At 37.8% G+C, this 72,089-nt stretch overlaps 1 pseudogene; it reads right to left on the reverse strand.

Moving 5' to 3' along the window:
* Positions 1-23,775: 23,775 nt before the first annotated feature.
* LOC116874931 lies at positions 23,776-49,433 on the reverse strand (annotated as a pseudogene).
* Between the last annotated feature and the right edge of the window lie 22,656 nt (positions 49,434-72,089).

Consider the following 72,089-nt stretch of genomic DNA (forward strand, 5'->3'; position numbering starts at 1 on the left):
AGTCCTAGAAGGAATGTGTATGTGTGTAATTTGATTAAATGACTGAATAAGTAGCTGGTATTCAGTCAACACTGGATAACTGAAAAACACAAAGCAAGCCCCAGGAGGTCAATGGAGAAATGACAGAAGCTTGGGAGGATTTTGACCTACACATAAAACAATCATGTTTGATGTGAGACTCACCAGATCTATTCCACAGGCTCATCCAACACAAGGGGTTCAGTCTTCCATGTGCCAGACAGAAGGAGAGAAATGGTCACCAGTGAAAAGTCCCAGTGACGACTACCAAAAAAAAAAAAAAAAAAAAGATGAGTATTCTTCACAACACAATTCATTTCTGAAATTATATTGATTGACCAAGGGTAGGAATTATATTTACATGTACTTTTTATCAGTGGTTATCAACCTATAGTCTATATAACTTTGAAAATTTGTATATTTGTTTAAAAGATAATCTAAAATAGGGGCACCTGGGTGGCTCAGATGGTTAAGTGTCTGCCTTCAGCTCAGGTCATGATCTCCAGGTCCTGGGATTAAGCCCCATGTCAGGCTCCCTGCTCTATAGGAAGCCTGCTTCTCCCTCTCCTTCTGCCTTCTGCGCCGCCCCCACCCCGCTTGTGCTCTCTCTGTCTCTCTCTCTCTCAAATGAATAAATAAAATCTTTAAAAAAAAAAGATAATCTAAAATAAGTTACTTTAACTGTAGTTTCAGGTTATCCAGAGGATCACTGTGATGGGCTGAATGGTTGTGTCCCCCAGAATTTATACTTAAATCCTTAATCCCCTAATTCCTAGTATTTGGAAATGAGGTTTTGGGGAAGTCTTTAGGTCATGAGGATGGTACCTTCATGATGGAATCCGTACCCTTCTAAGAAGAAATTCGGGAATGCTTGCTTTCTTTCTCTCTCTCTCCACCGTGTGAAGAAACCAGGATGAGGGCACTTACTAGAGCCTGACTCTGCTGACTCCCTGATTTCAGACTTCCCAACTCCAGAACTGTGAGATGCAAATGTCTGTTGTTTAAGCCATCCAGTCTACGGCATTTGTTATGTAGCCCAAACTGACTAAAACACCCAATATGACCAGGTACTGTCACATGATTCCAACCACAGGCTTAGTTTGCATTTGACAGCTTCATGGGGTCAAGGGATCCAGTACAGTGAGTACATTTACATTGTAAAATACTGGGTGGTACATTAGTTACTGGTAAGTTATCACACTGCACTGTCAAAATGATAACAGTGTGGCATATTTATAAACAATATTCTAAGGGATGAAGTAGTTTAGGACAGTGTTAAGTGACCTGAATTAAATAAAATTAATTAGATTAAAAGGCTTTACCATTTGGAGCTTTCATTCCTAGATGTCACAGACCTGACAGGACAACTGCAGTGTCTAAGGGTGAAAATCTCAGATTTGTAAAGGAATAGAGTAAGACTGACCCTGGTGTAGATTTGCCTCCTCTCTTTTTGACTCCTTGCTTTGTCTTGTTTTCCTGAACGGTGTAAACCCAAAGTACGTTGGAAAAATGGCTCTCTTTAGATTTCAGTAAGTGTCTCTGATGGTATCTTTGTGTCCCACTAAGCTTATTGTAATGGAAGTCTACCTGTACGACACATGCTTCTGCTGAGGCTTGAGACAATCTTTCCTCAGATCCAAAAATCTTAACATTCAGCACCTAGAAACTGAGAAAGCACATCAGATAAGTTACAGGTTTAAACATAAACACACAGGTACACACGAGAGTTCAGCAGAAATCATGATCCCCACACCTACACGGTACATGGATTTAACCTAATCTCAAATGCCCTATCCCCTGCAGTGTCTGCTTTGTGACAAGTGAAATCTTAGGCCCCGTAAAGTTAAACAATATGATCAAAAATGCCTAGTTTGCTTGTGGCAGAATTAAGATTAGAATTTAAATCTCTTGGCTATCTGGGCAACCTGGATGGCTCAGTTGGTTGAGCACCTGGTTCTTGATTTCAGCTCAGGTCATGATCTCAGGGTCTTGGGACCTAGCTTCATGAGGGGGTCTGCACTAAGAGCAGAGTCTCTTTGTCCCTTTCCCTCGGCGATGCCCCCTCAGCCCCTCTGTCTGCTTGCAGGAGTGCTCACTGTCTCTCAAATAAAAAAATGAAATCTTTAACAAAATTTAAAAAATAAATTAATTAAATTGTGTTAAACAATAAATCTCTTGGCTATCAACCTGAAGATGTTAAAAACAAAGATGTTACATTATGAACAGTGTCATGTTTAAGAGTAATGATGACATATTTTCCTATATTGACTGACTGGGTAGTAACAGTACTTAACTGACATGATTGCTGGAGGGTTGCAGCCTGGTGAAGAGCTTGGTACTTAGTGTTAACAACAACAACAACAACAATACCATTTAAACCACACTAGCACAGAAGGTCACCTAATGCAGGAGCTTTGACTTAATGTCCATTATTACATACTCAGCTGGTTGGACAGCCTGTATGAGGTAAGCACTTAATAAACAGTAAATGTTTATTGAATGAATGATGTACCCCATATATAAATACATCTATATTTTTCTATCTAGCCATCCATATATATATATATATATGTGTGTGTGTGTGTGTGTGTATATATGTATATATATATATATATATACATATATATATGTATGTGCATATATATACATATATATATATATATATCTCTACTTCGGTATTTATAGTCTTATCCAAAATCGGAATCAGAACCATGAAATTATATAGACTCCGAAACCTATATTCTCAAAAGTAATATAGGAAAAGGGCTCTACATAAACAATATACTCTGAAAGGCAATCTTAAAAACATAAAACAAGATGTAGCTAGGACAGAACATATTTCACAGAAAACAAGGGAAGTCTCTGTATGGACTGAATGGTGACCCCCTCCTCCCAAAGAAAAGATATGTCCACATGCTAACTCTTAAAAGCTGAGTATGTGACCATATTTAGAAAAAGGGTCATTGCAGATATAATGAAGTTAGGGGGGATCTTGAGATGAGATTATTCTGAATTACCCAGGAGGACCTTAAATCCAATTATAAGTGTCATTAGAAGAAACAGAAGGAAGTCATAGAGGAAGAGAAAGGCACATGAAGATAGAGGCAAATGCTAGATAGATGCAGTCACAAAGAATGAAGACAGTCACCAGAAAGTAGAAGAGACACAAAGGAATTTTGTCTGAGAGTCTTCTGAGATTGCAACCCTGCTGACACAATGATTTTGAACTTCCATGAGAGATTGAATTTCCACTGTGTTAAGTTGTTCAGTTTGTGGTAATTCATGATGACAGCTATGGGAAACTAATACAGTTCCCAAGACCAAAAAACAAACCCAACTGAAAATAGGGGACTATAATCAGTAAGTAAAAGAGTACTAGAATCACGAGCACTCAGTGAAAAAGGGAACCACAAGCACCAAAGCTGATGTTGGACTGATGAGATTAAATGTGCAACCCACTACAGATTTGCAGAAATGGATTTGAAATTTCCAAGTTAAGATGTGACTTTTGGAAGAAACCAGGCAAGCAGAATTTCTGCAGAAAAATAATCGACCAATAAAAAAATTACTAACATACAATGAAAGAAATAACAAATAATTTGGACTCTGAAGACATGATCTTAAAGTATACCAGTTACAGCTACAAAATAAAAATAAAGACACTATATAAAGAAATAAAAAAGGGGAACTAAAAATAATGAGTAGGAAGCATGGGACTCTGAAAAGTGACCATTAACAGAGGAAAAGAAACAAATTAATATCATATATTAAAAACTGCTGTTTTAAATTTAAAACTGGATGAATAAATTAAATGACAAATTAATGTCATATATTAAAAAGTGCTATTTTTTAATTTAAAACTGGATGAATAAATTAATTGACAAATTAAATACAGCCCAATGGAAATAGTGAATTCAATGGTGGATCCAGAAATTAGCATGAAGAGAAATGAAGAGAAAAACCATGAAAATAAATAAGAGATAAGGACGATAAAATGAGGATTACTGTATGGCTAAGTAAGGTCTGAAAGAAATTCTAGGGTAAATGAATAATAAATTTACTATTTAAAATGCTAAAAAACCGAACGTTTTTCACAAGATATGAACCCAAAGACAGAGGAAACAAAAAGGACCTATCAGGGAAAATAAAAGCAAATTCACTTGCAGACATATTATGACATATTTTTAGACTATCAAAGACAATAGAGGAAAATAGGGATCACAGAAACAGACCCATAATCAATGAAAACATAAAAGTCATAACATAGCACATTAGTGGCAAAATAATCGCTTACTTAACAATCATCCTGGAAAAACTGGTTATCATCATGGAAAAAAAAATATTGGATTCTTTTATTAGACCATAATTTAAAATGGATGTAGGTATAGTAAAACTTAAACATAGAAAGCAAAACTTTTAAAGTTTTAAAAGAAAATATATAGAAATATTTTTTATGCACTTAGGGGAATGAAAAATATATTACATATCACTTCATCATCACCATACTCTAACTACATTAAAACTCAGATGTCCATTTATTTAGCTCTGTGGCTTTGGACAAGTAAGTCCTCTCATTTTGGTGTCTTCCTCCACAAAGCAGAGATATTAATAGTATATATATGGCAGAGTTATATTAATGATTAGAGAATCAAAATATATAATGTTTAGGACAGTACTTCATACACAGACACACATAGATTGTGTAGGTTTTTTTTTTTAAGATTTTATTTATTTATTTGACAGAGATCACAAGTAGGCAGAGAGGCAGGCAGAGAGAGAGCAGGAAGCAGGCTCCCCATGGAGAAGGAGCCTGATGTGGGGCTCGAACCCAGCACCCTGGGATCACGACCCGGGCCGAAGGCAGAGGCTTTAACCCACTGAGCCACCCAAGCGCCCTAATTGTTTAGTTTTTATTATTGATGCTTTCATAGATTTTATCATGATTTTAAGCACAACTCCGTATTTTAGAAATTCTTCCTCCAAATGTAATCATGGACTATCAGGCCACCTAATTCACATAGTTTATTAAATTACCAATACATCATGACTGCCTTGACCTTGATTCCTTCACCTTGAAATCCTTCTTTATAAGCAGGAAAACTTAATTGGGTACGGCAGGGGTAGGGTAAAGATGTTCCATTAGAAGACTGCTTGGAATGGTGGATGTGAGTTCTGATGAATTCACAAAAACAATCCAGGATTTTCGGAGTTAAAGAAAGTTCTGAAATGGACAGGCTTGCATTTTTTTTTTCATTAAATTTTGATAAGGTGACCTCTGACTATTTGAATGATATTCTCTGCTGACCCGGTACTCTACTGACAGCCAAGAATAAAAGACCTTTTGCTTCTCCTCTCTAATCTCTGTAGTGCATTCCTTTGAAATCCTGTGGAGAGTTTCAGAATTCTAAAACAGACTCTAAAATTGAATTCTGACCATTTGCATAGCCCTTTGTTTAGAAAATGTAATTGTTCATATAATCAAACCATATTAATTATTTTCTTTGTGACACAGAAATTTTTAGGGGGAAATCATGAGATTAAATGATTTAGTAGGTTTTATCATAGTAATGGAAAGATTTCTTATTCAAATCTAAGGCATGTGTATGTATTATAGAGGTTAGTGTTCACCCAGATAGTCTTATCCTACCTCATCACATTAGTTCATAAGCTAATGGAGGAAAGCGTGATTTTTGTATCTCCCATATTGCTTAGCAGTGTCCTTCTTTAAGTAGGTGGATGATAAATTCTTATCTGGTAAGTGAAACCGACCATGGTCAAAATGATTTTTGAATGACACTGTGATTCTGAATAAATAATTCTGAATAAGTGTTTCTAAATAACGCCCTTTTAAAAAAAAATGAAACCACAAGCATTTTCCTTCTGTAAAAAATATTATGAAATGAACTAATTTAAAATTAAATATGTTAATTTAAAATATTAATTTAAATTTAGGACATCTTTATCTTACCAATGTTCTGATTATTTTCCCCCAAATTCTAATAATGTACAATACTTGGAGGTTGTAGCTTTATATTTACTGCATATAATCAGAACATTAAAAAATGTTTATTGAAACCATTCTCTCTATGGAAAATACTAAACTCTGTTCTGAAAGCTGGTGATATAGTTTGTCATGAACTTTAATGATGAACTCTAATTATGTATATAGTATGCATGGGTATATATATATAAATTACTGGTTATGGTAAAATAGATTGAATTCCAAAATAAGTGACCAAGACCATGTCAGTGAAAATTAAAAGATATTAGTTAACCCTATGGCCTATGGCAGTAGGGATATTCTTCATATGTTCATATGAAAAAATTAAATTGAACAAAACCTTGATGGGTGGATGTTATTTATGAAAGTTAAGTAGCACAATAAATATTTTGCAAGCAGATGAACAATGTGGATGTAGGAGCCAAGGTCAGGGTGTCCCAAAATGTCCCAGTAGGGCATAATGATTATTTTAAGTTAATGTTACTTAAGAAACAGCCAATGCACATAGAGAACTCAGACCCCACTTTGTCTCCAGAAAGCAATAAATAAACCACCCTGTATAAGGAGGAAAAGAGACATTCTTATCAACAAAGATAGGGAATTCAGAGCTGAAAAGGGCTACAAGAACAAATCTGTTACCTTTACTAATTTACTACCCTACCCAAAGTTCAGGTTAGAATTCCTTACTAATTGAAGCTCCGAAACATATGTTTTCTTTGTCCCATCAATTCCTCATAGATCTATTACTTCTTTGACTAAAAAGTATAAAAGCTACCTGCCTTCATTATTTCCTTGGGTCTTATTTTATCATTGGGTCTCTGTCAGCACACAATTTTTTTCACCTCCTGTTAATCTGGCTCATACCAATTTAATTTTTAGAATCACTAAAAGAACCTTAAAGGGCTGAATAAAAATTTTTTCCCAACATGAGCAAAGGAAATGAGTAAGACTCATGATGCTTTGTGATAAAAACCACTCATGTGAGTTCCATATGTGTATAAGTCCTTGCATCTCTTATAATATAGGATAGTTCTTTTATTTTCAACTAAGTACTATTTAAACAAATCATATTAGTATGAATGACAATACCTAAATCAGTACTAGCTTTTATTAAATTAAATGCTTTTATTAAATTAAATAATTTAAATTAAATATTAAAATAAATAAATTTTATTAAATTAAATAGAGGTCATCCAGTGAAATTCCAGAAAATAAACAAAAAAGGAGGCAAAAGTATTTAATACAAAGTTATTAATATGGGGTTACTGGCCATACATTTACCAGTTGTGGCAGTCTTATTAAATAAGTTTAAAGATAATACTGTAATTGCTCAAAATGTGGACATGTCAACTAAATCCCCATGCAGTGATTATAAAATTATATATAAGATATACTACAACAGTTTACTTCCCTGAAGATGGATACCTGTGCATTAGAATAAAATTTTCTAGATATCACTGTTTTAAAGATAAGTAGATATAGTATAGAATGCTTTCATAAAACATGAACCTGTATACAGGAAATCTTTAGAATTCATTATTTCTCACCAGTCCTGTGTAACAACCCCTTCTTTACTTTCCTATAAAATATTTTCCTACGTTCTTCAAATGTGAGTATGTTGCCACCTTTGCCATATCGGGTCAAGGGCACATAACACCACCATGACATCACCTTTGATGTCATACTTGATCACCTGACTAAAGAGGTATAAGTCATATTTCTTTACTGTAAAGTTACTCTGTTTTCCCCCACTGTCTACACTGTCCCCATTGGAAGTAAATTACTATAAGCATCTAAAACTAATGGAATGAGAGATTATGCTCCACCCCTGGAGAGCAGAATATATACCTTATTTATTGGAAATTCATCTTCATGTGAGAACTACCCCTTTTCCTGAATTGACTTATTTATTCAATCCTTAGTTTATAAGAGTTCAGACTCATTGATACTTATTTTATACTTGAAATTTTATCCAATATTACAATTATTATTATGCTCAAATTATTCTCATGTGTAGCCTTTTCAAATACTGCTTCTCCCACTTAGCAATATGCATTTAAGGATCCACAATGTCTTCTTATGGCCAGAGAGCTCATTTCTTTTCATCACTGGATAATTTTCCATCGTAAGGATATACTACAGTTTATTCAATCATTATCTCATTGAAGGGCAACTTCTATTTTTGATGCTATTCTAAATCATGTTTTATTAGTTTCAAATTCCAATTGTTTACTGATGATATTTAAGAAAGTAATTGACTTTTGTATATTAACCTTGTATCCTGTGATCTTGTTATATTCATTTACTAGTTCCAGAATTTTTTTTGCGATTTCTTTTTATACTTTGGGATTTTCTACAGAGAGAGTTATGTCGTCTGCAAACAAGGATAGTTTTATTTATTCCTTCTCAACCTAAATATGTTTTATTTCCTTTTCTTGTCTCATTGTACTGCCTATAATTTCTAAGATCATCTTGAATCCAGCAGTAAGACATAAGATTCTTGACATTTCTCTGATCTTAGGAAAAGTGTCCAATTTCTCAGTATAAAGTATATTAGCTACAGGTATTTTGTAGATGTTAATTATATCAAGTTGAGGAAGCTCCTCTCTTTTCCTGAGAATTCTTACCATGAAAAGGTGTTGGATTTTGTCAAATGCTTCTCTGCGTCTATTGATATGATCATAGGACTCTTCTACTTTAGTCTGTTGACATGATGGAATTCATTGATTTTCAAATGGTTTATCTAGACTCACATATATGAAACAAACGTCCAGTGGTCATGCATTATATATAATTCTTTTATGTATTGTTGGACTTAATTTTTTAATATTTTGTTGAGGATTTTTACGTACATATTCATGGTCTGTGCTTCTTTGGTACAATTTCTTTTTCTGGTTTGTTATGAGAGTAATGCTTGCCTTATAGACTAGGTAATAATGTATTCCCTTTGCATCTATTTTCAGAAAGAGAAATGGAAAATTTATATTTAAAAAAAAAGAAAATTAATATAAATCCTTTCTAAATGTGGTGAATTGGCCAGTGAAACCATCTGGGCCTGGTGCTTTATTTTTTTCCAAAAGCTAATAATTATTGATTCCTTTTATTAAATAGATATAAGACTATTCAAATGATCTATTTCTCTTGGTGGGAGTTTGGGAAGTTTGTCTCTTTCAGTAAACTGGTCCGTTTCATCTAACTTAGCAAATTTACATACATAGAATTAATAACAGTATTATTATTTTATTATAATTTACTACCCATGGGATAAGTGGCAAATGAGTCCTCCTTCATTTCAGATTTGATAGCTCCTGTTTTCTCTCTTGTATTCTTGGTTAGGCTGGCTGAAAGTTCCCCAATTTTACTGATCTTAAAAAAAAAAAAAAGACCTTGGTTTTGATGATTTTATTGTTTTCCTATTTTTAAATTTCATTGATTTCTCCTATAATTATTATTAATTATTATTTATATCCTTTCTTTTCTTTGGGCTTAATTTGCTTTTATTTCTCTAGTTCAACAACGTGGAACATTAGGTTATTGCTTACAGATATTTCTTCTTTATGAATATGTGCTTTTAGTACTATAATTTCTTGTCTTTTTCATAAAACACATTCTAACGTGTTAGGTGAAATCTCATTCTGGTTTTGATTTTCATTTTCCTAAATTAATGATGTTGATCATGTACTTGTTGGCCACGTGTACGTTCTCTTTGGAAAAATGTCTTTTCTGGTCCTCTGCCCATTTTTCAATCATACTGTTATCATTATTTATTTTGTTATTGGGTTGTATGAATTCCTTACATATTTGGATATTAATTTCATCAGAGAGTTGGTCTGCAGACATTTTTTTCCCAATTCTGTAGGCTGCCTTTTCTCATTATTGATGTTTTCTTTTGCTGTGCAGAAAATTTTAAGCTTCAGGTAATCTCACTTGCTGATTTTTGCTTCCGTTGCTTGTACTTTTGGTTCCATATCCCAAAACTCTTTGCCAAGATCAACATCAAGGAGATTTTTCCTTTGTTTTATTTTCCCTAGGAGTTTCATGATTTCAGGCCTTACATTTAATCTTTAAATCCAATTTGAGTTAGTATTTGTGAATAACGTTGAGGATCAATTTTGTATTTTATTTATTTATATTTAATTTTTAATTCTTGTGACTACCAAATTTTCCTAACACAATTATTGAGGAGACTATTCTTCCCTCTTTGAGTAACCTTAGCTCTTCTGTCAAATATTATTTAGCTTTATATATTTAGCTTTATATTCTGTCAAATATTATTTAGCTTTGAGTAACCTTAGCTCTTCTGTCAAATATTATTTAGCTTTATATATATATATTTAGCTTTATATACTTAGCTCTCAATATTATTCTTAGCACTGTCCTATTTTTTTATTTATTTATTTATTTATTATTTTTTTTTGTCAATAGCAAACTTCTTTAAATACTACAGTTTGTAGTGTGGTTTGAAATCAGGAAATATGATGTCTCCAACTTGTTCTTTTTTCTAAATATTGCAGTGGCTCTTCCCGGTCTTTTCTGATTCTATAGAAATTATAGGATTGCTTTTTCTATTTCCATAAAAATTATTATTGGAATTTTGATAGGGATTGCATTGAATCTACAGACCGCTTTGAGTAGAATGCACTTTTTAACTATAGTAATTCTTCCAGCCCTTGAACATGAAATATATTTCCATTTATTTTTGTCTATTTCCAGTTATTTCACCAAAGTATTATAGTTTTCAAAGTACAGATCTCCTTATCTTTAGTTAAATTCATTCCTAATTAAAAACAATTTTGATATTATTGTAAAGGAGATTATTTATATATTTTTCTTTAATACATTGTCAGTGTCTAGAAACATAACTAATTTCTGTATGTTAATTTTGCATCTTGCATTTTCCTGAATTCATTTTTCAGTTCTAACAGTTTTTGATGAAAGTTTAGCACTTACTATATCTAAGATTATATCATTTGTAATGGATAATAATTTTACTACTTCAGTTCTATTTTGGGTGGCTTTTATTTCTTTTTCTTGCCTAATTGTTCTGGGCAGCACTTCTAGTATTATGTTGATTAGGAGGGGTGAGAGTGAGCACTCCTGTCTTTTTCCTGACTTTAAGGAAAGTTTTCAAACTTGTATCATTGACTATGATGAAAGCTGTGGACTTGTCATATATGGCTTTATTGTGTTAAGATGTATTCTCTCTATACTAAAATTTGTTGAGTGTTTTTGCCATCAAAGGATGTTGTATTTTGCCAAATAGTTTTTCTTCATCTATTGGGATAACCAAATTATTCTTATCTCCCATTTTATAAATGTGTTTATCACATTCACTGCTTTACATATGTTGAAACATCCTTAGATACCAGGGATATATTCCACTTGATCATGGTGTGGACTCTTTCAATATGCTGCTGAATTTGGTTTCTAGTTTTGTTTTTTTGTTTGTTTTGAGAATTTTTGCATCTATAGTCATCAAAGATACTGGCCCAGAGTTTTCTTGCACTGTCCATATCTGGCTTTGGTATCAGAGTAATACTGACCTCAAAAATGAGTTTGAGAGTGTTCTCTGATATTCTTTTTTTCAAGATTGAGAAGTACTGGTATTAATTCTTCTTTAAACATCTGGTACAATTCACTAATAAATTCATCTGCTCCTGATCTTTTTGTTGCTCCTTTGGGAGTATGTGTGTGTGTGTGTGTGTGTGTGTGTGTGTGTGTGTGTGTATTTTACTCACCATATATTATATCATGAGTTTTTGATGTAGTGTTCCATGAGTCATTGTTTGTGTATACACCCAGTGCTCCATGTAGTATGTGCCCTCCTTAATACCCACCACCATGCTAAGCCATCCCCCCATCCCCTCCCCTCTAAAACTCCATTTGTTTCTCAGAGTCCATAGTCTCTCATGGTTTGTCTTATGAAATAAGTCAAACAGAGAAAGTCAGTTATCATATGGTTTCACTTACTTGTAGAACACAAGGAATAGCATAGAGAACATCAGGAGAAGGAAGGAGAAAATGAAGGAGGGGGATTGGAGTGGGAATTTTTTTATTACTGATTCGGTTTCTTATTTTTGTGCTGTTCAGATTTTATATTTATTCATGAGTAAGTGTTGGTAGGTTGTATATTTCTACGAATTTATCCATTATTTGTAGGTTGCTCTGTTTGTTGGCATAAAATTGTTTATCTGTATTTTCATTTTTATTTCTGTGGTATCAGTTATAATGCTTCTCCTTCATTCTGATTTTATATATTTGAGTCCTCTCTCTTTTTTTTTCTTATTAAGTCTTGCTAACAGTTTCTCAGCTTCGTTTATATTTTCAAAACAAAAACAGCTATTGGTTTTAATTTCTCCTACTGTTTACTGGTCCCAATTTCATTTATTTCTACTCTGATCTTTGTTATTTTCTTTCCTCTGTAAAGTAGGATTTAGTTTCTTATTTTTACTCTTCCTTAATATGCAATGTTCAGTTGCTTATTTGAGATTTTTCTTTTTTCTTAATGTAGGTGTTCATCACTATACACTTCCTCCTTGGACCTGCTTTTGCTAAATCCTATAAGCTTTGATGTGCTGTTTTCATTTTCATTTTTCTCATATGACATACCTAGGAGTATATTCCTTTTATTTTTCCTGCTTTGTGTTTCCTGAGCTTTCTGACTCTGTTTTTTGTGTCTGTCATTAATTTGTAAAGTTTCCAGTCATGATTACTTCATATATTTTTCTCTGCTTCATTATCTCCTACTATCCCTTTTGGGTATTCCAATTTTGTGTATGTTCTCTTATATACCCTTAACATGTTAATCAGGGGTATTTTAAATACCAGTCTGACAATTCCAATATCTGTGTCATATCTAAGTCTGCTTTTTTTTTTTTAAGATTTTATTTATTTATTTGAGAGAGAGAGAGAGAAGGAGAGAAAAGAAAAAGATAAGGGTAGAGTGAGAGGGAGACGCGGACTCCCTGCTGAGCAGAGAGCCAACATGGGGCTGGATCCCATGATCCCGAGATCATGACCTGAGCTAAAAGCAAATGTTTAAACACCTGAGCCACTCAGGTGCCACCTCCAAGTCTGCTTCTGATGTTGTTTTGTCTCTTCAAATTGTCTTTCATTTCAGTATGTCCTATAATTTATTGTTTAAAGCGGAACATGATTCATCAGGTGATAGGAACTGAGGTAAACAAGCCTATATCATGAAGTTTTGTACATTCTGGCTAGGACCTGGGATTTGTTTACTATTTGCTGTAGTGCTAGGTACCAGTGATATCAAATTCCTCAAGTGTTTTTGTTTCTATCCACGCTGTCGACTTTGGGGTCCCCTAAGTACTTTTTCTCAGAGAGAATCCGTGTTGTGCAGCTCTTTCCACTGTAATCTGCTGTCATTACACTGCATCCCTCTTGGACAGTTTTTAAGATGGAGGGAAGGGAGAGTTCTATAATCCTAGGATCAGATCTAAGTCTTAATTTTTTTGAAGATTTTATTTTTCAGGGCACCTGGGTGGCTCAGTGGGTTGAGCCCCTGCCTTCAGCTCTGGTCATGGTCTCGGTCCTGGCATCGAGTCCTGCATCGGGTTCTTTGCTCAGCGGAGAGCCTGCTTTCCCCTCTCTCTCTGCCTACTTGTGATTTCTCTCTGTATGCCAAATAAATAAATAAAAATCTTCAAAATAAAAGATTTTATTCTTCATTTACTAGAGAGAGAGTATGGGGGAGTGTGGGGGGAGCGGCTGGCAGTGGGAGAGGGAGAAGCAGACTCCCTGCTGATCTGGGAGCTTTAAGAGCGGCTCATGATCTGAGCTGAAGGCAGAAGCTTAACTAACCGCCTGAGCCACCCAGGCACCCCAGATGTAAGTCTTATAATGTGCCTCTGGGCTGTGACCTTCACTAGTGTTTCTCTTTCTCCTCAGCCCTCTTTGTTGAAGGAGGAAGTTTAGGTGGGGGCTGGAGCAGAAGCACTGTCTCTTCTCTGCAGCTGGGATAAGCCTCCCTTAAATGTTTTTCCCTAAAGACTGAGTCTTTGTTATGGAGAACACGTGGTGTGTTTCAGTTTTTACCCTCCCCCTCCTCCTTGCAGAGCCAGTTAGCGACTTCTCTTGTCTCTTCTCTGCAGAAACCTAGCAGGGTCCCTCGAGATAAAACCTACAGAAGTGTGGGCCAGCTCCCAAGACCCCAACCCCAGGAGCTTCTGAGACAATCCGTCTCCAACAAGTCATCAAATTTACCATTTATGCATTGTTCCATGGCTCCAACAGCTTCTGGTTTTGGTGACTGGATCTCAGCTCTAACTTCCTGGATTGCCCTGTGCCTCCAAAGTAATGCTTTACCTTGCAATCTCAGTTCTCTTATGTGTCCGGGAATGGTCATCGATTTTCAGTTTGCTTGGTGTTTTCTTGCCTTGAAGATGTGAGTGGCAGCTTCCAAGTATTTTATATTTCAGAGCTGAATCAGACAAAGAAATCCTGAGCACGGCACATATGTGAAAAGACACACAGAAAACAAGTATTGCAATTCAGCAGTGGCCTCTGATACTGGATTAGAGAAATATTTCTAGCCAAATTTCACTGCCTGATTAGCATTAATTTACTCACAATTTGAAGAAACAGCCATTAGTTTAGGAGTATCAGACTTTAGTAGCGGTAGGCCAAGTAGCAGTCCTTGCCAGCTTCTTCTAGTGCCAAGATTTAGAATGCCTGCCTGGATACAGAAGCACACGATTGTTGGACACTGTTTTGGGCATCGCCATCTGTCTTGCTTCCCATATAAATTCTCACCCCTGCTGACTGATATATATGGCATTCTGTAGAAGGCTCGTGCACAAATTTCTAAAAGGGGATCTCAGGCAAGAGCTTTTCTTGTCATTTATGTCTGCCAGGTTTCTGCCATGACTTGCTTGTGTACTCATTTGTAAGGCAACATTCAGGGGAGTGCCCGTGTGCAACATTTGGGGTATTGGCTTATTTACTGCTTCCTGCTGCAGCCAAGGCTCACCCACTCCATGATTCTACACAGTGTGATTCAAAAATGGGTTTAACATAGCATGCACGGTATTTTGGTATCACTGCCCATATAAAAGTATGGGAAAACCCCAAGATATATATCACATTCACTAGCACAATACCTTGATTGTGTTCGTCAGTGCATGTTTGTCTGATCTCCCTTCCTTTTTGGAAATTTTCCAATGGCTACAACTGCAAAAATAGAGATATGTACGTATTAGCCTGTGGTAAAATGAGGTTTCCTGGGGATGGGGGAGAATGGGTGTTCATGGTGATTGACCATTATTGCCAAAATTTTGTTGGAAATAAGCCCAGAACTTTCTATGTTATTTATATTCTATTCAACACTTTGTGCTGTACCAAAGTTAAATGAATAAAAAATCTGTTACTAACTTTACCCAGGATCCATTTATCTTTTAAAGAACTGAAAACTCACTCTCCGGGTGTCCAAAGAAGGGGCAATATGTTAATCCAGTGCTACCTTTAATCCATGTACTGAGGTAACAAAATATCTTTGAGAAATGTGTGTCCCAGTGACACTTTAACTCTCCTTCTGTTTCCAACAAAAAGTTCAGTAAAACTCACACTCTTATAAATTAAATGCATGGGGAATATCTAACTGAATTTCTATATGAATGTCTTTAGCTCTCAATCATCCTTCTCTTCACAATTAATTTCAATTCTTGGACTATAGAAATGGAAGAGGAGAGGGAGAGAGACAGAAAGAGAGAAAGAGCATGTGTTTGTTTAGTCTTAACAAGGGTGTGTGCTATGGTGATTGCTGTGAATTGTGTAAGACTGATAATTCACAGACCTGTCCCCCTGAAGCAAATAATACATTATGTGTTAATAAAAAATGTTTTAGCAGTAGTTTATCACATTAAAAAATTAAGTATTACATACACTATAGCTTTTTCTTCTACTCCTCCCTCAGAATACTTTTCCTTATAGTACTTTCTCCTTTAATGAGAAAACTTAAAAAAATATGGAAACATTTTCTAGACAACTACATGCTAAATCTAACCTCAAACTAAACAGTAATATCAGATAAATTTTAAAAATGACTTAAAAAAACACAGAAATCCACATAGACTGTATTAAAAAGCTAAGTCAACCTTGAACATCATAGTGATGATGACAAAACACTTGACCACACAGGTAGCAGGGTAAAGGGGGTCATGAAATTAAAATAGCACTGTCACTCGCTGTATTTCTTAACAAATTTCCTCTAAAATATCAGTGGATTTAGAATATGCACCTAAATCATCTAGGATACTTTGTCAACAGTATGAGAAAAATCTTAAAACAGTAGTTATTCAGGAGGGAAGTAGGAGGTGATATATAAAATGGAAAACATCATGAATTTGGAGTCTGACATCTTGCCTGAACATTTAGTCCCTCTCTCTGCTTATTTGAGACCAGAGATAAATTGAAGCTCAGTTCCTTCATCTGCAAAATGGGGACAAAAATGGTATATTCTTCTTACAGTCATTGTCCAGACTTAACCCACAGTGTCTATGAGCACACCTGGTAGTAACAGACATGGAAAAAGTATTTGTAAACAGGAATAGAGACACATCCCCAGAGAGGGACACGCTTTGAATGAGGTATCCCTTAAAAACTACTTCTTTTGTAGTTTCTCCCTGAGAAGATTGGTGAATTCTCAAAAATTTTTGAGAGAATAACTATCTTGCATGAAAACTGCAGAAGAGAGTAAAGACAGGGAATATTTTCAAACACACTTTATAAGACCAGGAAAGTGTTATACCAAAACCTTTGAAGGACATTCCAATTAAAGGAAATTAGCAATCAGTATTTCCCATGCACATAGATACAAGAATTCTAAGCAGAATGTCAACAAATGGAATACATTTACATGCGTTAATAATAGGGAAATAGCTTTAAGTAATGGGAGTCACTCCAAATGTATAGAGATTATTTAATAATTTAATTAAATAATTAAAAATATTTAATATTTGAAAATAAATGAATGTAATTTATTATATTATCAGAATGAAGGTAAAATGGTCATTTCAATAAATACAAAAAACAATTTCATAAAATTTACCAAAATATATTTCTTGGGGTACCTGGGTGGCTCAGTGTCTAATAAGTGTCTAATTTTTCATTTTTCACTCAGGTCATGATTTCAGTGTTCTGGGATTGAGCCTGGTGTCGGGCTCCTTGGTCAGTGGGAAGTCTGCTTGTCTCACTGTCCCTCTGCCCCTTTCTCCTCTAGAATAAATAAATCTTTTTAAAAATTAAAAAAAAAATTATTTCTTGATTAAATTCTCAGCAAATGAGGAATAAAAGGGAATATTCTCAATCTCACATAGAACTTGTTAACACCATGTCTAATAATGACGTTTTTGCAAGCTTTTCCTTCACGTTTCAGTATAAAACAAATAAATCTTTAAAAAATTTTTTTTTAAATTATATCTTGATTAAATTCTCAGCAAATGAGGAATAAAAGGGAATATTCTCAATCTCACATAGAACTTGTTAACACCATATCTAACAATGACGTTTTTGCAAGCTTTTCCCTCACGGTTCAGTATAAAACATGGATGAGCACTACCACCATCTCAACCCAACATTGTACCGAAGCCCCCAGCTGAAATCATAATGAAAGTGATTTTATCTTAAAGTTCTCCCTGGAAACAAAGTCAGTACAAAAATTATCAATTATATTTTTATATACTAGCAAGACAGGGAATGCAATACAGAAGACAGTTTATGAAATAAATCAAATAAAGCATGTGCAAGACTAACACACTATAAACTGTAAGATATTATTTTTTTAGAGAGAGAGAGAGAGCATGAGCAGGTGGAGGAGGGGGAGGGGCAGAGGGTGAGGCAGAACCAGGCACCCCACTGAGCAAGGAGCCCCAAGGGTCTTGATCCGAGGACCCTGAGATCATGACCTGAGCCAAAGGAAGATGCTTAACCTACTGAGCTACCCAGGTGCCCCTAAATTGTAAGATATTCTTCAAAGGGATTAAAGAACACCTAAATAGTGAGAGCTAAGTAGTACCCGTAGATCACAAAACTTGATATATGCAAATTCTTCCAAATTTATCTATGAATTTGATGCAATGGGCATTGAAATTACAACAAGGGTTCTGAGAAATTTAAATGTACATAGAAGTGGGGTGCCTGGGGGGCTCATTCAGTTAAGCGGCCAACTCTTGATTTCATGATCTCAGACTCCGAGGGTGAAGTCCTGAGTCAGGTTCCATACTCAGTGGGGAGTCTGCTTGTCCAGCTCCATCTGCTCCTTCCCCAGCTCATGCTCGCGCTCTCTCTCTCTCAAATAAATAAATAAAATCTTTAAAAACTAAAATCAAATCTACATGGAAGTACAAAGATCTGACAATAGCTATGAATATCCTTAAGGTGAAACCTACAGAACTTATTAAGATAATAAGTCTTTCTGTAAAGATCCAGAATTTAAGAGTAATGGCTATCAACAAACAGGCCAGAAGATAGACTAAGAGGGTCCAGAAAGAGATCTTCTCACATCAGTTAACATGATTTTATAAATTCAGTTTATGCCTTTATTTCAGTTCAGGAAGTATGGTATTCTCAAAGAATGGTGTTGGATCACTTAAATCATTTTTTAGAAAATCAACAAAATTTAACTTGAGATGGACCATGTAACTGAAAGCAAGAATAAATAGTTTGAAGTTTCTGGAAGCAAAAAAAACAACCAGGAAAATAGCTTCATGATCAAGGTAGACTTATTAAATAGAACTCAAAAAACACTTTGTATACAAGAAAAAAAATGGATAGTTTAACTTTAAAATAAAAACTTTCTCTCATAAAAATTCCATAAAGTGGGTGAGAAGTCAGGTCTCAGATGGGATAATATGTTTGTAATATATTTATTTAATATACTCATATTGACCAAAATATAGGACAGTTTCAAACCAACAATAAAGAGGTAAACTAGTTAAAATGAGCAAAAGGTTTTACCAAAAAGAATATTCAAATACCCATTAACATATGAGAAGTTTTAAAACTCATGCATCACACAAATGGAAATTAAAAATTATAATGAAATATCAACTAATCCTACCATAATAACTGAAATTTAGAAGATTGACAGTATCTAGGATATAGAACAATGGAAACTCTCATATATTTCTAATGGGTAGGTAGAAGCATCTGGAAAACTGAGTAGTGTCTATTGAAGCCAAGCATAAGCACAAACTATAGACCAGCAATTCTACTCCTGGGTATATAATATGCAACAAAATGACTGATTATGCACATAAAAATACAAGATGTACAAAGTACAAGAATGTTCATGCCAGCTTTGTTCGTAATAGCCTCCAAATGGAAATAATCCAAACATACCAACTGTAAAATGGTAAATTATATTCATATGATGGAATAGCATAGTAATATACTGAAATATAGAATGACATAAATATTTTTATTAATAAGCAAATTTACCAATGAGTAAAATAAGTAAGAGAGAAAATATACAGTGCATGCTATGTAGTTTCACTTATGAGCAGCACAAGAACAAGAAAAAATAATGTATGGTAACAGAACAATGAGTCCCAAGGGGAGGTTGTACCAAGTAGACAGGCGCATGTCAGAGCCTTTCAGAGAATTGTCCCATGTTTCATCTGACTCCTGATTATAAAACTGTACAGCTAGGCAAAATGACCGAGCTAAGACAACAGCATTTGTAGTAACTTATACTCCAACTTAGAAAATTCAACTTTCAAATTGAGCATCTATTTGTGTAACATCAAGCTACCTATTTAAACTTCCTCAGACATGAGTCTTTCATGTACAAAATGAAACATGTCACGTTAACAAAAATATGAGGTTATTACAATTTTTAAATGAGTTATTGCATAATAATAGCACTCAGTCCAGCATGTAGGAAATGTGGTTTACATTTCCCTACAAATCTAGCTTTGGATTTTCCCCCTCCTTTTAATTCAGTTTTTGTCAATCACGTTAATGATTTAACTCTGTTTAAATGTTCACAAATTTCTAAACACCATATGTGCAAGAAAACATGTATGTCTGCATTAGTAAAAATAAAATGAAACATCTCAATCTGAGGGTACAATTGCTTAAATATGAAAAGAAACAAAAATGTGTAGTAATGGGGAAATTTTAAAAGAAGATAGCAGTATCATTAAAATCAAATGCATTTTGCATTATGTTATCCACCGGGGACAATCTTCCCCCAGAGAATACCGGGCAAAATCTGGAAAATCATCACTGATCACAAGGCAGGTGTACAATCAGCATCGACAGGCAGAGGCAAATATCTTATGAGGCAATGGGCAGACCCTCAACACAAGGACAAGTTGGGCTGAAATGTCAATAGTGCTGAGGTTGAGAATATCCTAAATCCTGGGTTAGGACAATGAATGTCTAATATTACAACCTGGGAGGTTTTGCCGAAGTGACAGTCTCTCCTTTCTCCAGTTGGGGTTCACAACCTATAAATTCTGAAAATCCACACAAGTCTGGGCCCAAATTCCTTATTTATAATTACAAAATCCCAAAGTCCTAAAAACAGAATTCATATCATTAAAAAATGAGATGAAATCAAATAACAAAATAAAATAAAATAAATTAAAATAATAAAAGAAAAGAAAGTGAATACAAGCTGGCCTGATTTATCCTCTTCTGCCTTTGTTTATCCCACATAATGTGAGCATGTCTGCCTTTCATCGTAGAAATAACAATGTGTATGACTAAAGGGTGCTGGCCCAGACACGATCAAGGGATTATTAGAATTTTATATAATGCTTACATACTATAATGCCCTCATAAAAATCAAAGAATTCTGAAAGGTATCCAAATGTCTAGGATAAAGGGTTGCTGACCAGTATTAGATTAGGGACTGTATTGTGAGGCAGTAAAAACAAGAAAACAAGAAAATTAGAAAGATTAGAATAAAAAATTCTAATAAAAAGTTAGAAAATTAGAAAGAAGTGTTTTTCTTTTCCCCAATACACTACTTATTAGCAAACTAACTATATGGGGGTAATTTATCCCAGAGTCCTTATGTATAGAATGCAAATAATAACATATATCTTTCACATATTTTTTTAGTATTGAATCAGCCAATATTTAAAATGATTATAATAATTCCCAAAATCTAGCATTCAGTTAAAGCTTTTCTGTAACTTTTTTCCAACTATTACTTTACTATTAAATAAAACATATTTTTTAATACTTGAACAAAAGCAAACAAATGAAGAAGTTGTCTTTTTTAACTGCCCTAATATTAAAACAACAACAATAACAACGGCAGCAGCAACAACAAAGCAATTTAGAAGAGAGCTGTGCACACCACTTGGAAACCTGGGTAGATTCCATCTCTAACTGGATCTATATGGCTAAAACAGCAGTCACATGCTGGGTGGGGGTACCGGGGCAAGAATTAAAATCTGTAGCAAGGGCTCAAGTGGGACACTTTTAAAGAATGAGGAGCTGACTGTACGCTCCCCAGTACCTGTGTACTGTGGACAGGATTCATATTGCATTCAATATTGGTCACGTTCCATGCCCTTCATGTAGCAATTAAAAATATAATGGGTGATTAAATGTGGCTTGCAAATAGAACCATAGACTTTCAGCATGCCCGTGAGCTGATGTGGGTAAAAGCTCTGTACCTCCCCCACACAGTGCTCTGGGACTTGGCAACCTGGCCATTCTGTACCTCTTCCTCCAGTCCCCATGTGTTCAAGCACAAGAGAGTCATTACTAACTTATAAGAACTAGCTCGGAGCTGCTTGGGACCAAAAGAACAGATACCCTGAGTTTAGGTTGTGATTTTCTTTTGTTTAGTTAGAAAGACTCTAAACATGAAGGAGGTTAAATGGGAACACATCCTGTGGTCATACACACAGAATTTTCCCTTCAGGGCTGGCTCACTCGTGCCCCAACACTGAGAATATTAGTGGCTGATGGCTCTCTTTGCAGTCTCACCCAATCTTATCCTTCCTCCCAGATGGTAGTTGATGGCCAGTAACCCACAGGGACACATGGCCTGACCCCTTCTCTGAATGTAGGACAATCTTAGCTGCAGAGTTCCCTGCAGGATTGCCTGACGCCTCAGTAGTAACCACGGAGCAGATCAGCTGTCTGTCCAACCCTGCCTTCCTCATGCCCATGCAGATGTGACTCCCAGAAGCATTTCCCAATCCAATTTCTTTACTCACAGTCTATTTTCAGGGAGATCAACTGAATACACACAATTATTTTGTTTATTCAATAAATATGTATATTTTAAAGGTTTATTTTTTAGAGAGAGAGTGCGTGAGTGAATGAAGGAAGGAGTGGAAGGAGAGACAGAATCCCAAGCAGACCCCCTGTTGGGTGTAGAGCCCTACAGGGGTCTAGACCTCACAACCCTGAGACCATCATCACTGAGCTGAAATCAAGTCAAATGCTTAACCCACTGAGCCACCCAGGTGCCCCTATTCAACAAATATTTATTAAATATCTATAACACAATAAAAATCTGCCAGATTCTAGGAATATAACATTTAAAGATATTAAGCAATTATGCAACATGAAGAAGACTCCCTTATGGTTGGCGCATCTTTTGAACAAAAGAGTCAACTAATATTTGTACTTTACTTCAAGCACAAAATTTTCCAACATCTTCTAAACTAAACATTACATTTGATCTTAAATTTGTCATATCATAAAGCAGGTGATGGTGGATGGGGAGAAAAGAGTATGTCAGGATTTTAAGTGTATTTTTTTTCTCCCTGAGTGGTAAAAAGGCACAGAACAATAGAATTCTAACCTCAATTCTCATACTAATTTTCCATATAAATTAGTAAGTCACTTTGTCTTCTAAAAGGTCATATTTCTGATCTCAGAATGAGGTTGTGAGTTTATCCTTGAGATTAATTTTATTACTGGATTTCTATGAAATCAGCCATGGAGGTCTTCAGGCGGCCATAAGGTGAGGGGAGACCAAAGGTCTTCCATCTGAGTGACATGTGTGGGAAGAACAATTCTAAGCAACAAGTTACAGAGTTATATAAGAGTTACAGATTTGAGAAATAATGAGAATAATGTGCTAAGCTTCTAAGTATTTCAGTATTTGTTTAGATGTAATAGTTCATATTCCCTAGTTTCATCCTTTAATTTCTAAGTGTTGGCAGACATTAAAATAGAAGACAGACAGAAATAGAGAATTAAAAGTGAGAATGAATCTGGATTTATTAACTTCATATAAATATATATGCTTGAAATAGCATTTTTTTTCTTTTGTAATTGAGTTTTTATTGGTTGTTCTGAGGACTGGTACAGACATTTTGATTTGGACACAATTCTTAATGTATGTACTGAAAATCTAAAAAAATCATGTAGCTGTGATTCTTTTCTAAAAGTTATTCCAGTGACCTACCAGCTTAAAATTTGGAGGCAAATTTTCCTTAATAGTATAACAGGTACCAATGTCTTCAACTGTCAATACGCTATTACATTGTCAAGTCCCATTATCCATAATTTAACATCATATACACGACATCCCCACATTTTCAATCTGGAACAGCACATTCACAGAGTTACTAGGAAAACTGGACAACTACAGCCAAGATGTGACAGAGTGCACAAAACTCTGTCAGGGAGAGGCAAAATCAAGGAGTGGTTTATTTAAGGTACAATCCTACCAAAAACAACATCAGAATTGAAGTAATTTAAAAAATTCAAGACATATTAAATGCACGACTGACTCCAAATTACCATTTAGTATGCTTGTATTATAGGACAGAAAACTTGCCCTGTCTACAGAATGTGGAGGTGACACCCAAGACAATCAAAGCCTCCCACATTCAATAGCCCACTATTTTCTGGGTGTACCAAAACATATACAATGAGGAAATGATCTCACTTCTTTAAAAAAAGGCACTTACATGTAAAAAATGGGATGAGGTGGGATCCCCTCCTTCTTAAAAGTGTTTCTAGAGCTACTAAAAAACTTGAATTTATAAAATAGTTTATAAAAATATTCTTCTGGATTGTACAAGAAGGGAGACAGGGACCACTGACAAGACATGATATGTGATATTAATCATATGTCTTCTTCCTCTCCTGTTTCAGCAAAGACTGGACTCTCCTCGTTTTTAGTTTCTCCATTTTCTGCAGGTAAGTCTTCTTTTGTTTCTTGGTTAGCTACTTTATCCCGTTTTCCCCTTGCTGCCCTTTTCCCCTTTGTTTGCACTTTTTTGTCTGAAGATTAATCTTTTCCTGTTGCCTTTTTTGGCTTTGTTTTCACTTTTTCAGGAGCAGATTTAGCTGACAACCTCACCTACCCTCTTAGGCTCCTCCTTCACTGCCCCATCAGCAGAGCTGACCTTCCCCTTAGGCATCCTGATGATGGGTCAGGTGCACCCAGAGCCTTCTGGAAGCTGGGCTGTCTGGCTACTGCTTCTCCTCCCTCTACCAGAGCTACAGGGACCCCTAGAAATTGATAGCATTTAAAATGAGGGGGAAATGACATAGAAGCATCTCTAACGAAAGAACATGGTACAATTTCAATAATTTTCTCCTGATTTATATGTAGTATACAAATGTTATATGACAATAAACAGTAATTTTAAATGCCCACTACCAAAGTCTATGAATTACGTTTTTTCATTTTCTATCATGTCATAGAAAATAATAGAATGATTGGTCTGACTCTAAAATAAGGAAGAAAAATTTCAACACAGCTAATTAGAATCTCACTGTATCTCTCTGTTGGAGGCATTCATTTGTTTAAGAAATTCTGGTTTCGTTTCTGCCTTGGTGATCTTGAGTGAATCAAACTTCCCTTTTTTTTTTCTTGAGATATATAAACCGCAGTATTAGGTTTGCGGTTCTTGTCAAATATGATATATGGATCTAAGACCCTGCTCAGATATCAGGAATGGAACCTGTACCCACATTGCCAAATTATAAGTATGTGCTTTCTTTAGATATTTGACATGGTATGAAATGACCCTTAGGAAAATGTAGGAAACTTATAAATCTGATTCAGCAGATTCCATAGATTTACTTTTCCTACTTCCTTGGAAACCACTTTGGATAGAAACCTTGCCTTTTATCATTCAGGGGCCATACAGAGAAATGGAACACATGCCAGCTGATTCCATAGAATTGATACAGTTTGTATATTTACTGGAAGAGATAAAAACGGGAAGAAGTGAAGCAAAGCAGAAATTAAAGGTGGAAGATGTACCCTGGGGTTGGAGGGGCTGAATCTTGAAGAAGAAGCCACCGGGTAATAACTAGGACTCCAGAGGATTGACTGATGGGGGTGAGACCCACTGAGGAGAACTGTCACTTGCAGAGATACTGAGAGAGAGAGGGGTGGGGGAGAAATCTATCCAAACTCACTTTAGAAAAAATGGAACCATTTTGGTTTTCCTGACTGCAATGCTCAGAGACACGAGATTGCTGCGAGAAGTTTTCTCATCCTCTCTCAGCTGAGCAGGGCTTCCCTCTGTGTTGCCGGAATATTGCAGGAAGGTTCCTTACGCTTTTGTTAAGGATTACCTCCATCTTCTTTCGATTTACTTGGTCCTTACGGCTTAAGATCTCAGAAACAGAGATGGCAACGCCCCAGTCTCCACGGGGAAGAGCCTGATCCTTGATCAGGTGAACTTCCCTGGACACATGATTGGGTTGAAGCAGATGGCGGCCCTCTGGCCAGCTTGGGCCACAAGTCCGCCATGACGAGGAAGGCAGATGTCTTGTGTATGAGAGGGAGCAATAAACATATACACAAAAATTGGAAGCAAGGGTTAACATAAGCCTGTAGAGAAGTTTAATCATGATGCTGTGCACCTGAAACCAAGGTTAACACTGTGCACAACTATACTCGAATAAAAAAAAAGTGCGAAATAAAAACTGGAAGCAAGATAGGTGACAGTCAAAACTATGTCTACCATATTTAGTACTATATCATTTTCAACATCCTCTCTGTCTCTGTTAGCATATGGCTGGGCATGTACTTCTTAAATGGGCTCAAGGCAGTTTAGAAAGATTAACCATCTGGAACTAAATTCCTTAATGAAAGCAGTACAGAGCCAAGACAGGGGAAGGGACATAAGTGGTTCTAGACAATAGAATACAATCCAGTTTGAAGGATGTGTAAAGGCAAATAAAGTCAAGAAACTGTAAGAACATGGCTACAGATTGGGCATCTGAACTCAGACACAGGACAGAGACCAATAATTATTAGACTTAGGTATTCGGCCACAAAGTTGAGTTTCATACATTTGTACTGTACTTCCTAAAATCCCTACTTCTGATTTCAGAACTAGTTCCAGACAATGCGGTAAAATTCTCTCTTATAGTGGGCTGTAGGAAAAGCAATGACTGGCAAAATTAGGCAAGCCCTGAAAATTTCAGTGGTTTTGAGAAGCACACCAATTCTTCTGTTTTTCAGAAACAAGTATTTCTAATTTTGTCCAATATAACATCAGGCTCCTAGGTACTGTAGAATTTTCAGCTAAGCAAAGACTACTTAAGCATCATTCATTCTGCTGCTGCTTAATTCATTTTCCCCTCCTCTTACTGATTGAGTTAAATAATGTAATTAAAGCAACACAGTTGGTGTATTGCCTGCAGTCAGGATAGTGTCCCCCATTTTTCTGGAGTTATATATAATTATATTAAACTTCAGCTTTTCAAAGTAACTCAATTGATCCTCTGTAGAATATTGAATTAAGTAATTGATGTCAGAAAGGTTTTTTTTTTTTTAATTTTTTGGTTGTTGTTATATTTTATTCACCCTGAACTGAATGGCCCAAATATTTTCATGTTTGAATGATTCCATTCATGTTGACCATACACTACATGCAACTTAACTTTGGTTCAAACCTCATTTGTTCCTTGTATTTATTTATTCTTCTATATATTCATATAAATTTTGCTTGTATATTTACTGGACCTATATTTACTGGACCTTATATTTACTATGACCTTTCAGAGTTGCTATAATTTTCTCAAAGTGGACCAATCCTTCAATCTTCCAATATTATACTTTAAGACAAAACATCCATTGCAATCAATCATTCATAAAAACTTAATACTGACAAAACTAAATAGCAAAACAAAAATTATATTTTCATCATTAAAAGAAACAATGGCAAATTATGCATGAATGCTAACAGTGTAAGCTCCTAAGTGCGTCTGATGGCTTTGTTAAATATTGGTATTATAGAAGAGGGCTCCATTATATTTGACAAGTCTTAATGGAACACCCCAATATAAAAGCCACAATCTCATATTTATGGTGAAAGAACTGATGTATTGATAACAATATCTACATTTATAAGTAGGGTCAAAAATACCTCACTGCCTAAATTAAACTTTAAGAGAGAAGTCTTTGGTGAAAAGTAATTACTGGTGAGACAAAGCTCTGAGTAAATCTGTTGCAAACACGAACATGTGAGGCACTCTGCAAGTTCAAGTTCTCCTAGAAATAAGCATGGTAAGAAAGTAAAAAGCAGGAAAAAATAAACTGAAGCTTAAAAATAGACATCTGAGTCAGCAGTGAAGTCTAGCACTGTGTTTCTTTGAGCAACTCATTACTTCCATTCCCTTAGCGCCAAACATGAGTAAGTCTGGGTACTGTCTAACTTACTGGAAGAAAACCTGAGAGTCGTAATGTGGGGAAGCAGCTATGGTATGAAAAGAAAGAGGTATGAATGATTCTATCCTACTACTTATTCCTGTTGCCCACTTTTATAATTCTTTCTCTCTGTCCTACATCAAAACCCTTCAACATATAATCTTACCTCATCATGCAGTTACATAATTTACACCGAGGACAAGATAAATCCCTAGGGTCAAAATGTTTTAACTGGGGAGTGCCAGATCTACAATTGAGGTTCAGATAGCCTTTGAATACTGAAATTTTTGTGTATTGACACTATTGTTTTTTCTTTTCTGAAAAGGACACCCATGGCATCACAAATGGTTCTTAATAGGATGTATAAGACAACATTAAGAATTATAACCACAGTAGCTAGACTCAAATAAAATTATTTTGGGGAAAGTAATTGTGTTTTGGGGAGACAATTCTCCAGGGATCTCTTGCATTTCTACTGTCTTGCAAGCAGAGATACTGATTGTTTGTTCTGGACTATTTTTTTTTTTTTAAAGATTTTATTTATTTATTTGAGAGAGAGAGAGAGAGCATGGGAGCAGAGAGGTCAGCGGGAGAAGCAGACTGCTCGCTGAGCAGGGAGCCTGATGCAGGACTCGATCCCTGGACTCCAGGATCATGACCTGAGCCGAAGGCAGTCGCTTAACCAACTGAGCCACCCAGGCGCCCCTGTTCTGGGCTATTTTTACAAAAATGTTTGTATCGCAAATCTCAGAAGGTAGAGAAGTTATCTCCCTCTGGAGAAAAGAGAAGTTTTGCATAAAGCCTTAGATAATACAGAGCATGTCTCTCTCTGGAGCCAAGGGCTAATTTCCTTATTGCAATAATGGCAAAAGCTCTGAGCTCCCCAATCTAAGGGCTCCTTTCTTATAATGGAGGTCACCACATGTTCAATTGTCACCTGGATCTCTTAGCATTGCCCTGTGGGCATTGGAACTCAGAGAACCAGGACAAGAAAAGGCTGATACTTTGGCTCTTGTATTGCTCTACACAATCAAGTCCTTTGTCTGGACTCAGAAAATATGCCTTCAGCCCAACTAGCATCCGTGAACTTATGGCAGGGTAACCGTACAATAGCATTACCTTCATGGCTTTGGCCATAAGCATGGGGATACTTTCTGGAAGAGGAAGAATCAAAAACCTCTTGGACAGGTTAATAGGATTTGAGTGAAGTCCACAATTGGTAGCAACCATCCTGACCAAAATGCACGGTCAGCTGCACAATAAATGGCTCTTCACACCATGGCTACCGAGCAGCAGGGACTGGAAGGCAGCTGAGCACCACAGACCGGGCTAAAAGACCTGTGTCCAAAAAAGTGCTCTAGTCATGGCTAACTCTCCTAAGGAAAGGGGCACTTCCTGGCGAATCTGATGGCAGCCTCAGTTTTGTCTCATTGCGAAAACAAATACTATAATCCTTCCCGGGGATGCACAATTTCCCACCCCCTTCGACAAGCATTGCAGAGATGCATACCCATACTGAATGTGAGAGGGGAGAAATCTGCAACCACGGTGGGCAGAAACCACGCCTAATGTGAGGACACTGACGGGCTTGCTTAGGAGATGGCGGTGTGGGGCATACAATGTTTGGTTAAAAAAGGATGGCAACAACCATCTATCTTGTGGCTTGGCTTCTTCTGCAATCTCTCATATCAACCTTGGATCATTCAGAGGCAAGAATAAAAGGAGCTAGAGATTTTTGCAATGGGTCCTGGCTGCTATCAGGGAGCTGTGACCCCTGGAGGAAGATTCCCTGAGACAGATAGACTCCCATGGGTAGCCAGAGAAGAAATGTGGCACTAGAGTGAGGCTCTCACTACCCTGGGCTGGGTTTACAGTACAGATAAATATGACCCACTTGAGAATGAGGCTGTCAAAAAAATTTTAGATAAATTATCTATCCATTCCTGCATCCTTTTAAGACTCTCTGAGCCCATTTGTTGGAAACAGGAAAGAGCTGGAGAAGAGATGTTATCGTGGTAATGGAACATCGAGGAGGATGGACTCCGTAGAAAAGATGCCACTGTGGGAGTCCGACCCAGGCCTGCCAAAGTCACAAACGCAGCAACCCTAGAGACCATGATGGCTAAAACTGCTGAGTCAGGAGGTCCCCAGAGCTGACAGAGATGGCGGCTCTAATAACGACCTTGTTGCCTACAACAAGGAAAACCAAATACATGCGTGTTATTTGGTTGAGCTTTAAGCAGGAGCCAGGCCACTCAGAAGCAAAAGCCAATGTGTCTTGTGTACTACTGTGGAGACACATTCTCAGTTCATGACCCGGACACCTCCCTTCCTTGTAACTCAGACTTCAGAAGATGGTGAGGGGATGAAACCGAGCCTCCAACTTCAGGGAGTGGGAAGGTCCACATGCATAAATTTGTTGAGCTTCTGTCACTATGTGACCAACCTACTGACACTGTGGGGAGAGAAGATGCCTTAAGTCAGCTAAGTGGGTTTCAGAAAGGTTTACAATGGGGAAGGGAAGGGAAATTATCCTTGACATTGGGGGGGGGTGGGGAGAGATGGACCAAATCTATGTGCTTTAATTGCTTTTTCCACATCTAAGTAGATAGTAGGAATTGAGGTGTCGTGTGCTTGTACATACATTCCAGAAGGTTTCTTTCAGTGAGGTATGCCTCCGGTAGACGAGTGCTAGTATCTTCATGACCCTGCAACTGTAACGACCTCTTTCCACTTCTCTGACCAAAGCTGTGGCCAAATGGAGCTTCTGGCAAAGGGAGGCACTCTCCACACAGAGACAACCCTCTAGGGTTTTGGGCTTGTTGCCCCCTTGACACAGCTACTAGACATACCCAGCAGCCATTAGCTTCCTAATGGTACTATGGGCTTTGGTTCAAACCAAATATCTGACCCAGGAGAGCCTGTGACGGATTTGATCATTTGGGGTGTGTAAACTCAGACTCAGGACTCACACTGTGGGATGGGCATGATGATCCCCACTTCTCACATGCAAATGACATATTCAAGAATGTGACAGACCCTCTCTTTGACCAGACTCCAGTTGGGGTCTTCTGAACAATCTTCCCAACCAGGTGAGGCCTCAGCCCTGGCTTATGAGAACTTCCGACTCTAAGCAGTGAATATTTTATCCTCCCCAAAATGAGGAGACTTGAAGGTACACTTCTTAGCTCAGGCTGCTATAGCAAAATACCATGAACCAGATAGTTTAGACAACAGAAATTTATTTCTCACAATTTTGGAGGCTGAATGTCCAAGATCAGACAGCCAGCTAACTGGGTTCGTGATAAAATATTTCTTTTTAGACCACAAGATGGAGGGAGAGCTCGGGTTTCTTCCTCCTCTTGTAAGGACACTAATTCCATCAGGGGAGCTCCACCCTCATGACCTCATCTAGCTCTACTTACCTCTAAAAGGTCCACCTCCTAATACCATCACATTGAAGAGTAGGGTTTTTACATATGGATGGTGGGGTTGGGAGACAGAAACATGCACTCCATAACAAAACACTAGCACAGCTTCTAGACTCAAGGCCACATACCAGAATGACCCCAGGCTCCCTTAATGTGCACACCTAGGGAAGTTCAGTGCTGCCCGGAGATTTTACTGTTTATTTCAACTAAAATTTGATGGTAGGCAGATAGGCTCCTTAACCATTCTTGGGTAATAACTATGGAAAATTTGCAGTTAGAAATTCTTTCTGTGCCCCTATGCAAGTCTTTTACCCTCAGGGCTCACTCTCTCCAGGACCTAAGAGCTGTCTTTTTGCAATATAAACACTAAGAGTTAACTCCCTTTGGGAGGGCCTGAACTCAATTTCCTTAAGTCAGGTTAGCAAATACAAATTAACCAAACCCCTACTCTTTTGTAAATGTCCACTTTCCTAACTTTGTCTGAACCCCCCACCCCCATCTCTTCTCCCTCATTCTCTGTTTAAAACACCCAGTCACCTCTGTACAAGTCAAAGCTGAGTTCAGTTCATGCTGGATTCTTTCTTCTAATGTAATAGTCATTACTGAATAAAATCTATCTTTGTCATTTTAACTAGTGTCCAGGTTAATTCCTGTTTAGCTGCCTGGATTCTCTTGCTGAACTTGACATGGCCCTGATTGTAAGGATAATGACAATTTGGCATTGTTCACAGTGGAAGCTCACTGCTTGCCAAGGTGCCCATTGGTAGCCTACGTGGGTCAAAGTGGAGACATGGTGGTCATCCATGAATTCTGATATGATTGCATAACTCTCACCCTGATCTTTCCAGAACATGGTCTGTGTGTGAGTAGAAAATGGTTAGAAAAAGATAAGGTTTTAACTACTAGAATGGGGCACGCCTTCCTTCCTTCCTTCCTTCCTTCCTTCCTTCCTTCCTTCCTTCCTTTCTTCTATCCTCCCTCCCTCCCTCCTTCTCTCCCTTTCTTTCCTTCTTTCCCTTCCTTTTTCTTTCTCTCCTTCCCTTTCTTCCTTCCTGCCTCCCTCCATCCATCCATCCTCTTTCCTTCTTTCTTCTTTCCTTCCTTCCAGCTTCCCTCCATCCCTCTTTTCCTCCCTCCCTTCCTTCCTTCTTTCCTTCCTTCCTTCCTTCCTTCCTTCCTTCCTTCCTCCCTCCTCTCTCCATCTTCCTTCCTTCCTTCCTTCCAGTGGAGGGAGGACAACGCACTCAGCACGTGGAAGGGTAGTACATTCTACCCTGAGATGTACGGGGGAGGGAAGAACATTAATGATCTTTTGATCTCATGATCTTTAGAGCCACCTGGAGCCTTCCTCAAGAAAGGAAATGCCGTGGTGCGGTTCTCCCAAACTGTGGCAAACTCGTTAAATTTAACTTGTTTCTGAGCCTAATATGTCCCACTGATGGCTCTGATGACACTTTGATCATCACTGTCCTTAACCTTATAGAGAAGTTTACCGACGGCACAAGCAGCTGGCACCGCTCCCCAGATAACTGCCATTACTAGTTAAACCATGAATGACAGACACTACTCGGATAGAAGCGGAAACAAACCACAGATTGCACTGACATTCCTCCGGCAGAACCTACAACAACAATGGCTGAATCAATTGTTCGAGCCAAATCGGGAATCTTGGGGTTACTGGATACCCATGAGGACATGCTGGAGACACTGTCAACCTATGCCTTCCAAATGGCCCGCTTCCAGGGACCCTGAAATTTCAAATTCCACTTTCTGTCTAAGGGCACCATTTACGTCCCTGAGACAATAAGTAGTCGCTGTGTGGAAGTCAGCCATTAATGGGTTTCTTTCCTGAAAACATGATGACCTACACCCTGGAGATGGTTATGAGACCTCCCAAGTGTTTAGGGAAATATCACCAGGGTATTATGCCCATCTCAGATGGCTGTGAAGGGCTCCCTAACATGAGGCTACTGATGGTTACCTGGGGAAGCTTTGTGGAGGGATTACTTCCCTGATATGCATGAACATACTACAGGCAATTATTCCTAGAATCGGAGCCATCCAATTAGAAGAAGTGCTAAAAATCTGTCCCTGGCATTACTCAAGTGGTCAGTGATGACCTGGACCCTGGAAGGCATTCGGTTCCCTCTCAGCCAGGGTCATTAGAGTAGGGAGCTCCTCCTTGTGGGGCCAGGGCAGAGTCGGTACAATCCCTCAGACATCTCGCTGTGCCTGGCTTAATGCCCCAGGCCAAAGGAAAAGGTCAGTGTAGAAGCCAGAGGAGTATAGAAGCCAGTATAGAAACCTGGGATTCTAAGGGGGTGGGGGGGGACGCTGATCATTTACAGCACGTATCCAGGTGGCTGTGTTCAGGACACTGACGCGCACGGTTGGGGTCAACACTGCAGACTGACCTCATCTGCCTCCCTGGAGTCCTTTGGATGGTTTCTTCACTGGGTGCTGTACGAGACAAATTGAATGGATTTTTCCCACCCTCCTCAGGTCATATTAATCAGAGTGGCTGGCAGAGTGGCTTACTCTTAGGAAATTTTGCCAAAAGCCAAGACAGTGCAGAAACAAGCGGTGTTTGACTGCTCACGTTTCTGCTTATCTTGCAATACAGCAGAGGTACCGACTGCCTTTGTTCCATAATATCTTTGTTCCAAAATGTTAAGGATGTTTTCATAACAATCAGTCTTGGAAGATAGAGATAGCATCTCCGTCAAGAGCAAAGGGCATGTTTATTTACTGGCCATTATAGAAGATTCATATTCCCAAAGCTCAGGTTTCGCCCCTGCAGTGCCACCCGCTGTGTCTGTGGGCGTCACCCAGCCTTGTTCTGCTGCTCTGAGGGAATCCGGGCTTGTGGAAACACATGCAAGAAAATGCTGATCTTCTGGCTTACTACTATTTTTCTGAGTAGTAACGCCCTTATTCCCACTCTAGGCATCTTAGTCTCAGCCAGCGTCCATGAACCTGGCAGCCTAGTTTCAGCTTACAGGTAGGGTAAATTAACAAACCCTTCACTAATCTTGACGTATGTTTGTTTTCTGTGATTTTTCTATCAAGTCACTTATTTCAACAATTTTTATTTATTAGTTAAGTAGGAGCCGGGCAGAGTAATGAATTGGGGCTTTGAGGAAGGTATTAAATATTAAAGAAAAATATCCTGTTTTTAGAAGCTTACCATATTCTCCATACATTTATTAGTTCATTTAGCAAACAAATATTGATCGTCTACAATGTTCTAAAAGTTATAGGAATACAAGCGCTTCTCTGGAGTTAAACACACACGCTGGTTCACTTACTTCACGGCATTATTACTAAGCCAGATACCCAGTGCTCTGCACGTTTACCTGCCTGAAGCGGACTTACTACAGTCTGGTTAGATCGCACAGAAGTCTGGGGTTGAGGGTAAACTAACAACTGAAGTGTGCTGACTTCAGTTCCTCGTGGCCTCACTAACCTCTGTTTCTTATTTCAGCCACTCTTCTTAAGGGATTCACCCAGTTTTTCTCAAGTGAAACACGACGGCACCTTTCCATATGCCTCTCACCTGCCTAGAGCTTCCCATTAGACACTGCGGCATAGGAGACCTTGGGAAGCACAGAGTGGGCAAGTGGGAGCATCCTGGGGTCTGAGAGAGATCACACCCTGTGGGGGAACCTTCAGCCAGGAGAGCCAACAAAGGGCAGATACACTTGTACCCTTCCTCCCTCAACACAACCCAGCCTGTGGGACATCCTATAGTTCTGCCGGAAGACGGTCTGATGAGAGCCCAGAGGGACAGGTAACAGGTGGCCAACATCTGAGAAATGTGCCTTCGTTTTGACTCACTCCTTTCCCAGCCTAACTCTTAATTCCCAGGGATTACACACCAAAAAGTTCTATCATGTACATTTTTGGTTGGGGTTGTGCTTTCTAGAGAACATGGACCAAGAGATGTGGGTTGTGAAAGACACAGTATGTAAGAGGCGTGTTGTCACACACCAATGCTGGGGAATGTGCTGAGGCAAAGAGCAAAACCAACTGCATCGGGAAAGGAAGAAGGTGTGCGGAAGAAACAACCAGCCGAACTGGATTGCAGCGTTGCATGTATGAAAGTCCGTTACGGTAATTCCGCACTGGGTTTCTGACCATTCTCATGGAGGGTTTGTGATCCCACTACAGAATCTGCATGGCAGAGGTCATTGCAAGCAGAGTTGTAAGAATATCAAGTCGAGGGGCGCCTGGGTGGCTCAGTGGGTTAAATCCTCTGCCTTCAGATCAGGTCATGATCCCAGGGTCCTGGGATCGAGCCCCGCATCGGGCTCTCTGCTCGGCAGGGAGCCTGCTTCCTCCTCTCTCTCTGCCTGTCAAATGAATACATAAAATCTTATAAAAAAAAAAGAATATCAAGTAGAAATTCAAGCAAACTGAATAACTGTAAAATGAAGACAGGCTATCAATAAGGGTTAGCAGCAAAGAAAGAAAAGGTCCTCGTCAAAACCCAACAACTTTCTGCCACCTTACGTTAAGCCTTGTTACTTTGAAGTAAGAGCCTGGAAGAGATTCTGTTGTGCATCTCACTAGCCCCTCCGGTTCCTTAGCTGTCCTGCACATAGCTGCTGCTTGCTTTGACCGGTGCTAGCACAGAGAAGATGGACAGAGAGGAGATGCTGAGGGCAAGGAGGGGGCTCTGCACAACACCTGCTTGAGGGGTTCTTACTCAGGCATATGAGGATGGGGACGTGAATGGAAGCCGAAACTGACAAGAGAGATCATGAGCAGGAAAGATAAAAATCAGGCATTTAAGAGACAATAGGGAAGACAGAAGATTCACTAAGGATACTTCCAAACTTAAACCCTGAGTTAGCAACATTGGACCATCAAAGGATAAGGAAATGCGAAGGGAAGTATATGGTGGAATAAAATAAAACAAACTTTGGGCCACAGGGAAAAATAACCTATAAAAGTATACTGAACCTCATTACTAAACAAAGGAATGAAAGGAAGAAGAAACAGTGCCTTCAAAACAGCAAATCATTTACTACAGCTCTGTGCTATGACTTAAAGGCTGGAATTGTGATGCCCCCCACTTTGCTGTTCTTTTTTCAAGATTGCTTTGGCTACTCAGGGTCTTTTGTTGGAGTTAGAGAGTATAATGCTAAGCAAAATAAGTCAGTCAGAGAAAGACAAATACCATATGATTTCACCCATATGTGGAATTTAAGAAGCAAAACAAACAAGCAAAGGAAAAAAAAGAGATAAAAAGAGAGACACATAGAGAAACAGATTCTTAATTCTGGAGAACAAACTAATGGTTACCAACGGCAAGTGGGTGGGGGATGGGGGAAACAGGCTTATCCTCATGAGCACTAAGTAATGTATAGGCCGTTGAATCACTATATTGTACACCTGAAACTAATGTACACTGTATGTTAACTACCCTGGAATTAAAATAAAAACTTAATAAATTAAAAAAATAGCAACTTGTTTTTAAAATAATAGTTCTAGTAAGATTGACCTATGAGCCAAGTCTCTTTCCTGCATTGATTTTTGAAAAGTCATTTGCTAAAATGTTTTGGGAAACATTAAAAGTGTTTTATGCTCAACTCACATTATTGAACTCTCCTAGAACTATATACTGATGGCTAGCATTTATTAAGTGTACACTATATTTAAAATGCTGTGCTGATTGTTTTCCAAATGTTATGCCTTTCCATTCTCTCCCAGAAGGTATGGAATATTTTCATCTCCAATCTACAGACCAAGAAATTGAGGCTTTGTGATAACTAAGTAATTGGCACAAGTTCAAATAAATTGTAGGGATGGTATAAAATTTGACTGCAGAACTATCACTTTTAACTAATGACTACATAGGCTTTGTCCTAATTTATCCTAAAGATAATGCTGACACATCAGTGATTTCAGAGATATTCTAAAAGCACACCAAATAATTAGAAACAACCTCGGTGTTCAACACCAGAGGACTGCATATATGTTTTCCTCTGGAGCATTATGAAGTCTTTGCAAATAATTTTAATGGAAAAACAGCTAACAAAAAATGACACAAAATTCATAATACAGTCAGTTCTGCTACATGCTTGCTGCAACACATGAATTTGTTCCAATAGGATTGATACATTGGGAACAAGGTGAGCACAATAGGAGTTCTGTCCGTGTTTATGCTCAATTTCATCCACAAGAAGGACAAGACCAATGTAGAAAACCGCTCTGAAGAACTGAGCTACATCAGAACACACAGCACGCCCAGACAGACACATCTCAGACATCCACGACCTGCCTCAGTTTACCCCTGGTATAGGAGTGACACACATCTCAGCCCCCCACCCCATCCACTACTTCACCTCAGCTCACAAGCTGCAGCTCTCCTGAACCCCCTTCCGGGAACAAATTTAGATCTTTCTGAAGGAAAAATACCATTTTAATTATGGTATTATGTGTCCTGTAGTCATTTACCATGTAAAACTGTGCCGCTACTTTTATTAGATTCCTCTCTTTTTATAACTTAGCTCTAATAAAGTCATTCAGTGGTGTGACCTCAGCCCTATTTTCCCCATAAGCCCTGTTTTGTTTTGTTGTTTTCACTGTATGAGTCTGCATAGCACAGGGATACTTAGGAACACCTACGTGGCATTAGAGCAGAGCTGACTGTACAATGGAATTCTCTATATAGTGTATTAAATACGTGTCTACAGTAAAATAATGGAAGCAATTCTATCAAAATATTGAATGATTATTTCTTGGTGTTCCCATTTCTCTAAGATGTCATGGCCAGTGGCCATTTCTGGTTTTCCTCTCAAAAATTCCATTTACTTCCATCTTTTTCCTTTCTCTGTTAAATATGCATTACTCTCACTACAAAACAAAAATTAAGATGAGCTAAAATCTTAATTTTTAAGTAAAAAGACGTTTTATCTTCTAGTATTAAAGTGAAATGCTAAATGACCCCATAGCTCAAAAGCCAGTGATATTTGTATTTTCCAACTGTCCCTGTAGATCGCTGTGAGAGAGACTGTCATTATAAATTTATATCAGACATTATAGAAGAAAACAATGGCTCAATTTTGGAAGATGAGCACACAGGAAAGAAAGCAACTTCAGGGGCGCCTGGGTGGCTCAGTGGGTTAAAGCCTCTGCCTCAGCTCACGTCATGATCCCAGGGTCCTGGGATCGAGTCCCGCATCGGGCTCTCTGCTCGGCAGGGAGCCTGCTTCTCTCTCTGCCTGACTCTCTGCTACTTGTGATCTCTCTCTCTCTGTGTCAAATAAATAAATTAATTAAAAAAAAAGCAACTTCAGCTAACTATGTCAATATATATGTGGGCTAATGCTTGTTTGCTTTAAAACTACTGCTGAGCCCTGAGTTACAAAAACTACAAGATTTCTGGTATGATATCCTGAATCTCTAAGAATTGAATCTTATTCAATATTTCTTCCAGATTATTTGCTTACAGGTTGCCCTACTGGGACTATCCTAACCTAATATACCTTGAAAAGAAATGTTACACTGCAGGATTTTTATTTGGACATTGAAAAATTAGGTGTTTTTTTTTTTTTTTTTTTTTTTTGTAGTGGTAGTGACTGATGATGGAGGACTGCTTACAAGTCAAGTAACTTATTTTAAGGTGACAAATAAGGCTCACTTATCACCCAGAATTTCCACCTACTGAAAAATTGAGTGAAGCACATATATTATAGTGTTTACTCTGCATTTTGCTGTGCTTTCATCGTGGTTAAGTCCCATTAACACAAGTCCTGATTCTCTCGGGACGGGTGGTGTGGTTCAGAGAACGTGAGGTTTGTGGGCTAAAATCTTGACATCCTCATTTCAGAAACCTACTTTGCAAAGTTGAGTGTCTTTAAGAATGTATCGTATTAAATGCTGTGCAAGTAGCCCCTTAAAAGACTGATCTTTAGGGTCAGTTCTCTTGTTCTTTTATATGATGTCAGAAAAATCTTCCTCATCTCAGGATGCCTTTATTGCACTCGGAGGTAGTGGACTGTATCCATGATCCAACCTCCTGTAAATTTAACAACATTAAGATCAGAGAGAATTGTAGTGGCCAGGTTTCATTTTTATGCTTCCTCAGAAAGTACTTTAAAAGGTGACCTTCGCCTTCCCAGAAAGCACCCAACGGAGACCAAATAGGTATTTTCACCAGACTTGGGTGCAGGGTCATTTATGCAAATCTGCCTTCTCACTTACCACTGAAGACCAACAAATGCTCCATATGACACAAATCAACAATACTCAGGTCAATCAAAAATAATTTCTTGAGCTCTAAAAACTCATATAAAATGAGATGACTGTCATCCAGTAGGAGAGAAAGATAAATCTGAGAAAAGAGAATTATTAACACAAGCCAGTCAAACAGGAATTCCAAAGAAGTTTTGCAATATCTGTGCGCTGTGCACTAGATGGGATTTTTAATATCAGCTCTGCCATTAACTGGTGTGAGAAAATTCCTTGTTTGTAAAATGGAATAAATAATACATAACTCCCAAGGGTGATATGAGGCATAAGTAGGAGACCTCTGAGAATATACTCAATGCAGCCCCAGTCACCTTCTGGTGGCTCCGCATCTGTGCTCACGTGGAAGAGAAAGGCAGGGATGGTCACATCAGCTTCAAAGCAAATGTGATGAAACCAAATGAGGTATTATTACTAAACCAGCAAAATATTTCAACCGTAGGATAGGTCTGTCGAATAAATCTTCCCAGATAGTTTTATGTACTTCTGTGGATCATGTCTTCAATGAACCCCTGCTTTTAATCTAGACCCAAGATAGAAATAAAAATAGTAAGTCATTCATTGAACTGATTTGCACGAGTACTCATCATAATCTGGACATTTTTTCTAGGCACTGGAAATAAATTAATAAGATAATTATTAACACTTCCATCTTGGGGTTAAATTCTAGTCCACTATAAGGTAGTGCGAATGAAATTACATTATTGTCATGAAGACAATACAGGTATTTCAATGGACCTATTATGGTCTGAATGTGTCTCTCAAAAATTCATGTGTTGGAATATTCACTTCACAAGGTGATGGTGATCGGGAAGTGGTGACTGTGGGAGGTAATTAGGTCATAAACGTAGAGTCCTAGAGTTGGGATTAGTGGCTTTATAGAAGAGTCCACACAGAGCTTCCTTGTCCCTTCTACAATGTGAGGATAAGACAGGTTCACAACGTGGAAGAGAGCCCTCACGTGACCAGGCTGACACCCTCACCTTGCGTTTCCAGCCTCCAGAGCCCTGAAAACCACTTTCTGTTGTTTATAAGCTTTTCTTTCTATGATGTTTTGTGGTAGTAGTCTGGATGGACATAGACAGACCATGTCCACAAAACATATGCATACACACAAGAACAGTGACCACGAACACAATGATGACATATGGGCTCCAGCTTCAGAATTAGCAATGATGGGTGCCTTAACTCCTCTAGGATATTCTGAGCCAGACCATAAGGCCAGGATAAAATCCAAAGCTGGGTGTGTGTGTGTAAGACCAACCTTCCCAGAGAAGACTGTAAGAAGCTGCATACCCCACCCCAGTCCTCACCCCAGTCTATGAGTCACTGAAGGTCACCTCCAGTACAAGTAGGACTTGGCAAAGCCACACGCCTGGGTGACCAGATCCGCGCTATCACTAGCGTCCCATCAAGACAGAACTCATGAGTGGCCAACATATGATCTGGTTTGCATGTAGTTCAACAGAAGTTCAGGTAATCGTGTAAGTATGTATGCTTAATATTTACTGGAAGCCCCCCAAAGACAAGAGCATACTTATACCTCATACTGTGCATATTACTAGCTAGAATAGGAGGAACACAATAGTCACCACAGTCATGATAATAAGAATAATAATTCTGTGATAAAATATAAGCTAATAATTTGAAAACATTGATGGAGACATTTTTATAGAGATGTAAATTACCAAAATTAATTTAAAAAGAAAATAAAGGGGTGTCTGGGTGACTCAATGGGTTAAAGCCTCTGCCTTCAGCTCAGGTCATGATCTCAGGGTCCTGGGATCGAGCCCCGCATCGGGCTCTCTGCTCAATGGGGAGCCTGCTTCCTCCTCTCTCTCTCTCTGCCTGCCTCTCTGCCTACTTGTGATCTCTCTCTATGTGTCAAATAAATAAATAACATCTTTAAAAAAGTAAATTAATTTAAAAAATAAAAAGAAAATTAAAAAACAAAATACCTTTAAATTCCTTAAGTGTCTTCCTGAAAAGACATATCAGGCTAAAATTTTTTCAAAGGTCCATTTTACCTTGAAGAACAGATAATATTTATGATGGTTATTTTAATGAGTCAACTTGACTAGGCCACAGGATGCCCAGAGGTTTGGCGAAACATTGTTCTGGGTGTGTCTCCCTAATTTGGGTGGGTCTCGTTTAATCAGTTAGAGGCCTGAACAGCTTAAAAAAAAAGCGGGGGGGCTGAGTAAGAAGCAAGTCTGCTTGTCTGACTCCTGATGACTGACACATCCATCTTCTCTGGCCTTTGGACCTTAACTGAAAAATTGCCTTTTCTTGGGTCTTGCTTGAGTTGCTGGTTTTCCAACTGAAACTATGTTATCAGCACTCCTGGCTCTCCCACTTGCTAATGGGAAATCTTGGGATTTCTCAGCCTCTATAATCGCATAAATCAATTCATTATAATAAATCTATATGTATATCATCTATCTGTCTAGAGAGATATATCCTAATGGTTCTGATTTTCTGAGGAATACTGACCAATATTGATCTTATAAAAATATATAACTGGATCTGGATCATTCTAAAAAAAGAAAAAATAAAGTGGAATAGGATAGTACATGGCAAAAAAAATTAGTAGGCTCACATGTGAACAAAATAGAAATAAAAGATGTGAAAGTCTTGACTAAAATATTATCAAATAAAATACAGCAGAGTGTGTTTAACTGTATGTGTGTCTACGAGTATGTGTGTGTGTGTCTGTGTACTCCCTAAAGTTTTAGTACAGTTTCAAGCTTTTATAACTTCTGAAGTATAAATTCTACAAAGTTAAGATAACCATTATTTGAGTGAATTTAAAATTAATTATGTATATTTCTTAATCACTTAAATGGGTGATCATTTTAATAATGGGTCTTCAGTTCTTTGTGTGCTTTCATTTGGAAAATGTGAATGACAGCATCTTTGAGATTACTGATTCATCCCCCAGTTGTGTTATACCCACTAATGAATCGTTCAAAGACATTCTTTATCTCTGTCATCATGCTTTTCCCTTCTAGAATTTCCAGGTGATTCTTCTAATTTTCATCTCTCTTTTGAAATTCTCCACTTATTTATGCACATTTCTTTCTATCTTTCCTACTAGAGCCTTTCATATATTAATCGTCATTATTTTAAATTGTAATTATGATTTTAAATTTTAAACCATATGATAGTCCAAACACCTGGGTCATATTTGAACCTGGTTCAATTAACCATTTTACCTCTTGAGATTTTTTTTCCCCTTCTTTGCATATTGTGTAATTTTTGGTTGAAAGGCAGGCGTTTTGTGAAGGGCAATGTAGCTTGAAGTAGATAATATGTATATGGACATGGGATGTGGCTCCTCTTGCCAAGCCTTTGGCCTGGAGTGCTGAGTCCACCTTGTTAGGAAATGAGGTAGATTCAGCGCTCCTGTGGCTGTGGTTTTCCACAGTGCCCCCGGACTTTGAATGCTTAACGTTACTTTGTGTCTAGTTATCCCTCAAGGTTTGTGCCCCACCCTCTGTCTGGGGCCTTCAGAAACTTGTGTCAGCGCTCAGGACTAGTCTGTTCCCAGGTTCTACTGTTATTTACTCTTATATTGTCCTGGAGTTCTTAACTTCAGTTAAAACAAAACAGACTTGGGAGGGTGGCTCAGTGGGTTAAGCCTCTGCCTTCGGCTCAGGTCATGATCTCAGGGTCCTGGGATCAAGCCCTGCATCAGGCTCTCTGCTCAGCAGGGAGCCTGCTTCCCCGTACCCCCCGCCCCCGCCGCCGGCCTGCTGCTCTGCCTGCTTGTGATCTCTCTCTCCCTCTGTCAACTAAATAAAATCTAAAAAAAAAAAAAAAAAAAAAAAAAAAAAGTTGTGTAAAAGTTAAAAAAGAAAAAAAAAATTACATTAATTCATATGATTGTATATATTTCCTAGAGTTTAATGTAGACTCACCAAAACATATAAATATGTTTAATTTTTTCAATGTCAATCACATCTCAGGAAAGTATAGAGAACCACTTGGGCTTAAGGAAGGAGAATGTCACTGACTACAGTTCTTTCATTACACAGATTATAAAATAGCAATTAATAAAATAAAACCAGCAATAAAAAGAGAAACATAGCTAATGAAATCTTGTTTGTTCCAAGTGGTTATTATTTATGGTTTAACCATCAGAAAAGGCTGAGAACTGAGATTTAGAATCACAGAATGCAAGTCAGAAATAAGGGCCACTCTTTTACTATAAATAACTGTATCTAGAAAGAGATACTCAGCAGTATTCAAGCTAGATAGTATTGGTTTGTAACTTTAAACATCCATTTAGTCACATCTATGTGTAATATTTCTGTTTTATATATTCAAGTGTGAGCATGCTGTAAGAAAGCATATCTATTGCACTATATAGATATAATTTGTCATATCACTTGCTGTCTTCCTATAGTCTAAAGATCAACCATAAATATTATTAAAGAGACAAATTGATCTTGGTGGATACAACTAATTGTACAGCTACTGTTTTAGCATCCAGGTGTGCACTTTTAAATCTTGACCAACTATGACACAGAACACTTGATGTTTGACTTTGAATGGGTTATGAGGCTGCACTGAGAAAATTTAAGAGTCTGGGAGGTGAACTCCAGGACATGGACCGTGGCAGAGGCATTGGCTGTGCTGAACACCAGGCCTTGTTGTGTTAATTATGTGCAGTGGTCAATTACCCACACCAATGATCCCCTTTAGTGCAGCAGAAAATCAAAAATTTCAATACTTTACTTAGATCACATACAAATCAGGTTGATCTTGAGTAAGAGCATCTTCGAATATGAAGGACAAAAAAATAACCCTTTAATTACCATGTTTATGTCTCCTTTTTTAGGTACCCAAAGAAAGTAAACATACTTAAGCGCATCTTAGCAATTACAGCCTGCTTTTCAGCCTCTGTTTAATTATGAGAGAATCAATCAATATGCTTCTATTCACTGCCTCATTTCAATGCTTTACAAAACCAGTTTTAAAACTAACACTTCCTATAGACTTGGGCTTGTATTTCCTGCTTATATAGCTATTCTAATGCTTAAAAAGATTAAATATAAAAGTACATCACTCTCCTGTACTTTCCATGGTATTGCCTTCTCCCCAAGCTGTTTATTGCCTATCCTTCTGTGTATACACATCACACAGTCATCCTGCATAAAGATGGCATGATTTCACCTACCTGCCCAGAAAGACTCTCTGACATAGACCTCAATGCCCACAATTTCTCTCCTAAGAGGCCAACGCTTTCACTTGCTCCTTAAAGCTGAAAATTTAAAAACCAAACAGTTTAGTATATGCTAAAATCTGCTATGCCACAGGGAAACTACATGACCTTGGACCCAGAGGGTGTCACCTTTTCCTGGGACTGTAGGCTTATTCCCATTTTTCCTATATATCAAACTAACTTTTATATTAAATTTAGAGTCCTATCTCGACATCCACACTGTCTTCTCGAAAACCAAGCCAGGATTATCCAAAAGACAAAAGAAAACAAGTGCTGGCAAGGTTGTGGACAGAAGGAAACTCTCGCACACTGCTGGTGTGAATGTAAACTGAGAAGAGCCACTCTGGAAAATAGGACCGAGGTTCCTGAAGAAGTTAAAAATAGAACTGCCCGGGACGCCTGGGTGGCTCAGTTGGTTGAGCGGCTGCCTTCGGCTCAGGTCATGATCCCAGCATCCTGGGATCGAGTCCCACATCGGGCTCCTTGCTCGGCAGGGAGCCTGCTTCTCCCTCTGCCTCTGCCTGCCTCTCTGTCTGCCTGTGCTCGCTTGCTCACTCTCCCTCTGTCTCTGACAAATAAATAAATAAAATCTTTAAAAAAAAAAATAGAACTGCCCTATGATCCAGCAACCTCACTGCTGGGATATGTCCAAGGGAAATGAAGCCACTTCTCCAAATATGCACACCCTCCTGTTCACGGCAGCTTTATTCATAATAGCCAAGACATGGAAACAACCTCGTGCCCGATGACGGATGAGTGGATTAAGACAAAGTACCATATACATATAATTATTCAGCCATAACAAAAGGAAGGGAATACTGCCATTTGTGAGAACACAGATGAACCTGAGGACATTATGTTTAGTGAAATATGCCAGACACAGAAAGAAAAGCACTGTACGATCTCACATGTAGAATTTTAAACAGTCAAACCGGTAGAGACAGAGACTACAGTGGTGACTGCTTGTGGCAGAAGGATGGGGAAAATCAGATGCTGTTCTTAGGGCAAAAACTTTCAGTTATAAGATTAATGAGTTTTGAAACAAAAAGATTAGTAAGTTATGGGGATCTAATGTATGCCATTGTGCACTTGAAATTTGCTAAAAGAACAGGTCTCTCTTAAGTGTTTTCTGCTGTTTTCACCACCACCAAAAACAAACAAAAAGGTAACTATGTGAGGTGATGAGTGTCTTAGTTAACTTGACTGTGGTAATCTCTTCAAATGTATATGTATATTAAATCACTATGTTATGCATGTAAATATGTATCTTTTAAAAACCTACACTGCTGAGTGAAATAAGTCAAGCAGAGAGAGTAAATTATATGGTTTCACTTATTTGTGGAGCTTAACAAATAGCATGGAGGACAAGGGGAGTTAGAGAGGAGAAGGGAGTTGAGGGAAATTGGAAGGGGAGGTGAACCATGAGAGACTATGAACTCTGAAAAACAACCTGAGGGTTTTGAAGGGGTGGGGGGGTGGGAGGTTGGGGGAACCAGGTGGTGGGTACTGGAGAGGGCACGGATTGCATGGAGCACTGGGTGTGGTGCAAAAACAATGAATACTGTTACACTGAAAATAAATTAAAAAAAAAAAGTTTTAGCCAAAAAAAACAAAACAAAACAAAACAAAAAAAAAAACCCTACACTATTATTGAAAAATAAACAAGCCAGTTTGACAATGTATTCTTTGACACCAAATTTGGATTGTTTTATTAGCGGAGGTCAGCTCTACTGATGAACTAGAACTTAACGTTTTCAAGTCTTGTAATTCCAGCTTTATCCATAAGTTACTGCTAGCCAGAGTTGGTAGATTGCTACAATGGCCTATCTGTAATTATGGCCTCAAAATGCAAAGGGAATATATTAAGATAAATATTAGGTCAGATGAAGACACTTGCCTTAGGAAATAAGATATCCGAGAAGTGCTTTCTCATTCCTTCCAGGGAGTGTGTAAGTATTGTGGATCACATTTTGTGATCGATACTAGACTAATTACTATTTTGCTGTTAGTGTTCATTTGTTTCCTTTTGTCCTTGTGCTTTGTCCAGCATCTTTCCTTATTCTCTCCTGGACACTAGAAAAACATGTAAAGAGAAACACAAATTTCATCTTGTCCTCTTGTTTTACATGGAGATATGAGGAGATCACTTGGCTAGGAAGTTTTTTGAAATGGAATATAATCCCGAACCCAATGTTGTCTTCATGACTGTGTTGCTAATATGCTATGCAGAACTGATATCATACGGATCATGTATGTTTTATTCATGTCAGTGTTTTGTGTGCTGAAAACAGAGAACAGCTGACAAAGGCATTGAGAGAAAACTCACTCACAGTGTGTCCTCAATGAGTAGCACACTCCGAGGAAAATGGCAAGTTTTGTGAGTGCCCAGAAACTAAACTGAATCCATTAGTCAAGCTAAAGCAGAGGGCAGCAGAACTGCTTCTGTCTGCCTTGGCTTTGGATTTGACATTCCTAATAACTTCCAACACTCATCCTAAGACAGTCTGCTAATAAATTTTCCTTAATTAAAAATACAGATAAACACAGGCGTCATACCTCTGACATTAACATTGTTCTTTCCTCTCTCACTCCACAAAGCAAAACCCATTCCTAACGACAAACCAGATTTCTTATGCTCCAAGCAGAGCAAACTTCATCTTTTCTTTGATTGAAAATCAACTTAGAAGCCAACCTTAAACTCTCAATGTTTTGATAGGTTGCTGTGAATCCCCCAAATGCGACGAAATAATAAATAAAACTTGGGGGAACCGAATTCATGAAGAGAAGACACTGAAGATTTGGGATTAGGTGAGAGAAAAGTGAAGCCCAAACTAGCAAGCATTTGAACTAGCAGAAATAAAAAAGCATTCTTCAAGACAAATATTTTAATCTGCTATATTACGTTATGCTACATTATATGCTATAAAGTATAATATTGTTTAAATATGCATACAGCAATCATAGCCTATGAAGCACATGTTGCTAAAAGTTTTAACTTGTTACACCAAATGTGGAAGACAGCACTTTTCATTTATTGACCTATTTAATACTATAGACATCATTTCCTACGTAATTTGAAATATACTCAGTAATTTTGTCATCACACACATGCACAGACATATATCCTATTCTGTCTGCATAAAATGCTAATGCATCTTTTTACTTATCGCGGTGGGAGGTATTCTAGAAGCAGGAATCCTTAACTTAAAGGTTCAGGAATTTGGACTTTACACAAAGAAAATCTACATTTTTCTTGGAAAATGTAATTGCAACATTGTAGACAGAGACTTGACATTGAAACAGGCTGTTTCTTGGGGTGGTTCAGCTGGCTAAGCGTCTGACTCTTGGTTTAGGCTCAGGTCAGAATCTCAGGGTCCTGGGATCAAGCCCCATGTTAGACTGCACTCAGGAGGGAGTTTGCTTCTTTCTCTCCCTCTGTCCCTCCCCCTGCTCATGCACTCTCTCGCTTTCTAAAATAAATAAATAAATCTTGAAAAAAACAAACAAGTTGTTTCTTGAATAATCATTGAATCCACATATAAGTGATAGCTTACTCCGTGTGCACACATGGAGGCAAAGTGGTCACTAGAAGACACGATTAAATCTGTCCTTTTAGCAAGTCTCGTGGTATATTAAGGAGAGAAAACCGAGCAGACTCATTAATAAGGAAACAAAGAAATGATATCTGAGTTTAATTGTGCATCCTATCTGTTCTTTTAGAAATAAAGAAAGGATGATATTGCTCTTAATAAAAAGAGGTCTTAACTTTGGGAAAGAAAAAGAGACAAGAGATGTAGCATTTGGAAGCTACCTTGGAATTATGTAACTTTTAAAAAGGTGATGCAATTTAGGTTTACTTTTATCTAGAAGCATTCTGAATTGACACTTTTAAAAAAACATTTAAAAAAATATCAATACATAGATGCTGCTCGGATAAAACAAATCTTTTATGTCTGGGGGAAAAAGAGTATGAGTAAGTCTAATTAATAGAAGAAGTCAAAAGAAAATAAGTAGAGAGAAGAGAGGGGTAGGATACAAATTGAAAGAAACAAGAAGGCAATAGGAAACAGTAACAATAACAAAATGGCCGTGGGGAGATATTTCTCATGCACACTGCTGCAGTTTTAGCCATGCAAACTAAAAGTGAAGAAAACTGTTCCTTGCAAAATGCAGTCTACAAACAATGCACGCAGTATGACTGGTCTCATTTATTTCAATGTAGTACACAATGAGGAACAGAAATTTGGGGATAAATGGATCATAACTTTGCTCTTCAATTGCAGGTTTTTCCCACCACTACTGGGTGTCACCTATTATTATAAAACTTTTTATTATGCTACACATTTGAAGTGTTACATAAGATGATGTGATTCTGGGATGTGCTAGGAAATAATCTTGACTTCAAACACTACTGTCTTCTTTTCTCCTTTGTGCATCCTTCCAGGAGGGAATGGGGGAATGTTTTGCTGCTAGAGTTTTTACTTCAAAACACCTGCACAGTTTAGGTTACTGAGTGCACTTAAGAGTTAATGGTTTTCAAGGGTGAGAGAACCACTATCTTCTGGAAAATGAGGACATTCTGGCAAGCTACCTGGCTATCTGGAGGAATCAAAAGGAAAGACCTGCCTGAGTATTCCTTAAATGGAGGTGCACTGCAGCAGCTCCAGAGAATTTAGCTGCAGCGAGCGAGAGACATTAGCATGACTTCAATAGGTTCTTGAGTGAAAGGAAGTCTGGAAGTGTTTGCCAGGCAGACATCGGGATGAAATAATCTACTATGGTCAGGGCCAGGTAATAGAAACATCTATGCAGTGCTTTACCTCGGTGATGATTCCGGCACTCGGAGAAGGCTGGCCGGGCAGTGACTCGGAAGCTCTCTACCATCATGCGTGGACAGATATCTGAAGTCACACTACCTGAGCAGAAAATCACGTTTCCTTGCCTCTGCCTGTTTCTCCTTAGAAAAACATATTCTTTTCTAAGGAAGTCAAAATCTTTTCCGGACTATAGAATGGAATTACATAGGCTCTGGATCAGTGATGTACTGCCTACAAACCTAAGACCTAACTCAGTATGGTACATCACAACTAGACACAGTGAAGTGAGATAATTTCCTTATGGGGACTTCAAATACCCACTTGTCAAATGAGAAATGTGGAAACGACTACATTCATAAATTAGGGAAGGACGACGGCAGTCATATGTGAGTGGCTGTAATTAAGATCTTTGATTTCTGAGAATTTTCTATTATATATTATATATATATATTCTATGTTCATATATATATAATATACCGTATTATATATAATATACATATTCTATATATAAAATATTATACTATATTATATATATAATAGAAATGCTTCCATCTCAACATTATTCAAAATATAATTTTCAGTTAGTCAAAATAAGGTAATAGCTTTTAAAATGTGTTTTCTTACTTTAATAACAATACATTTACCATATTAACACCATGGAATGGAGTTCATTTTAGATAGAATGTTACAACTATGCCAAAGTTTGTATCAAATGTCGCAACAAACCAAATTAGTCATAAATCATGAATCACTGCCAACATGGAGTAATGGGTTTACTTTAACACGCACGAATCTCTCAGAGAAAATAAACATACTGCACATGTTTAAAAAGTGATCTTTATTCATCTTTGAATCTATATAGTTCTATTTAAAAGTGACATTTAAATTTAAACTGATAGCAGCAAAAATATAATTCTGTAAGTGTAAAAGATCTGAACTATAAAACATTATAGTTAGGTTATTTTTGAATTTTATTTTTGAAGTATGACTAATCTTACAGGTTTATTTAAATGTGCTCATATTTGGCTGGGGAGGTATATTACAACTTTATGTTCCAGGACTTTTCCTCAAACACGTCTGAAATGATTCCTCAACAGTCAGCTCTAGAAAATGTAGTAATGAGACGATCCCGGAGGAAGAAGGAAGGACGTTTATTAATTTATGGAAAGACAAGTCTCACATAACCTCTGTGGCATACTGTTTTGTGTAGTACTTGGAAATGACTAACTGTGGTTTGGTCTAGAACTCACTATGGGGTAAAAGTCCAAGAATGTGGACATTCCACCACTATTGCAAGAGCAGCTCTGGTGATGATGAATTATGCTTTCACGGAAGTGCCCTGAATTACCTAGTTTACGAACCACCCACCAACAATTTGAACAGTCTTTAAAGAAATGTTCATCTTATCCTTTATTTTTGGAAAATAAAGTCTGCAAGAAAAGAATTATTCTCTGAACCATGAACTGCATATCAGAACATGTGCAAATGAATTATTTTTAAGATAATGTTTCATGTCAAATGAGGTATCTATCTGGTTAAATCAAGAATTCCCTACTGCACCAAGATAACGTTTTTTTCCTTCTACAATTTAAACTTTTTACCCCAGTATTCTGGGTTCATGGAAGAGCTCACAGCCAAGTCATTGCTCCCACAAAATGTCTGGAACTGCCCAATATATGCAGACCTGGTGAACGAACCTGGCAACGTTTCCCTGACAGATTTGTATCATCTATGTGCAGTGAGTGCTGGGGAGACCGGCATTTCTGCCGGCACAAATACTTCATCTTCATCATGCAAAGACAGAGACATTGCTCAAATAAGGTGATTAGCTAAAAAAAAAATGTTTGAAGAGATGACAGAATACTTCAAACCCCTACTGGCTTCTCAAGCTTACGGACTTTCGACACAATGAAAATTCATTCTAATCTAGTTCTTTTTCCTCTTTCTGACTTACAATTTATCACATGGAAGAGCATACATTATTTTTTTTAAAGATTTATTAATTCATTTTGGAGAGAGCACGTGAGCTGCAGGACAGAGAGGGAGAGAAAGAGAATCGCCAGCGGACTCCCCCCTGAGCATGGAGCCCAACTCAGGGGTCAATCTCACCACCCTGAGACTGTGATCTAAGCTAAAATCAAGAGTCAGACACTTAACTGACTGAGCCACACAGGTGCTCCAAAAACATACATTATGACTTACAATTAAGGGTTAGCCAGTGGGTTCCTGAATCTTACATAATACAATCCTAAGAGAGTAAACATTTCTGCACATGATTCTCACTTGATCCAGAGATCATAGGAAGAGCCAAACCAACCAACCAAACAAAAGCCCTATAGCACAGAAAAAAGGGGTAAGACTCACTCATTATACCAAGTGTCTCCACATGACACTGATTTCCCTGTATAATGAGTAAAATTCAAGTCTTTGAACCTGAAAATTGGTTCTTCAAAAGAGGAAATAATCATTTCCATACAATCTTTGTATACTTGACACAGCTCACTAGGTTTCTTAGATGTTTATAAAAGGATTCAAGATTTAAAACCCTCCCTTTTTCTGATAATTCCTCCTTTGCTCGAGCATCAGGGTCTAGCACATGATCAGCACGCATGTGTCAAACATATGTTTTCAAGTAGCAGTGAAAACTATAGGTGTACCCGATCTGAGCGATGATACTCCAGAAATAACAAAGGAATGTTATGTGCATATCCATTCATACATTTAAAAAATTCTCAATGGAAGCGATACCTTGGATTTGTCTAGACCGATGCATTAAAATCAGAAGGCTCACGGAAAGCTGTCCCTGGGAATAGATACTTCTGACTTCCCTTTACCTTCACCTGGAATATCTGGTTCCCATAGTTTTCCTTCTGTGCCTTGTAAACCTGCAACTGGTCCTCAAAATTTGCTTAAAATCCCTCCTTTTTAAAAAAAGTTTCATTTCTTTGCTCACTTCTCCAGGCAAATTTAAACCCTCTCTTCCCTTCACAGTGCCATGCAAGCTCTTAAGCACAGGAGCTGTGAAGCTCAGAGATTATTGGCCTCCATGTCTCATCCTCCTCCCTGAGAGCACATGAGACTCTTGAAACAACAAGTCCTACTTCTGGCCTTCTGGAACCACAATCTTACTGGGGTCCCACAGCTGGGGTGATGGTGACAGGAGCAAGGACCCTTCAACAGATGAATGGGAAAAAAAGATGTGGTGCATATATACAATGGAATATTACATGGCCCTCAAAAAGGATGAATGCTCAACTTTTGTATCAACATGGATGGGACTGGAGGAGATTATGCTGAGTGAAATAAGTCAAGCAGAGACCGTCATCAATTATCATATGGTCTCACTTACTTGTGGAGCATAAGGAATAGCACAGAGGACATTAGGAGAAGGAAAGGGAAAATGAAGGGGGAGGAATCAGAGTTGGAGACAAACCATGAGAGATTATGGACTCTGGGAAGCAAACTGGGGGTTTCAGAGGGGAGGCAGGGGTGGGGATGTGTGAGCCTGGTGATAGGTATTAAGGAGGGCACGGACTGCATGGAGCACTGGACTTGGCAAACGATGAATCATGGAACACCATATCAAACACTAATGATGTACTGCATGGTGACTAAGATAACATAACTAAAAAAAAGAAATTCTGCAATGACTGTCCATATAATCCAAGCTCCTACATGTGGCAGGAAACACACTACACCCTCACTCATATATGTTCCTCAGAAATATCCTTTGTGAGGTAATCACTGTTTTCCCCTCGTGCATGAAGGAGAAAACCACACAGTGCGAACCACAGAGCTAGGAATCACCCCAGCCTGTCCGAGCACGGGCTCTCAGTCACAGCACCACAGCGCTTCACAGCATCTCGACTGCACCGAATGAATGATGATAGAACGCACATGTTTATCCTGATGGATTTGACTCGAATGTTGAGATCTTGCTCGAATACCATTTCCTCCATCAGCTCTACCTTCCCGCAAACCACCTTTCCCATTCAAATGATCCAAACTACGCCTTTTTCCACATAGTTCAGGTGGTGGTGCAACACTCGGCATGTGGTTTTACAGTTATTGTCCTAGCTGTGAAAATCTCGAGGGCTGGGACACTTTCTTCTTCTCTGGATCACCAGTGCCTTAACAAATATCTGCTGGAATAATTGGAAAAAAATTAAGTAACTTCAGTGATCAGTCATTAAAGTGCACGAAAGTGCAGCTTTAGATGTCACTGCTGGTCATTCATCTCTCAGGCTGGTGGCTGTGCCTTTGAACTATCTAGAGAACTTTACAAATGAAGATTCTGTGACTCCATTAATGCACATTCTGGGTGCATGGGCTGAGCCCCGAAATAGCTAACGGGAAAGTCTCCTTGAAATCTGAATGTAGTACCAGGCTGTGTGATGGCTGTGATGCTCTGCCTTACTCCTTACTCCTGTATATTCAGCTGAACCCCCAAAGCTGGGGTGGGGACAAGCCTCCTGAGAAAGTCAGCCCTCCTCACACTGGAACTTGGGGTTTTCTTTTTCATAGACCGCCCTTTTCCAGTTTTGTTGTGATTTTTCCTACCCGTGCCCTGTATAGCAGCAGGTGCATATGGACATTTAATGAGTATTTAATGATATGCTGAGGATGATTTACTGTACTGGACAGGTAATATAATGAATAATAGCTCAAAGTTTGGAGATGTTAACACCAGCATTGGCTACCTTCCACCTAAGTAACTTTAATAATCTGTCAGAATTTGTCACAAAATTGTAAAAACCAAAGGTGCTGTGTTGGTTTTTGGTTGTTGTTTTTTTTTTTTCATTTTCCAAGGGAGTCCATTTTCTCCACATATCTTACTTTATCAGTTCTCTGTTTCTGCATCACATACCAACAACAACTTAGCAATTTAAACGGGCATGAGTTTATGACGTTAAAGTTTCCTGGAAACAGGAATCTGGGCTTGAGTTGGTCTCACAGGCAAGATTCAAACTGACAGGCTGTGCATCTCATCTGGGGATTTGAGTGCTCTGAGATCACCCAGGTGGTTGGTAAAATGCATTCCTTTGTGATGGTAGCACAGAGCTGTCTGTTGGAGATCACTCCCAACTCCTTAGGGCCACACAAAGATGGCTCCCATGGCTCCCGTAGACCACTCACACCAGGGATTTGCTTTATCCCAGACAAATGTGAGCACATCAGATTGACTTCCAACCCTGCCCAGGCTGCTGTCCATATAATGTGCCTCAATCATGGGGATGACCAGCACAGCACCATTTGCCATAAGAAGTAACTAAATTACGGAAACTGATATTCAGATAATTCAGAATCAGAGGTTGTGCCCATATGTAACGGGAGGGAGGCTTGCACACCCTGGGTCAGGAATCATGGAGGCTATCAGAATTCTGCTTTTCTAGGGATATGGACAAGTCCAGAAGCTCAAATTCTAGCTGTTAGAGCTATTTACCATTGAGGGTCACAGGCTTCAATTTTACATAGCCTAGTTTTCTTCACTTCAAAAATTATTAAGTGAAAAGTACGGATATTTGACTTCCTCCACATCTTGGTGGTTGTTTTTATTTAGAGTCTAACAATGGGTCTTGCACAGAGACCTGGAGATGCTGCATTGTATGAGACCAAAGCCCTTGAGCCAAACTCACCAAAGAGTGGGTTTTTATTTGAAATAAAAGAGATCAAAAGAAAAGCTGCTACTTAAAGTTTTTCTCTAAGTCCATTTGCCAACATGAGAAGATATTAATCCTCAGGGTTATAAAATCCATAAATGATTCCGATTTTCTTTTTCTTGCACTTGTGCGCATACATGAAGAGTTTATGTGATTCTTCTCCATCATTAGCACGTTTTACTAACTAACCTCTAGAGGTGGGCTCACTTTCAGCATTTGACACTCTGCTTTTCTCCACCCCTGATGATGTGTTATGATCTCACTCTTCTGTCTTCTGTGCTGCTGCTGGGTCCACTGAAGGAGACGGACTATAGGTCTAGTAGCTCAGCACAGGGTCCCCGGGAGGTGAGCTTGGACTTGAATGCTGGCTCTGCCTCTTACAATTCTCTCTGTGTTTTATGTGCATGAAAGTATGGGACCTCGCTTTCTTGGCTATTGTGAAAGCCTGATGTATCAACACCTGTAAGACATTTAGGACGGGGCCTAACACACTGTAAGCATCACATAAATGTTCACGGCTACTCCAAATTTCCGCTCACCCCTCTGCACCTACAGCTCAATGGCAGATTTCTCTCCTGTGTGCCCGCCTCAGTTTGCTCTGCACTCTCCCTTTCAACACACTGAACTCTCTATCATCTTTCACGATCAGCACTGTATCATGAACATTTCCCACTTATTCCTCAGAAGTAAATTCTATTTTATTCTCGGCCCAGTTCCCCATCTTGAAACTTACACTTTTCTTATTTTTACATGACCATCTCTAACAATCCAAATTTTGTTGGTGTCAAAGATTATTTTTCCAATATTGAACTTTTTATGATAAAAACAACAACAACATTGTAGGCAATCTGTAACAGCAGAAGGAAGGAAAACCCTCTACCCAAAGCCATGCACTGTACACTTTTGGTCTGCATGCCTAAACACAAGCCTGACATGTTTATTCTTATGGAAATGCAATCGTATGATTTGTGAAAGTTGTTTTCCCCCTTAACTTTATGTTAGTGCACTTTTATGGGAAATGGAGCCTGTATTACCATTTCAGTTGCTGAATGGTATGGCTTGTGTGGGTGTGCTACAATTCATTGAACAAGCCTCTGTTACTGAGTTGTTTATGATTTCTAACACACGCGTACATGCACACACACACAAACACACAACCAGATGGATCATGCATGTGTTTTACACGCTATATCTTAGGTTGCTCGTCGTATTGGAGTGTGTCATGAAAACCAGTACCGAGATGTGAGACTTGCTGGGGCATCTGGGTGGCTCCATCGGTTGTGGTTAAGCACCTGACTTTTGATTTCGGCTCTGGTCGTAACCTCAGTGGTGTAAGATCAAGCCCAGCATCAGGCCCCACACTCAGCGGGATGTATGCTTGGGATTCTCTTTCCATTTGTCCCTCACCCTGCTTACCACCTCTAGCTCTCAAATAAATAAGTCTTTTTTTCAAAAATAATAATAATAATAAATAAAAATTTAAAAAAGAATTTAAAAATTTTTTTTATAAAGTAAGACTTACTGTGAAGTGCATCGTTAAGATTTTCTGCATGTTGTTCCATTTTTACTAAAATATACCATGATCTGATGACAGTGTGCACGAGAGGCTGTCTCACCTCTACCACACCAACAATGGCAACTGGCATTTGAATGGAGCATGGGAGTCTCACTTACCCCCCAGGCCTCGTACTTGGTCTCCTACCTCTCACATCACTACACTAACACCTGCCAGAGTGCTGAAAAGCGCCCAGCTCATGACAAGAGGACGTGATGACTGAAGGACAGTAATCTTACGCAGAGTTCTACATCTAGTTCAGGTTAAAGAGGCACCACATAGAGGAAGAAAACTGATCTAAAACCATCATGATATGTGAAAAAGAGAATAAGTCAGATGTTTCAAAGGATTATATAACATTTCAAATCTTGTATCTGTAAGACAGGAAACCATTGATATGAAATGTTCGCAAATGATAACCCATCTTTGTGATTGAGAAATTTCCTGGAAAACTTTGTCTCCTTCTCTTTCTCTCCTTTTTTTCACATCTCACTCATGATTTTTTTTTTGAGTGCTCTTTTATCATTTTCAATCTCCTTCTGGGGGAGTGGTTTAAAGAATAACTTCCAAAATATGGAAAGATAATCTAGTTTTCTGTGGGAAAGATTGTGAATTCTAAGTATCTGCTTCTTTTTGTCCTTATGCAAGTTCTTTTATAAGATTTGCCTCAAAAAAAAAAGGGACTCTTGGAGTGATGTCAGCAAAATGGGAGACAAGGCAGCTCTAAGCACTCATTCTTCTACAAAAGCACTAAGGAAATAAGCAGCGTCAACTTTGTTGGAGTTCTGGGAACAGCTAAAAGTTTGCATGAAATAAACAACAGCTTAATCAAGAAAAAAATACATACCTTCAAAATCATAGGCATTTTTTTCTTACCCTAGACTCACCCGTCCCAGGCACAGTGACAACCCAGCTCCCTGGTACCTTCAACCCAAGGTTGCAGAACAGATTTATTTGCAAACTGTTCTGCAGGGGCTGCTCCAACCTGTCTGGAGGACACCTGAAGGAAGGACGCAAGGGGCTTGCTTCTGTTTCAGCTGAGGTAGAACTCAGGTAAGAAAAACAGCAGGCACTGGTCCTTTAAGCATCAGAAGTTCAAAGCAAAGTAAATCAAATAATGTGACAAGAGGCAAAGATGGATATTATATATATTAATAAAGGTTTCAGTACATCGAGAAGGAATAACAAATATAAATATTTCCATACCTAACAACAGAAAACTGATGAATTAGAGGGAAAAATAGACTGTTTTAAAATAATGGATGCAGACATCAGTGTCGCACTTTCAATAAGGGAAAGAACAGCCAGACCACAGGATGCAGCAAGAAAACAGCGGACCCAGCCCCACAACACGCCAGTTGGACTACGGGCATATGCACAACTATACGCAGCAATACCAAAACACACACTCTTCTCAAGTGCACAGGCAGGATTCTCCAGGATGGACCACATACTCCGCCACAGAAATGTTAGTCAATGTAAAAAAGGTTAAAAACATACAAAATGCCTTTTCTGATCATAATGCAGGGAGACTAGACATTAATAGCAGAAAGAAGTCTGGGAAATTCCAAGTGTGGAAATTAAATGACAACTGCTTAGCCAGCCAATGGATCCAAGAAGAAAGTACAAAGGAAATCAGAAAATCACTTGAGATAAATGAGAACAAAAATACAATGTACCAAAGCTGGTGGGATTCAGTGAGACAGAGACCACAGGAGAGGAGACCATGTGAAGCCACGTGAGGCCACATGGAGGCAGAGACCGGAGTTGCTCTGCACTAAGGCAAGGAACGCGTGGAGCCCCCACAAGCTCCAAGAGGCAGGGAAGCGTTCTCCCCTAGAGCCTCAAGAAGGGAGCGGCAGCTCTGCACCCCAACATTTCAGACCTCAGGGCTCTAGTGCTATGAGAGAATAAATTTCTCTGGTTTTGAGCCACCCAGTTTGTGATAATTTGTCCTACCAGGTTCCATGTCAATGGAACTCTTAATGGTGAGTGGCCAGCTGCTGTCAAAGCTGCACAGACTTTTCTTTGATGCCTCTAGCTTCCTTTCTACTTTTCACACTATCAAAATTATCTCAATTCAGCCTCTACTGGCCGATGGCCCAAGCATAAGCTCTGATCCCCGAAATTTCAACATCACTATGCCTTTGACACAGGATTTAAAGTGAGGATATGAGGATATGTTTTCTCTTAAGTCTTTGAAGCCCCACTCATCAAAGTTATTATTATTATTAGGAAATAATGAAGTGGTAATAGACATAATTGCATTATCTTACAGGATAAATTTACCAAAATGAAACACCATCGACAGTAACTACCGATTCAATCGAATCTGTAGCATCTGGATCCACAAGTCTTTTAAAAACAGCTTTATTATAACACTGAACAGATACGCATCTCCAGGTCGCTGGGTGGATTTAAAATTGAGAAAAAGACACTTAGGTATCTGAATAACCAAATCCTATTCACGCAGTAAGAAATTTTTTCCATGAAAATAATTGAGGCTATATGTCACCTACCACAAGTTGGCTCTACAGTAATGAGATAGCGGTCACATTTTTTCCCCAAATCCAAACTCTGGATTAGCACTCTCCATCTGTTCCAACAAAATGAACAAAGGTACAAAGAACACATACACACACCTTGTGCTGGTCAAAGTTCAGCTGGGGAGAACAGATTTCACTCCAGCTGGTTGAAACAGAAAAAGATTAATTACAAAATATTAAATGATATCCGGAAGTTTGGGGAGTGCTGACAAGACAGATGCTGGGCTAAGTTTCTAGAAACAACTCCAAAAGTCCCACCCTGAGTCCGTGTTGCCAGGTGAGCTAGCTAGGTCCGTGGCTGTCAGCAAGCTCTGCTACGTTAGAAAGCCACCCCTATAGCCTCCAGCCCCAGCATGGTACTGTTTCTCCATCAAGCACATCCTCCCGTAATTCAGTTCTGAATTCAGATCCCAGATATCATGCACTCTGCAAAAGGGTCTGGGAACTGTGAGAAATAAATGTTTGTGGTTTAAGCCACCCACTCTGGCATTTTTGTTATAGCAATCCAAACTGACAAAGACAATATGCAATCATCTCATGTGCAAATAAGTTCAATTTTACTTCTTCCTTTCCAATCTGTATGCCTTTTATTTCTCTTTCTTGCCTTCCTGCACTGGCTGGTGAGAGAAGACATCCATGCCTTATTCTATCGCAGGAGAAATGTATTCAGTCTGTCAAAATTCGCATTTCTTCTCAAAATTTAAAATTAAGTATGAGGTTTATTGTATGTGTTTTGGATGCTCTTTATCAAGTTGAGAAAGTTACCTTCTATTCAAACTTTTCTGACAATTTTTATCACGAGCAGGTGGTGAATTTTGTTAAAGGCTATTGACTAAATGATCATGAGCTTTCTTCTTCATTACCTGTAAATATAGTGGATTACATTGATTGATTTTTGAATATTGAACCAGTCTTGAATCTCTAAAATAAACTCTACTTTACCATGTTGTATAATTCATTTTATATAATGGTGATTTCTATTTGCCACTATTCTGTTAATAATTTTTAAAAATAATTGACAAATATATTCAAAATAAGTTTTTATTTGCAATTGTTTTTTGTGTGTTTTTGGACTGTATTTATCTGGTTTTGGTATTAGAATAAGACTACCTTCATACAGTGTTTTGGAATTACTCCCTATTCTAATTTCTGGGAAAAGATTAAATGGAACTAGACCCAAGTATTGTTTAAAGTTCTCTTATAAATCTCCAGTGAAATCACCTGATTTTTTTTTTAAACTATGGGTTAAAGTTACCTAATAGATACAATAGTACTATTGAAATAGTTTACTTTATACTGTGTGAGTTGTAACAATTTGAATTTTTTTTCCTTAGAGGAAATGCTTCATTTTACTAATGTTTTTAAACTTACATGTGCAGAATTGTTTAGGCATTCACTTATTTTCCTACTGATGTCTGCAGGAAACTGTTTCATTTCTGATAGTGGTAATTTTTATTTTCAGGGTTTTTTGTTGTTGTTGGTTCTGCTAAACATTTGTTAATTTCATTAATTAAAAAAAAACCCTCAGCTCTTTGTTACATTCATATTCTGCTTGATTTTCTTATTTCAATTTCATTAATTCTGTGTATCTTTATTTCTTCCTTTCCCTGTTTGCTTTATTTTGCTTTCTTCTCTTTTATGTTTTTGAGGTGGAAGTTTAGATTAGATATCAGATTTGTCCTTTATTCTAACAGATGTATTTGCCACTATAGATTTCCTTCTCTGCTTTTTCACAATTATCGATAAATTTTTATTTTCATTTTCATCCACTTTGATGTATTTTTAAATTTTTATTTAAGGCTTTCTCTATTCTTGTATTATTTCAAAATATGTTGTTTAGTTTCCAAGTCTTTGAAAATGTTCCAGTTATCTTCCTAATATTGATTTCTAGTTTTGTTCTATTGTGATCAGAGAACATACCCTGTATTATTTTAACTATTTAAAATTTTTCAGCCATGTTCTATGACCTAGGCTTTGATATATCTTGTTATCTATTCCACAGACACTTTCAAAGAACAGACAATTCTTGTGTGGCATGTTCTATAAATGCTGTTAGGTCCTTCAGTTGATGGTGTTGAGTTCTACGGCCTTGCTTATTTCTATCCAGTTCCATCCACTGTTTATAGAAGATGTTCAATCTCACAAATATAATTGTGAATTTGTCTGTTTCCTCTTTCAGTTTTATCAGTTTGTTCCACATAGATTGCAGCTTTGTTGTTTGATGCATACATATTTAGGATTGCTATATCATCTTGGTGGATTGACTCTTTTATCATCATATATTTCTCTCTGTATCTGGTAATTCTTTTTTTTTTTTTCTAAAGTCTGTTTTATTTGGTATTAACATAGCAACTTTTGTTTTCTTTTTATTAATGTTTGTATGAGATACCTTTTTTAATCCTTTTATTTTCAACCTGCCACTACCTAAAGTGAATTTCTTCAAAACAGACAGTTGGGTCATGTTTTTAAATCCACTCTATCACCTATGTCTTTTAATTAATATATTTAGACCACTTACATTTAATGTAATTGTTGATATGTTAGGGCTTATATCTACCACTTTATTTCTTGTTTTCTGTTTGCTTTTTCTGTTTTTCATTTCTTTGTTTTTATTTCCCTGCTTTCCTGTGAGTTATTTGAACATGTTTTAGAATTCCATTTTGATTTATCTATAGTGGTTTTATGTGTATCTCCGTATAGCTTTTTAAATTATTGTTCCATGTATTATATTACAAATATAAAAACTTTTACTCTCTATCCATGTCATTTTGCAAATTTGAATGAAATATTTTTTATAAAAGTGACCCCCTTGTGGGATTTTTTAACCCTTTCCCATTTATAATTGTCTTAAGTATTTCCTCTTTATACATTTAGTGTTAAAACTTTTGCTTTCACAAACAAATATACTTTAGAAACCTCAGAAGGAGAAAGAAATATTGTGTCACCCATAATTTTGCTTAGGATGTTGTCTGTGTTCTCTTTTTCCTTCCTGATGTTCTAAATTTCCTTCTTTTATTGTTTCCTTTCTGTTAGAGATGTTTCATTAGTTATTCTCCCATGACAGGTCTTCTGGTGTCAACTCCTAGTTTTCCTTCCTCTGAAAATCTTTTGATTTCCCCTCATTCCTGAAGGATATTTTCATTCAAAGTAGGATTATGGAATTGACAGTTGACTGTTATTTTATTTCAGTACTTGAGAAATATTTTGCCACTTCCTTACAGCCGTCCTGATTTGTGGTGAGAAATACACTGTCATTTAAATTATCATTCCTTTCTCAATATAAGATTTCTTTTCTTGAATCAAATAAAAAACACATAAAATTTCTTCAAAGAAACAGACATTTCCACCCAAAAATAGAAGATAAAAATGGAATCAAGTGGAAAATTTCAAACTGAAAATATAATAACTGAAGTGAAAACTCAATGGTTGGGCCTAACGGCAGAAAGAAGGAACTAGTAAAATGAATCAGAGAAGATAAAAGTAGAAAAATAGAAATTATCCAATATGATTAACGGAGAGAAAGTAAACTGGGGAAAAAAATATAAAGCCTTAGAAATCAGAGAGACTGTAACAAAGACCTAACATAGGTGCATAAGCATCCAGGAAGGAAATGAGTAAAGGTGTGAGACTTAAAATTTTTTTTTAAATAAATGACAGCTGCAGCCATAACTGGCAAACAACAGAAACCTACAGATTAAAGAAGTTTAGCACTCAAATAAGGTAAACCCAATAAACCTGCACAAGACATAACATAGCCAAACTTTTGAAAACTAAAAAGAACTGTTACGTATTTTTTAAAATTCAGTTTGCTGCTCCTCTTCTTGGGAATGCCTCCCAAATCTTGACCTTTTTCAAAGACTGAAACATTAGGTATTATTCCTCTAGACTTCCTTATAACCTTAACCATGTCTTAATATGACCCTTCCATCAATCAGATACAACCGAAGTTCTAAAAAATATCATATATGACACATTTTCTTGAGGAACAATGACATTTTTTTCTCATGTACAGAAATAGAGTTAAACCTTTTCAGTGTCAATGCAAACCTCTGTTATGCAAGAGATCTTGGCCAGCCTTTTGCAATTATTTTGGCTGTTGTCCTAGTTGCAAGACAACTGCTGTAAGTTGTGTTCCTTATATCTTTAGATTATCATCTCAGACTTGTAAGAAGGAATGGACATAGAAGGGAAAATTTACTTTTATCATGAAGAAAAACACTTTCTAAAGCAATCTTCCATCACCAATAACTCATCTAGCTTGTAAGGAGGTTGCCAATCATGGATTTCCCCCCTAGCTTTATTGTGGGACATGACAAAAGAGACAGGTCTGAGAATGGATAGCCTATCAACAGCCAGCCACAACCCTAATGAATCTATATTTATGTTTTCATTTGGCAGCTTCTCCTCTACATCACATTTCTTGATATATAGTAAATGCTTTGTGTGTGAATTTGACTAAACTTATAATTAGTATCTGGTCACTATCTCTAAAACTTGTGTCATGATAATGGGCCACAGGATGTTTCACTTAAAGAAATAAAACATAATATTTCACTTATCCTTGAGAAACATAAAGTATCATTTCCATTTTTATACCTGAGGCTACATGAAGTTCATTAACTTAACCTAGGTTAAAGAGTATATTAAAAAAAGAAGTCTTTTTTTTTTTTTTTTTAAAGATTTTATTTAGGGACGCCTGGGTGGCTCAGTTGGTTAAGCAGCTGCCTTCGGCTCAGGTCATGATCCCAGCGCCGTGGGATCGAGTCCCACATCGGGCTTCTTGCTCATCAGGGAGCCTGCTTCTCCCTCTGCCTCTGCCTGCCATTCTGTCTGCCTGTGCTCGCTCTCTCTCCCTCTCTCTCTCTCTGACAAATAAATAAAATCTTTAAAAAAAAAAAAAAGATTTTATTTATTTGTCAGAGAGAGAGGGAGAGAGAGCGAGCACAGGCAGGCAGAGGCAGAGGGAGAAGCAGGCTCCCTGCAGAGCAAGGAGCCCGATGCGGGACTCGATCCCAGGACGCTGGGATCATGACCTGAGCCAAAGGCAGCTGCTTAACCAACTGAGCCACCCAGGCGTCCCAAGAAGTCATTTTTTTAATCCAAATATATATGCTTTCAAAGGCACTTTTATTTTGTATCACTCATTTTATCCCCAAAGCCTAGCACTACTCTTGCAGCATGGTAAACCTTGGTAAAACTGAGAATGGAGTAAACGTCAGGCATGTATGTGTATGAAAAACAAAGGACAGTATGGCTTGCTTATATTCTGCCACACTGTTTACCATTTCATTTCCTCTCATCACAACTCCATCATATTTATTCTAAAACCATTTTATCACATCTCTCAGCCAATTCAAAAACCATCTTGATTTTTCATATCTGTCCTTAATCCATTCTGTTAATAAGTACAGGGCTAATTTAAAGAGTATTCTTGTTCAGTGGATTTTCAACTGGACAGAAGGGGGATCTTATTTTCAGAGTTTCTGCAGCCTTAATCCAATCCTAATTTCTACCCCAACCACTTTCCTATTAAGCCAGAATGGTTTTAGTTACAAAGTCAGATAATACAATCACTCATCTGCTTTGGTTTTAAAGCACTCAACCTAATAATGTGTCTTCTTGAATGGACTGAGGTCCCTTTTCTTTAATATAGTGGTATTTTTAGAATCATTAAATATATTTTATTTTTAATTATTTATTTTGAAGATTGATTTTTTTTTAAATATGTTTTGTTTTTGTTTTTTTTTTTTTAAGAGAGAGCATGAACGGGGGAGAGGAGGAGAAATAAGCAGACTCTCAGAGGAGCAGAGAGCCGGATGCAGGACTCGACTCCAGGACCCTGGGATCATGACCTGAGCTGAAGGCGGACACTTACCCCACTGAGCCACCAGCGCCCCTGATTTATTTTTCATTTGAGAGAGAGAATGTGTGTGTGCGCGAGTGGGGGCAGGGACAGACGGAGGGGATCTCAAGCATGGAGTGTAATGTGCAGCTCCTCTCAGGACCCTCCAATCACCCCCTGACCAGAAGCCAAGAGTTGCGTGCTCCACAGACTGAACCACCCAGGTGCCCCTATTCACTACATTTTAAATTAAAAAAAAAAAATTATAAGTAATTTAATATTTAATCTCGGTTTGCTCATATTAGGGACTACCTACAGAATCACAAAACCTCCTTCATAGATCTGTAATTGAAATTCTCTAAGCCTCACTTCCTCTCGTTTACTCTGAAATAAAAAGCCTAATGTCACAGAGAACTAGCACATTTTCTCTCCCTGTGTCACTCCATCGTCCATGAGCTCAGCGCCCTCCAAGAATCATCTTGAGCTGCTACCCAGGATGACCATCTCCACTATAACATTCTACTGACTGTTTCCGGAAGCCCACACAACTCTAAACTGACCAAGATAAAATGATCATCTTTCCTCTCAAGTGTATCGGTGACATAATAGCTCTGTGCTCCATTCTCTCCCTACTTTGTAAAAATTTTGATGTTCACTATAATCAGCTATATTCAGCAGGAAAGCCCTCATCGGAGCTCACGTCATGCCACGCACACATGTGCTCAGGTTTGCCACGTGTTAAATGGCAGCCAGACCACAGCGCTGCTGGGGCTCCTCAGGCTGTGGTTCATGGCCTTCATTCCTCCGCGCACCCCTATTCCGAGATGAGGCTGTCACCAGACAATGGGGAGCTGCCTCGCTTACTCCTCCCACCCTTATGCCCCTGCTCTCTTCCCCTTGGGGTGGTGGTGCTTCTTACAAGTCCCATGGCTCCACTAATTCTGCTCAAAATGCCCTCCTTTCCGGGTGTATGCATCCATTCTCTTGAAACCTTTGCTCCTCCCTTCCACTTCCAACATTTCACCCATTTCCTTTTTTCCCCTCCTTTCATTTCCTTCCTTCCCTTCTGTTTGTTCGGTAAGGTATGCAACCAAAAGAGCCAGTACTTAAACAGCCCTGACAATAAATTCACAGCATGTAAAAAGTCAAGCTAAAACCACATGAAATAGAACTTTACACACTCCAGAACAATCATTATCAATCTTTGACTTTATGAACCCAAATATTCAAAAACAACTGCAGTGTAAACAGAACTTATTTGAAATTAAATGCAAATCACTAAGTTCAGCAAGAAATAAAACTTGATGCTTGAAATTACTGTGGTAATTTCATTTTAGGACTGATAGCTTTAAAGTAAGCCCTGAAATATTATCAGCATTTTACCAAGAAATAAAGCATTTTTGTAACAATGTTGAATTTTAACCAGTACAATCAGACATATGTTAACATCTTGGTTATGCCATTTTGATTGTGATACTAGGGACAATTTATTTAATCTCAGAATATTAATCCGTAAAAAGATGAAGTTGTAAAAGATAATCTCTCTTGTTCTTTTGAAACTACTATATATTAAACATTTTATGATTTATAATCTCCCAAGGGTTGAGTGAGTGCTGCTTTTTTAAAGTATGTGTAAGTGAATATGGGTGTGTGTGTCTGTGTGTGTGTGTGTGCACAAATGCGCACATTTATGGCTATGTGTCTACATGCATTTATTTTTTTTCTCTCCCCTTACTTCATGAAATGCATGGATTTGATAAAGTGTTTCTCTTTTTTTCAAGAACAGTGTCCAAGATGGGGAGCCCAAGGTGCTGTCAAAATTGAACACAAGATAAAAAATAGATTTGAAAATCCCCAGAGTGGACAAAACCATTTAACAATAGAATAATAGCTTATTCTGCAAAAACAGGTGAAATTTAACTTGGGCTTCTTCTTGTAAATGTCTCTGATGATAAAAGAGACTTCAGTCATCTGTCTAAAATGGTATTACATAGTCACTTTTAACCAATTCTTTGCTGCCTGAATCCCTATTATAACAGCCCCTTATTGTAAAATTTAAATAGCTCCCTCGTCTCATCTTTAGAATCCGTCCTGTAATATCATCACCTTGACTTTTACATTAGGCTTTGGATCTGAATACCGCAAGTTCTTTCCCTGTTCTTACATATACAATAAACTCTTATGAGGTACCAAAAATTCTAAATACTGAAAAATATGAATTAAAAAAATAATAATACTATTTCATTGTAAAGATTTGTAAACACACACACAGTATACATTATATATGTGCTTTTAATAATTTTGTATCATTGTTATCCTGCCGAAATTCAGAAAACTTTTAAGTTAGCATCAATGCATTTTACTTAAAAAGACCATTGAACATGCACTTCCCAAGAAAGGAAAAGTTGACACGATTATAGTTCATTCCATTATGCTTCTGGAACATTGAAATATTCACCTTGAGTCTCAAGGTTGAAATAAATTGCCATGACTTTTCCTCCTGGGATCGGTGCTGCCTTATTCTGTTTAGTGTAAGTGGCTCTGATGGCTCATCAAAGGTATTTATGTATCTCCAAGTTTGGATCAGCTCATTCTGTCCATATGTAAATCATAGATTTTAGATTGAAATGTAACAACAGTGTAATGAGGAAAAATTAATCTAATGGAAAGAAGAAAAAAATTATAAGCAAGCAAAATGAGGCTCATAGTAAGCTGATAATTTATTCACAAAGTCTTGCTTCTTATGCTTGCATATTAAACATGCTAAACACAGCTTCTGGGAAGCATTCCTCCTAATTTCCAGGAGACAATCTGCTTTTAACAATACACCTAGGAAATGACTGCTTATGGCTTTGTTTATTCACCAAGGCTTGCATCTACATATGACTGACCTTCTGTGCTCTCTGACCCTACCTGCCTTACTGAGTGGATCCCCAAAGTCCATGAAGGAATAAGACTGTATCCTTACAAGGATGTGTAGATCCCATGCATAGAAAATCTGTAGTCTGAATTTGAAGGATCATGTTTAATTTATAGGCCTCATTTCTCAAATGGTGACCATAATTGATCTTTAAAAATTTTGGACTATTTTTAAAGTAGATCACACAGCTTTTATTTTTTTTTAATCTCATGATTTTTTTTCTTAATTGAGAAATATTGATCTTTTTATTGATAAAGACAAGTTCAAGATTAATTAGATGACAGATTATATCAGAATGCCATTTGGTTCAGATAAAAATAACATAAAAATATCTATGTCTTGAAATTAGTCTATAAACAAAAACATATTACTTAAGGAATAAATAAATGTTCATTTTTATACCAGAGTAACCCTCTATTAATGATGTCAACTATTTCCTTCAGATATAGATGTGACTGGCTCTGGAAGGGGCCCAACACCATGATTTGGAAACTGATGATCAGTTTTGTCATCTATTATGATTATTAGGATAATGTGCCTCAGTTTTATTCAATGAAAATTCTGCTTTTGATTATTTCTCAAGTGTGAAGTGAAATGAAATGATTCAAAGTTCATCCTTTAAAGATGTCCTGGAGGTAAGAGAAAGGAAGCGAAACACTGACTTTAACATCACATTTCCAGTGTTTCAGAACCTGCTTTATCATTTCTGAAAGCCTTGTCCTATTCTACTAAACTGAGAAGATCACAGCTTCCTCACCTATTAATTAAATAGTGATTATTTTCATTATTTTAAAGATTACATTAGTTTATTTATGTGGAAGTAAGTGATCTTGAGTAACTCTGCGAGTGTGACATGTGGATACATTAAAACTGTCATCAACACTTTACAGTGGCATCAAGACAAATAATTAACCCAAAAGGCTCCAAAGACAGCACTGCTGTCAAGCTACCCTGTATACGATTCCATACTATCAAGATTACCAATGGGTACGATCAGAATTTATAGGCAGCCTAGAAACCATTCTACTGGGATTCTCACTATATTTCAGGACCCTTTAATTATATTATTCCATTTATTAGCGATAGATTACTTATTGCATATTTAGGGTCCTTTAATTACAGAGAAAGAGAGAACATGAAGATTTGGATGGACAGAATAACAAGATAAGTAACAGAAATATGATCCATACCAACTGCACCCAAGGAATTACATAAATTTCATTATACAATTAGAAAAAAATAGTAATTTTCTTGCCTCCTATTTGTTTCATTTTTTCTTGCACCAAATTTAATGTAATTACTCAAGTACTTTAAAAAGTATCCGATATACATGGAAACTTTCTCAGAGTCCTAAGAAAAAATACACAACAATTAGGGAGTTTATCGATATTAAGCTGTTTTCTTAAATATTCAGTGTGTCTCCAATGGGAGCTCTCATTTGTTTTTTCAAGAGCTCTAACACAGAAGGGATATGATTTTATGAACCATGTTTCTGGTTGAGCAAAACAGACCCATGATCACACATATGTCCATTTCATATACTTTCTAGTGCATCTTTGCCACTTCTTGCTTTTATATTTATAAATTATTCAGTGCAAATGGGTACATGCCAAGATGTTTTAAATGGATTTCTTCAGCAATATTATTTCTTCTTACTAGGCCTCTACTCCATCCTGAACATCAATTACAAGTTGTAGTGCTGTCTTCCAACAATCAAGGGGCTACTCTTAGAAGAGGCACTTATCAGTATTTCAGGATCATGATTAGTTCATAAAGAGAGCCCACAAAAGCCTTAGCTGTCTTTTTTTTTTTTTTTCTTTTAGAGAGCAAGCCAGCATGCACCTGAGTGATACAGGGAGCAGAGGAGGAGGGGACGAGGGAGAGTGAGAATCTTAGGCAGGCTCCTACCCAGCACAGAGCCTGACAAAGGGCTTGATCTCATGATCCTGAGATCATGACCTGAGCAGAAGTCAAGAGTCAGATGCTTAACGGCTGAGCCACCCATAAGCTCTGGAATTAGCTGCCTTCTTATCTCTGTAAATATTAGTAGGTTAATATAAGGGTTGAAACAGACCTTCTGTTTGTTTTGTATTGTTTTTTAATTAGATGAGGACTGTCATTTTAACCCACTAGACAAGGGAGGAAGATTTCAGGGATAGAGACAGATTTTATTAGTGCCTTTTAGGCCTTTTATTGTCCTCCATTGCTTTGCTTCATTTTTCCATTAATTGTGTCCTTTTTATTTGGTGGGGGGGGTAGTTGTTTACTTGGACCTTAACATGAGAGGTCCTTTGTGCAATCTGTTCCTTTCTATTTAACATTCATACCTCATTGCCTGCTAAATGAATAATTTCATAAGATTGGTTGATTCTTAATGTATGTCCTTCTATTGCATCCTGATATGTTGTACAAAGTTTTCTTTGGGCAATTCCTAGAATTTTTCTGACCCTCATTTCCTCATATTTCTAACTTAAAATTTTTGTTTTGAAATGACTATAGATTCACATGCAGTTGTAATAAATAATTCAGAGATCCCATGTAATTTTTATTGATTTTCTCCTCAAAGTGAACATCTTGAAAAACTACAGTATATTATCTAAGTCAGAGTACCAGTATTGATACACGCAAGACGAAGAACTTTTCTATCACCACAGACATCCCTCATGCTGCATTTTTATAAAAATATCTGTGTCCCTCCTACTCCTACCTCTTCTTGAAAAACCCTGGCAACTGCCAATCTGCTCTCTATAGCTATAATGTTATTTGTAGATTGTTATGTGAATGGAATCATACAGCATGTCAACTTTGGGTTTTGGCTTTTTTTAGGCCCATGGCATAATTCTTTAGAGATTGAAACAGGTTTCTCTATAATCAATAGTTCCTTGGGGGAAGAAAACAGAGTAGGAGGACCTTAAGCTCACCTCATCCACGACTATAACTAGATAACACATGTCATGGAAAATAACCCAGAAAACAATCTGAAGCCTGGCACAACAACCTCCATAACTAAAGGTAGAGGAGAGGCCACACTGAAGAAGGCAGGATAGGCAACATCCTATCTGGGAGCTAAAGAGACAGTGGCCATCCATGGTGGGGAGGGAGGCGGTAGTGTAATGAAGCACAAAAAAACAGACTTCCACACTGGGGAGCCCCACAAACAAAGAGGACAAATTCCCATAACATTTGCTTTTGAAAGCAAGAGGGGCCAAATTTTGAGTTCTTACAACTACTGGAATTTTGAAAATCAGTTGGCTTGGCTCTGGGAGAGCCTGGGGGCTTCAGGAAGTAGACTCCCTGCCCTTGAAGAGACTACATGACAAACAGCCTGTGCAGATACATCATGGAACCAGCAGGTTGAAAAATGACTGGGGCAGATGGGAGGGAGAGTGATTTGTTCATCTCAGAACATGGCCCAGAGAAACAGGGATCATGGGGAGACCCCTGCAGGAACAAAGGAGTTGCAGGTACTCTTTCCCTCCTACAGCTCCCCGACCCCTGGAGACATAAACAATAGCCACCTGAAGGAAACAGCTGGTGCTGATGCTCTTTCCTAACTTAACCCATGGCCCCTTCCTATGTAGCTCTGAGGTAAACAAATTACTTTCCCTCCCATCCACTTACATCGATAGATTGTCCAAACAGAAAATCAACAAGTGACTTTGAATGACACACTGTACCAGACAGATTTAACAGACATATTCATAATATTCTATGCTGAAACAGAAGAGCACACATTCTTTTCAAGAGCACGTGGAACATTCTCCAGAATAGATCCCATGCTATGTCACAAAACACGTCTCCACAAATTAATCTGAAGTCATACCATGCATCTATTCTGACCACAAAATTATGAAACTAGAAGTCAGCCACAAGAAAAAAATCTGGAAAAAGCACAAATACATGGAGGTTAAATAACATTCTGCTAAACAATGAGTTGGTCCACCAAGAAATCAAAGAACAAATAAGAATTACAAGGAATCAAATGAAAATGAAAACACAATCGTCCAAAACCTCTGGGATGCAGCAAAGGCAGTCCTAATACATAGTAATACAGGCCTACTCCAAGAAGAAAGAAAAATGTCAAATAAACAACCTAGTTTTACACCTTAAGGAGCTAGAAAAAGAACAAAGGAAGCCTAAAGCCAGCAGAAGAAAGGAAATAATAAAGATTAGAGCAGTAATAATGATATGAAGCTTAAA

Source organism: Lontra canadensis, unplaced genomic scaffold (assembly GCF_010015895.1).
Source record: "Lontra canadensis isolate GAN:19392208 unplaced genomic scaffold, GSC_riverotter_1.0 scaffold39, whole genome shotgun sequence".
Lineage (NCBI taxonomy): Eukaryota > Metazoa > Chordata > Mammalia > Carnivora > Mustelidae > Lontra > Lontra canadensis.